The sequence below is a fragment of the Heloderma suspectum genome, chromosome 2 (genome assembly GCF_057233095.1).
Source record: "Heloderma suspectum isolate Gila_16-S chromosome 2, 16-S_ref, whole genome shotgun sequence".
Taxonomy (NCBI): Eukaryota; Metazoa; Chordata; class Lepidosauria; order Squamata; family Helodermatidae; genus Heloderma; species Heloderma suspectum.
Window position 1 is genome coordinate 234,879,467 of NC_139459.1, and position 54,578 is coordinate 234,934,044.

Genomic DNA, 54,578 nt, shown 5'->3' on the forward strand with positions numbered 1-54,578 from the left:
TTTTTTTTTAAAGCCACATCCGAGCACCAAGTCTCAGACTCATGGGTTCCCATGCTGGCTTGATCATTTTACAAGAGTACTTATCTGGAGTTTGGATCCACTCAGCTGCTGGGTTGGGCTCCCACAGGTAACTGCCCAGTTTCCCGTACACCCAGTTTGAGCAGCATAGTGTCTCACAACAGACTGAAAGCAGGAGCTGTGGCTAGATGCAGATGATGAATCTCGAGGAGTTTCTGTAAGGTTCGGAATGGACCCTGGCCATGCACTGGGTACAAAGGGGCTGTGGCTGTGTTGGCAAAGTCTGGGTTGCTTCTTGCTGTTCCTGGATGGACATGGATGCTGATCTCTTCTGGCACTCCTCTGAGGTGATAGGTCTCAGTAAGGGGAGAGCTACTCATGACCCTCCAGATGACTTTGCTCATGGGAGTAGTAGGCCAAGACAATGTAGCAAATGGTGAAGGATGAGGGGAGTTGTAGGCTAAAACATCTGGAGGGCTGCAAGTTGCCCACTGCTGGTGTAGATCAAAGAGCAGGTGCGGCTCCAGCCAGTTTCATTGTCATGTCAATGGACTGTAGCTGGTAAGGTTTTTTTTCAGAAAGAGGAATTATTTTGAATGCAAGTTCTTACCCAGCCATAGAGTTATGCATTCTCTTGAGCAGGCCACTCCCACTAAGCCTCCGCTGCTCTGCATTTAAAATATGGGAGTAGCAGTGATTTGCCCCCAAGAGTGGTGGAGCAGGGATAAGGACTTTTATTAACTTGTAAGCATTTAAGCAGAGTCATGTCGGCTTCCTTTATACAGTGCCTAACTCCTTTAAGCACTCTATAAATATTGGATGAAATCCAATGAAGCTTTTCCTGCTTCTGTCAGCAGAATTGGAAGAAGGGTGATCCCCCTCGCAGCCCCTCTCCCTGCACACCCTCTAAATCTGCTCCACAGGAGGATGGGGACCTCTAGAGCAGATTCACAGGTTGTGGACACTACAGGGAAGAGCGGAGAGAGAGAAAGTCCTGTCACACAAGTGGACTTCCCATTATTATGCCCATTATTAATGTATTTAGCAAGCAATTAATAACTAATAGTAATGTCTGAGATGAGAAAGAAGGTGTTTAATCACGTTAACTTTAAAGGTCCAAGAAGTTGTAAGGTGCCTTAGCTCTCCAGTCAGCTCTATTACAAAATAGGTAAAGTCAAACATTGTGAATTATGCTTCCTGGGACTGAGTGAAATATAGACTGCCCAGCTTACAGAGGCCAGGAATAGCCACCCTCTAGGGCAGGGGTGGCAAATGTGTGACCCTCTAGATGTTGTTGGACTCCCATCAACCCAAGCCAGCAGAGCCAATAATGAGGGACAACGAGGAGTGGAGTAATCGTAAATTTTGAAGTGCCGGCACTTGTAGTGACAGTCCCCAGAGCCACACCCACAAGTCCAGACATACAGGTAGCCCCTTGATCCAGATCAACAAACCATTTCTAACAGTGTCCATCTCCACCAGGAGCAGGTCTTTTATAAAACTGATGGGTTTTAATCACCCATCCAAGACCAACTCCCCTCAAATACTTTGCATTACAAGAGGGAACAATATGTTGCTGCTGGGAAAATTCATTCACACACACCCGCCCCACAAACTACTGTGAGAATTGCAGCTAACCACAGATGGATCAGGGAATTCTGATGGGAGGAGTAGGTGGCGGGTGACATCCCTACTAATCAAAAAGTGCTGGCCCTGCCTCCACCACACCACTGATGATAGGAGTTGCAGTCCAACAACATCTGGAGGGCTGCATATTCCCCATCCTTGCTCTGGAGTCCTAGGGGGTGGGGGCAGCTTGCTGTGATCTGCTGCTAGGCCTAGTGTGCAACAGCCTTATACCAACAGAGAGACCAAAGTCCTGGGAGCGTCTTCCAAAGTGTGGCACTGGACTTCGCATTGTTATTTGTCCCTGTTACAAAAGCCTCGCCCCAGCACCCTGCTTCTCAGTGGGACTTTTTGTAGGCAGCATGGTTGGGTGCCAGTTTGTTACCTAAGAACATGGTTGTTCTGCTATTATGGACCACTCCTTAGTATCAGGTGGGAAGGGCATAGCCAGCCCCAAAGTTGCAGGAAACAGAGTCAACACAGTGGATTTAAATACACAGCACCAAGGTGTGTAGTTGGCTGCACCCTGCAGCTAGGAGCAAGCCAACACAGGAGGTATGGCTTCCATCTTCCCACTCTAATTATAACACGCACGGACACACACACTCCCTCCCTCCTGGAGTTGGGAAAAGAATGCTGGGTTTATGGCTTTTATGTATATAGACTTGGCAGCCTCTTAGTTTCAGGGGGTGAGTGGGGAGAAGTGATCCTTTCCCTATTTGTTTATTTCTGAATTTAATTAATTTATATTCTGCCTTTCTGCCCAAAAAATGGCACTCAAGGTGGTTAATAGTAAAATCTGGATTAAACACAGAATCTTACTTAAAACATAACAGGCAAACAAATCCATTAAAAACACAACAAGAAAAGAAGATAAGCAGCACCAATTTCTTGTCTTCTTTCTTCCCTTCTTTATCTTCTGAACTAGTTTTCCCTGCAACTGGGCTATTTGCTTGGCTCTTTTCTGTTCCAGAAACCAAACCCAGAGGGTGTTGACTTCTCAAACACTGCAAGAGAATAAGGCCCAGCAGGGAGAGCAGTTCCATCAGGTTTCCAGAGGAGACAGGGTTCTTAATGCTTATACAAACCAACAATTGGCAAGTTCTAGAAGCATATAGGACTTACAGCCAAGGGCAAAAAAACAGTAGGATGGGGAGTCAGCACAGGATTCTTGGGAGTAATGTGGGTTCACACAGAATAAAAAGCTGGGCAGAAAGAAGAGATCAAATTCTTGCATGTCAGAAGCTCATGCACCCAAGCCATCATTAGATCCCACTTCCCAAACTGAGCCCTGGATATAGAATCCTGCTTTGGATAGTATGTGTACATTTTAAAATTGCACCCTATGCTAAGCCCTAGGGTTAGGATAGGCTAGAAATCCAAACAACAAATAATCAGACCCGTGATTGCTGTTCTGACAATCAACCCCACATCTATTCAACTGAACTCCTAACTTCAGGATTCCTTTTCTATGTTGACAACATCTTGTTTAGTTTGTTTCTAACCTGCAATGCAAAACGCTGGTCATTTTGCAGTTAGGGACCAGGGCATTTCAAAGATTGCTTTCTGCCTCATAAATCTCCCAATCTATGAAGATCTTTGGTAGTGACCCTGCGTGGAGTTGGGGTGGAGGCCCAGAGGTGGAGGTGGGGGTGGCAAGGGATGGGGTCTTTTCAGTAGCAGAGCCTAGGGTTCGGAAATCTTCCCCTCCCCCATCAGGTCACCACCTTACAGGTATTCTGACCACTTAGAATTGTTTTGTACTGTTGGGCTTTTAGGTTGGAATAGTTCTGATTTTCTCCTTGTTTGCTGCCCTGTTTGCATGTTGCTGGGGACTTGGGGTTGTTTTTATGTTTGTTGTCGTGTTGCTCAGTTGTAACAAAATCAAAACAAATATACATCTTTACATTTTAGCATTATTTGATTCTTTTATTGCAATGTTTTTATTGTACATTGTGAGCTGCTTTAAAGACCTTGGTCAGAAAAGCAGCCTTAAAACATACGCCAAATTAAATAACCATGGATATATAATCAGTCCAGCAAATAAGATTTGAACTTCAGAACTAAGTGAACTATCAGAGCAGGGAAGGAAACTCCTGCATCATCATCTGTTCTCTTTCTGCCTTTCCACCGCTGCCACCTCCCATGTCACTGCAGAAATAAACCCTCTTTCTTCTCATAGAGGTGGGTGGGGCTCTGAAACCTAGTTTACTCACTAAGGCTGCAATCCTATACACACTTGGGAGATTTCCAGAGGGACAGCCGTGTTAGTCTGTTGCAGGAAAAACAACCAAGAGTCTTGTGGCACCTTAAAGGACAAGACATTTATTCTGACATAACCTTTGGTGGAGCCTGTCCACTTAATCAGATTACTTGGGAAAGTAAGTTGTTGATCTCGATAGGGTTTAGTTCTGAGTAGACATGTATAAATTGCACTGTAAGGGCTGCGATTCTACATGCAACTTCCAACTTCCTCCTTTTTGTCTACATTTCATCTGTATTTACTTTTATCTTGATACTTATGTTAATCTTCTACCTTTTAACCTCCTGCTTACCTTCCTTTTACTTTTAACTTATTCCAACCACTTCCTGGAGCTGTTCTATTTCATCTCATGCCCTATGGCCTCCCATCCTGAATTTACACACGCTCACACGCATGCACGCGCTTGTGTGGCGCACTCTCTCTCTCTCTCTCTCCTCCTGCAATTGGGAAGGGAAATTACTCTGCGTCCCTGGTGCCTTCAACCATCCTTGTAGGCTCCTCAGCCCAGCCCCTCCCCCCTCCTCTCCCCCTAATCCTCCCTCCAGGTGGTGATGCCAAGCAAAAAGCCTTACCTTTGGGAGAAGTGTAAAAGGTCAGTGCAGGATGCAGCAGGCTAGGCTCTTTGGTATGTCAAAACCTGTAAGGGCTGTCTGAGCAGCTTTCTTACTTTTTTTTTGTATCTTATCTCTAAGAGTTGCTTCCCAGGTGGAGTTTGGATTTGGGAATAACTGTCAAGGAGGTATGTGCTCTCTGGACCTCTGTGCTCCTGCAAATGCCCTGAACTGAGGGTGAAGCTAACACAACTGATAACCTCTTGCACAGGTTAGTGTGAAACCGGTTCCTTCAGGGCTCACTGTGTGCTGGTCCGAAGGGGAGCTGATCCCTTTCCATTCTGCTCGTGGAGTTCTGGTGCCCATGAACATTGTCGCAAATTTGTGGCTTCTTTAACCGCTATTGTATTCTGATAAAGAGAGAATTGGAAATCTTTACTTAACAGAGGTTTGCTGTGTGTGGCGTAGTTTGTCTGCACGCAGGTCTGGAATCAGACGGATGAGATAATTGCCTTCCCCTTGTTTAGCAAGATGTGATTGAGGTGACAGAACCAGGGGCATTTACCCCTGTGAATGTCTTGGAATTGAAAGCATATATGCCACTACAGTTCACTGAACAGAACTTTGGATGGAAATTTGGATTGAAATCCTATCTCATCAATGGACTTGCTGGATAGCCATGAGTTTGGTGCTCCTTCAGCTTCAGTTTGCTATCCATAAAAATGATAGTGGCCTCTGGGATATTGTGACAAATGCATTAATAAAATGCTGATTTCCATCCTAAGAACAGGGCAGGCATCACCATCTCATTAAGGGCTCTAAACTTACCTTCATAAAAACAGACTTCTGAAATTGCCAGTAGGAGAAACCAGGGATGAATTATTAAACCCTCCTGTACTGAGAGAGGTGTAAAAGAAGCTTCACGGTCCAATCCTGCACAGGACTAGCATGATAGTAGTTTTTTTCTTTATTTAATCAGATCTGTGGCACAATTCATAATCAGAATTGCTTTATTGAACTGGTGGAAGTTACCAGGAGTGAGACAATTCCCAGAGTTGTAACTGTGTCAACATGTTGCAGAAAACACAAGAAAGTGTATGCCATAATCCATTTGCTGGTTTTCAAGATGCTGCACAACTGTATTTTGTTATTCTTTTGAGACAAAGTAAGGGGTATAAATCATATATATATATATATTCTTCAGCCATATGGAAACATATATAAGCTTTGTCCCAAGCAGACTGATGTATGAGAGAGAAACTAGACATTTAAGGGTTGTGTCCAATGTTGGTCTAACTTGAATCCCATTCATTTCCATGGGTCTACTCTAAGTAGGACTAACACTGGATACAACCCTAAGGCTGGAATCCTTTTGGTGCTGCTTTGTATATTATGTAAGAGCCATGTGGCTAATAATATTAGTAGTAAACTCTCTTAGCTAAAATCTGAATGTGCTTGAAACTAGAAAATTTGTCAATTTTCTTTTCTTTTCTTTTTAAAGGTTGCTGAGGTGTATTGAGGGGTGAGGTTCTCTGCTCCTCGTTTTGGGGAGGGGCTGGAGAACGCAGAGACTATAGATCCTTAACAGGAATATGTCTGAAAAAATTGTGGGTTTCTTTTGGACTATTGTATATGTGATTGCTGTCTTTTACAGCGTGTGAATTGCCTATCCATCAGGATATGCTTGGATAGCTCCTATAGAGCTCCTACCTGCAGCTAAGATGTTGATTTTAGTTTGATCCCAGTCTCTAGGATTGTCAGGAATTTCTGATCCTAAGACAGTTCAGTTTCTGGGGCTCCAGCATGATCGCTCGCAAAGCAAGCCTGTTGGCCAGGATGCTCGCAAATCAGCTCCAGTTCCAAGTAAACAGTAGTCATCTCTTCTAAAAGTGATGTTTTGGCTTGAAGATGCTTTTCTCCCACGCATAGTTATATTTTCCTTCCCCCTCTCCTTTTCTTCTCCTTCTTCTTCTGGTAGTTGCTCTGAAAGGAAAGACAAACAGGATCTTTGGGGACTTGTTGTCAGTTGAACTTGGTGAGCAGCGGGGCTCATACAATAGCCGGCTTTAGATCTTTGCTGGAGGGAAAAGTGGGCTCCCAGCATTACTCATTAATGAAAGAGCTTGCTTAGATAGCCTGGGAAGTGGGCCTCCTTCAAAGGCCTTGCCTCCCATTGTTGAGCCAGGAGGGTTTGATTGCAGTCCTGGCGGTGAGGGGATCCGATGTCTCAATTCTCCTTGGAAAAACAAGCAGGAGGAAAGAATCTCTCTGTGGAATGCACCAGATTGAAGGGTTGGCAGGCCAAGCCAGGCCCCTACTGACTGCTAGCTGCTGGACGAGGCAGGGGTGACCGATTCATCCCCTCCTACCTAGAGACTGACCTGTCAGGCCTCTATCAAAGTACGTCTGGGAAGCCCTTAACAGCTGAGTGGATTGTTGTGCAACGAGAGGGTCGGCAATCCCGGGAGCGACTAGCAGAAGCCAGTAGAGGCTGGTGGATCTGATTTGGTGGGGCGGTGAATCCATTCTGGGTTTCAGCCAGAACAAGGCAGAACTCTAAAGGAGCTATCTGAGGTTCTGAACCCTATCCCCAAAATAGGTTCAGGGCCTTGGATAGCTCCTTTAAAGTACTGGTTCTGACTGAAACCCAGCATGGATTGACAGCCCCACCGAAAATGGAGCCACCAGCCTCCACTGGTTGAAGCAAAAGGGCGACACCACTAACATAACAAGCTTCGAAGTCCCTGTTACCATTCAGGATGGGGTGAAACCAAAGCAACCTAGAGAGAGAAGATGACCCCCAAATCTCAAAAGCTTGCACGTTTTTTGTGATCTTTGAGCTGGCCTAATAAAGGTATGAATTACACTATATGGATTCTGGAAAGTTTCTTACGGCCAGTACAGCTGCCTTTGCTTTTTCTACATCCCAAAGGTTTTGCACAAGATACTCTTCCATAGACTGCTCCTTATTATTTCACCAGAGGCAGGCAGGCAGGCAGGCATTTTTTTAAGTAGTAGGGATGCTGCTGTCATCTGCCTCCCCCCCCCCCCCAATTCTCTGTTCCCTCTGAGCTTAGCTGCAAGTCTCACAATAGCTGGAGGAAAATGATTTTTTCCCAATATGTTGTTCCTGTTGCAATGCAAAGTATTTTGGGGTGCCTTGATCTTGAATGGGCAGTTAAGACCCATTTGCTTTATGAAAGACCTGCTCCCGGTGGAGAAAAAATGGCAACAACTGCTTTGTTGATACAGATCAATGCAGCTGCCTGCATTTTTGGCCTCTCCTTGGGAGCAGGGCTATAGGGATTGTCATGATGAGCAGGGGCGCTTCAAAATATGCCACTACGCCCCTGGATGCAGGGCTGTTGTCAGTAAAAGCTCACATGCCACAACAAGCCAGTCTAGGTGTTGAGAGCTAAACAGAGGATTCCTTAGGTGTCTAGTGCACTGATCCACTACCCACAAGCCGCACACTTGATACCTGATGGTCAAAACAAAAGGCTGAGGGGTTGGTAAGGTTGCTATACTCCAAACAAGGGATTGCTGTGCAAAACCCCACTCGACTTTGCACGGTGTGTGTGACTGCACTGCTTCCTGCTCTTTCAGTTTAATATTAATGTGTTGAAGCAGAGTGTTGGAATCTGCTGTTTGCACATTCCTTAAGTCTTTAAGGTGCCACAGCATTCTTTTCATTTGCTGTTAAAAGTAATGCTGCTCCTTATCCGAACCTTGTATTATATACATTCTAATTATAAATAGCCAAGGATGTTGTGCATATATATATATATATATATATATATACCTGGTTCCATCATAGGATCTTTTATTGTATCTGGTTTTGGTCACATAATAACATTGTTAAACACTTATAGAGACTCTCCCATTTACACCACTTTCAAGTATGATCATAGAGGGAAAATAAGCCACAGTGGCTTATTTTCCCTCCCCTCGTATGCCCGAGCTGCCTAATTAGCATAATTACCCTCGCCAGCTACAGGTTGTTGTGATGTGTGAATCCAATGAGGGTGGTTGGTTGGGGTGGTTTACAAACCAACCTGAAACCCTGGCTACTTCCAGCAGGAAGTATGGAAAGTATTTGGATTTCAGGGTGAATTGTAAACCACCCCAACCAACCACCCTTGCCAGGTATGGACGTCATGTCAACTCATACCCATGCCCGGTCAGGGTAATTATGCTAATTAGGTGGCTCGCAACCAGCATGTGCAGGGATGGAAAATAAGCCACCGTGGCTTATTTTCCCTCCATGGTCATCAAACCTGGTCTCTGTCTCTTGCTGCACACAAGAATGGAGGCAGTATAAAATGCTCTAGCTAACTAAATCTGTTGGGTGCCAGTATGGTGTAGTAGCATGCTGAACTAAGACTGGGGAGATCAGGGTTCAAATCCCCACCCAACTAATTAAGCAGTGGAGGCTGATAACTCCGATGACAGTTGGGGTGGCGAATCCCCTCTAGCGAAGCACCTTGAATACCTCCTTTAGAGTTCTGATGGAAACCTGGAGCAGATTAACCCCGCACTGACATCAGAGTCACCAGCCTCCACTGCAATTATGTTCATGGGCCAGCCTCATGTGCTCTCTCCCTACCTGGCTAATGTACCTTGCAGGGTTGTTGGGAGGATAAATGGGTGGTGGTGGTGACTTTCTAAGCCATCCCGAGCTCCTTGGAGGGCACAACCCTATGCATGTTTACTCAGAAGTAAGTCCCGCGTGGTTCAGTTGGGCTTACTGCCAGGTAACAATGCATAGATTGTGTCTTAAATCCTGGAACCATCTGCAATGCCTCTTCAGTCTTAGCACACCTGAGTGCTCAGAGCTTCTCTTCTAGTGGGAACTTTATTTTATTATTATTTCTATACCACATCAATGTGCAGGACACTTTACATATTATAAGAGGACAAGTTCTTGCCCTGAGGAGCTTCCAATGTAAAAATCAACATGGGAAACAACAAAGGAAGGAGAGGGAAATAGAGATGGGGGTAACTGGTAAGAAGAGATGTTTCAGTTAGACATGCTTTGGCTTAGCTACAGTAGAGTAGCCTTTTCCAATCAAGTGTCCTCCTGATGCTTTGGACAACATGTCCCATCAGCCCCAGCCATGCTGCAGAAGGGTATGGGAACTTGATCAAGGTTATTATAATAACGCATACTTTTTAATTACTGACCCCAATTTATCTGTATAAAACTTGGTTAACAGATTTACCTCAGGGTCAGTGCTAAGTTATGTACTTTATGTTACTTGGTAATTTGTTCCGCTCTTCGATGTTGTTTAATGTCGTTGCTCACTAAAATATCACAATTATATTTCCACTGGGGAAATTCAGACCATAAAGACCAGGCCATTCCAGAACTCAGCTGCGGGTGTAGGACTGATGTGCATGCAGTTCTCTCTGGAATTTTTACTAGGTCAAAAAGTGCCAGTTTATGCTCTTCTTCAGGTATTTATTTACAGTACTGATCTTGCTCTCAAATTAATTGCCTGTGAATGCTGGTTGGACTGGGTCATGAAGAACATAAGAATAACTGCTGGATCCAACCAAAGGCTTATCTAGTGCAGCATTCTGTTCTCACACTGGCTAACCAGCTGCCTGTGGAAAGCTCACAAGCAGGGCATGAGTCCAATAACACCCTCCTGCTCCTGTTCCTCAGCAACTGATAAATAGAGGCCTGCTCCCTCTGATACTGGTCATTATATATAGCCCTCATGACTAGTAGCCATTGGATTATTCATTTGGATTCTGTATTCATTTGTGCTTTACACAGTACACACCTCCAGCTACCTCTCACATTGTTTAACATTCCGGCTTCGCTTTTATTTTCATTTTAAAAGCACGTTTCCCCCTTCTCTCTGTATGGGGTGTGTGTGTGTGTGTGTGTGCGCGCGCGCGTGCGCATGCGCACGCATGCATTCAGGGCTGACATCAGAGGTAGGCATGGTTTTGCCAACTGTTGAGGCAGCAGCCCCTCAAATGGATGAGTCCTTTTACACACACGCGCGTGCGGGGATGATCGCAAGGGGGTATCCACAGAAGGCATCCAAGGTGCCCTCCCAGGTGCCCCCTGTCTGTGGGAAGGAGTACTGAGAGAAGAGGGAGCTCTCCATTACTCTGGCCCTAGACCCTCAAAGCAAGGGTTGCCACTGTGTGTTGAAGGGCAGGATTGTTGATGCAGCCAGAAGCTTTCTCAGTTGCAGAGGCCTGTTGTGAGAAGCAGAGATGGTGCTGCTCTTGAGCTATTCACAGCTATTGAGACCTAATTCTGCTTCTCCCTGCACTGCAGACCCACTGAGCCTCTTTCCGTCCAGCCATGACGGTTACGTACACAGCCCGTGTGGCAAATGCCCGCTTTGGTGGCTTCTACAAGCTGCTGACCCTCTGGCGTGGAAGCATCTACAAGCTGCTCTACAAGGAGTTCCTGGTCTTCTCTGCTTCCTACCTGGGACTCAGCCTCACCTATCGGTAAATAGGAGCAGGGGAAAGGCATTCTCTTCTCTCTGGCAAATGCAGGTCCAGGCATCCTAGCACAGCCCAGGTGAAAAAGAAAGGCAAATCTGCTCATTGTCAAAACCACCCCCCGCCCCCATTCTGCGTTCATCAAAGTATTTCTCTAACCCACTGATACCTAGAACCAATCCACAGTGCAGTACGAATTCCCAAGAGTAGGCACAGCTTTCTCTTAATAATGAGAGAAGCTTTGTTCATTCAGGAAAGTGGGTTGTTTCTAAGGCGTCCTTCCACCAGCGGAACAGGCTCTGCTGACAGATCAAATTTCTCCTCCCCCTTGCACCTCCCTGCTTGCCCCCCTCCCAACCTGCTCTGGAGGGATTGGAGACCCTCCGGATCCCACTTGGGAACATATCAGGGGTGAGGATCTGAACCGCAGTTCCCATCGTGCGAGTGGGCATCTGCTTGTGTACCGTTGAATTTAACCAAATGTCTTTTTGTCTTTGCATGTCTTTGCATCAGGGCGTTTTTGCACAGCCCACACCACAGCTGTGGTCAAAACAGCCTTAGTTGTAACATAACACAGTAGAGCATGATGGGGAGGGTGTGTATAAATATGGCATTGCCCAACCTCACCCCCTTTCGCAACAACTGTAATTGCCTTGCTTCTGGGCAATCTTGACATAACCTGCGTCAGTCAGAACCTGTTCAAGTGACTGGGGTTGAAAAGACACATACACCCCACGATCTCCACCCAGGGGAGCATTGTGAGTTAATGCCCGCCCCTGCTCTCCATTGAACCGTGCCAAGTTGAAATTTGGATCAGCTAAATGTAGGTCATCATGACGAGTAACGTGTGGAAGCATCCTCAGTCTTCCCATGTTCATTCTGCTGGCTATGCAGTTTCTCCCCTCTGAGTTCTTTCCCATTTTTCAACCCTGTGTCATGATGATGATCAGTTCCATACCTAATGAAATTTCGGGTGCTGCCAGGTGAGGCTTTTATTATGCAATTACCTTGCCTCCTTTGCAGTCTCAGACAGGGGGCCTGGACACCATCTTCTTCCATTTGTAGCCTTCCCAGGTTTCCCCAGTACTTCTTCCATCTTTTTCTTACTGCAGAAAATCTATAAAGGGAGGGAAAAAAAAGGTGGAATAGCTGCATGATACCTTTGGATTGGTAGCACTAGTAGGAGCCCTGGAAGCATCCTCTGACTTAGTTTTGCACAGTTTGCTCTCCAGCTAACTGAGGAGGCTCTCCTGAGACAAGCAGATCTGGACTGGCATCAGATCGGCTCCCAGGTTTGGCAGTCATCTTATTATGCACACAGCTCACTTCTGGCAGAGGTGTGGGTGGGACACACACCCATCCCTTTGCGAGACTCCATCTAGCTCTTTGCATATTCTGCATGGCAGGCCTTCTCCTACTCCTAGCATTGCAGTGTTTCTAACACTCTGATGCAGCTTTCCCCAACTTGATGCCCTCCAGATGTTTTGGGCTACAACTCCCAGAACCCCCAGCCAGCATTCTGTGAGTTGTCGTCCAGCACATCTGGAGGGCACCCGGTTGGGGAAGGCTGCTCTGATGCATGAGGTTGCCCCAAGATTTAGATCCTGTTCCACTGTATTGTTCTAAAACAGCCTTCACTTCCAGGCTTCCAAAACAGCCTTCACTTCCAGGCTTCCAATGGCCAGCCCGCACTTGCCTTTCAGACTGTGTTGGGCTCTCCCCTTGCAAGAATGCAAGCAGGTGGATCTTGTTGCATCTGTGGGTGCCAGCCTGTACCAATTTACCTCCTCCTTAATCCTGCTCTGTTTCTGATTCCCACCTCTAGCTTTGTCTTAACCGAGGATCGGAAACGAGTCTTCGAAAAGGTGGTCATTTACTGCGACAACTATGCCAATCTCATCCCTGTCTCCTTTGTCCTGGGTGAGATGCTTGAACCCCCAACCCCTATCCTGTGGGAGTGTATGCTCTTTCTATCCCAACCCCTTGGCTGCTGGACCAGTCTTTTCAGCCAGTGGAGGTTGGTGGCTCTGATTTCAGTGGGGTTGTGATTCCATTCTGGGTTTCAGTCCCAACCAGCCAGAACTCTAAAGGAGCTATCTAGGGTTCTGAAACTATTTTGGAGATATGCATCACCACCTTGGAAAGCTCCTTTGGAGTGCTGGCTGGTTCTGACTGAAACCCAGAATGGATATGCAGCCCCACCGAAATTGGAGCCACCAGCCTCCACTGTTTTCATCTGACTATCTAATCCAATGTTTTGCTTGCCCTTTGCTGCATAGGTGGTGGGCAATACAGGGCAGTCTTATAAAGATAAAAGCCCCAAAATGCTCCTGTTCTGGATTTGGGTTTGACTTCCCCTCCCTATTCTTCTAAAGCAGTGGAGGATGCTGTGGACTCTGAACTGTTCCATCTGGAAACCTGGGTGATCTGTGTGTGTTTCAGCCAGTGGTTAACATTCATGACAAGGGTGGCTAGGGCTCTAACATCCCCCAAAGTGAGGCAGCCCAACCCAGGAAGCCCTGCCTCTTTGATCCCACATCTATTAGCTTTGACTGTGTTCGCCCAGCAATGATGGGGAGGCACTCTGCAAATGCCCAGAGAAATGTACAATATCTTAAAAGTCAAACCAATTCTCTGAGTTCCAGCATATGTAGCCAAAATGGCACTATCCACACAAAAGAAGGAGGTATCAGCAGACTTGCAGAAGTACCTCCCCCCCCCCACACACACACAAACACTTTGCGGGGGCCCAAAACAGCCAAAGGAGGACCTAGCATGCTCAGTGGGCACAGAATGCTAGCTGACTGTTGGCAGGGAGAATGTAACATTAAAGGGGAAGGGGAATGAAATGGAGTGGCTGGAAATCTGAACAGAAGCCCTGCATGCTGCAACATTTTGTTGCAGGCCACTCTTGTTTTACAACTGTTTTCAGGACTGAGCATTGGCTTTCAGAGGATGTTCTGGGTCTTAGCCCTGATTCAAGTTAAGCCCTCCTGCTTTAGCTCCGAGTGAGACCCCCTGACTGAGGGATAGGGGCTGAGTTCGAATGTAACCCTCCCCATCTCCTGGACTCATTCAGGCTTCTACGTGACACTGGTGGTAAACCGGTGGTGGAGCCAGTACACCTGCATGCCGATGCCAGACCGCCTGATGTGTGCCATCTCTGGGAATGTTCACGGGGCTGACGAGAAAGGGCGGCTTTACCGGCGAACGCTCATGCGCTACTGCAGCCTTTCCGCCGTATTGATCCTGCGCTCAGTCAGTACCGCCGTGTTCAAGCGTTTCCCCACCATGGACCATGTAGTGGAGGCAGGTGAGTGCTACTGGAGTGCTTTCCTCCCACTGAGCGGACGTGATTATTCTACAGCAGCCTTCCTCAACTAGGTGCCCTCCAGATGTGTTGGATTGCGACTCCCAGCATCTCAGCCAGCAGGGCCAATGTTCCTGCTCTCTGGGAATGATGGGAGTTGTAGTCCAACCAACACATCTGGAGGGTACCATGTTGAAGAAGGCTGCATTAGATATACCTAATGCATTAGATATACCTATCTAAACTGCAAATTAGATTGGAACTCCCTCCCTAAGAAACTCCTTCATGCCCCCTCTTTAATGAGCTTCTGCCATGCAGTAAAAACATGGTTGTTCAGGCAGGCATTTGGGGTGGGTTAGGGTATTTTAGAAAATGTTTTTATTGTAGAATTTTATTGTTTTAAACTGATTTATTATATGTTGTACATTGCCCAGAGTGGCTGGGTGACCAGCCAGATGGGCGATTAATAAATTTAATAAATAAATAAATAAACAAATACCTCAAGCATTCTAGGTAAACATAATGATAACGTAAGCCTGGACCTAGTAAAACAAAATAATACCAGCTGCATGACCTCCTTTGTACCTAATACCCGACTCTTTCTCTGTTTCCAGGTTTCATGACTCGGGAAGAACGCAAGAAATTCGAGAACTTTAACACTTCTTACAACAGATACTGGGTCCCCTGTGTTTGGTTTACCAACTTAGCTGCACAGGCACGCAAAGAAGGCCGCATACGTGATAACTCTGCTCTCAAGTTGCTCATGGAGGTGAGGTGGGGAATCCTTGTCCTTGAACTATGGACTCAAGCTGGTTTAATAATTGTTCCTTCTTCTCCATGAAATGGTGGGAACTGGAGTTCTGGTGGGGTGGTCTAGCAGAATTCTCAGCATCCTCTCAAAAAGCTGCATTTCCTAAGATTCCTTAGGGAAGCTAAGACAATGTAACTGGTATAAAACCCGTGTGTGGGGGGGGAGTTCTCTTTAATTCTGTGCCTACTCTGGGAACTTAAGAAATGTTGTTTGTTTATGCATATGTATGTATGTGCCTTCAACCAATTAGTTCACAGGGCAGCTTTCAATAAGATAAATACCAATAAAATAACAAAATCTTAATAAAAACAGACAAAGGAAAAAAAGACTAAGACCAGCAGTTAAAAGCAGTAAATTAAAGTGGTTAGAGATCTGAATTGAGCATAAAAGGCCTGGGAGAAGAAAAAGGTCTCTGCCTGGTGCCAAAAGGACAGCAAAGCAGGCACCAGGTGAACCTGTCTGGGGTGGGAGTTCCACAAATGGGTCTCCACCACTGAAAGGGTCCTTCCTGCCCCGCCTCAGGTAGCAGGGGCATCTGGAGGAGACCCTCACTTGCTGGCTTCAGCAGCTGAGCAACTGAATGTGTGAACAGGCGTTCCTTTAGGTCCCACTCCATGAAGGACTTTAAAGGGCAACACCAAAACCTTGCATTGTGCCCCAAAATTGATGGGAAGCCAGTGAAGCACTGGTGTAATGTGACCTGGTGCGCAGTCCCAGTTAGGGTGCTTCCAGCCCTAAGTGTCTTTGCTGGTGCCTCTGGTTGTTTTCCCACTTTTTGTTACTAGTGGTATTGGAACAAATGATCCATACAATAAACCGATTTCTGTTTTTCTTTTCATTCTGCTATATCCTGTCCATACCAGTGGAGGCAGGGCAGGACCTTACGCTATCAAATTTGGTTTCCTAGCCTCTTATCCCTCCCCTCTCTACCTCTTCCTGTGCACTTTTTATTTAGTTTTTAGTTTTTACAGGTAGTGTGGTATTCAATGTTCACATTGCGCTGTTAGGAATGGAGCCTGCATTGTTGTTCCTTCCTTTGTTACCAAAGTCATGTTTGACCTCACACCATTTCACTGACATATGAATATAAGCATGTACTTCCTTGAAGACACAAACCCCACAACAATTATTGAGAACTGTAACTAGAGGAGAGGCAAATCTCCCTTCCCGTTCCAGAAATTATTAGTGGGAAATTCCTTTTAGTTACTAGATGAATTTGAAGAAGTGGGAATCCCTATTCAAATCCCATGACACCCCCCCCCCACACACACACACGCAGACAAGGCAAAAACACAATGTCCTCGTTCGTATATAACAACCCATGGTTTAACTAATCATGGTTTGTTTAATAATGGGTTGTCATTGTATGTGAACCCAGAACTATGGGTTGTCAACCACAAAAATAAAATAAAATATGAAGAGAACCTATGATTTGTTGTTGGGTTGTGAACTGTGGTGTGTTTAAACCATGGGTTGTCAATACTTGTGATTCAAGAATCATGGACTGTTCATAGGTTGTTTTGTCAGGCTACAGAGCCAGCAGACCAGAGTGGCCAAAAACCCCAGCCTCTTTACATGCCAGTACTGCAGTGTCCTCTACAGATAGAGGACTGTCCTCTGGCAGCCCTTCAAATAGAGGACTCTTCTCTGGAAAAGCCAAATGCAAATGTTTTAGCCGGGCAGAATTTCTTTGTGCTGCGCACACTTAGTGATAGCTGTTCTCTCCCGCTTCAGGAGCTGAATCTCTTCCGTGGCAATTGCAGCATGCTCTACCACTATGACTGGATCAGTGTACCGCTAGTCTACACCCAGGTGAGTTCAGGACCTGGAGCACCCAGCAAGCGTGCCTAGTTCCACTCACGAATGGGGCTGTGTTAGTCCTGTGAACCACCTTCAGCTTTCTGTATTCTTCCCCACCAGACTGGACCAGATTGAAGGATGTGTGGGAACCTTTGCTGAACTACGTTGTCCATGAGTTGAACTACACCTTACCCCAGTAAATGTGTGTTCTCAACCTATGCTTACTGAGTTAATGAGGTGACAGGCGACCTGCCAGGGGATGGGTGGGGGGGTGTTTTGGCCCCTACTTCACCCAACAATTTCCCTCTGCGGATGCCCCTGAGACCGTCCCACCACCACCATCACCTCCTCCTGCCAGCCGGGCTTGCTTCAAGGTTCAGTCTATTTGGGGATAAAACTGTTTATGAACGATACTGGGTGCATTTACAAGAGAAAGTCAGTAGGTGAGAGAAGGGTTAAGCACTCCCTTTCCACCCACTGATTCTTCCTTGAAAATGTTCCTTCCAAACACATGAAGTTCCACCCATAGCCCTGAATAGAATAGAAACCAGAAAAACCTACCAGAGTAATGGTTATGAGAGACAGGGCCTTTTTGATGGTGACCCCATAACTGTGGAATTCAGCCCTTAGGGGAGGGATGGCCCCTACTTTACTGGCTTTTAAGCAGACCTTGAAGACTTTTTTATTTTGAACTTCTTCTAATTAATATATGTGATTTTCTGTGTTGTGTTTGAGTGCTGCTGCTTAATGTTTGAAATGTGTTTTTTAACAGATATATGACAAATTGTGTAGCATTGTTTTATGGTTTTGATATGACCTGCCTTGGGAGGGTTTTGCTGTAACAGATGGCATGCAAACAAATAATCACCCAAGCCATACCTGAAATTGGCTGTAGAACAAAGTGGGCAGTGTCTTAGGGTTTTAAAGTTCTCTATATGGAAGCATGTGGCTAATGAAGCTGCAATCACATCTTGAGTTCTATACCAGGGAACTCTGCTCTTAGATAACTTTGCTATAACACAGGCTCTGTTCTGGCTGAAGTCCCCTCTGCAATGTATTTGGCACAGCAATTCACCTAGCCCTGCCCCAGTTAATGTGTCCCATCAGAGAGCAAGTCTTCTATGCAGAGCAGCAGTGCACAGACCCTAACGTTATGTGGGGGCAGTTGAAATTTAGATCTTCTAAAGCAGGGGTGGGCAGAAAGAAAATCTGCAGATGAACTCCCAGCATTCCTGACCATTGGCCATGCCTGCAGGGGCTTCTGAGAGTTGAAGTCAAAAACATCTGAAGAGCTACCTTCTGCCCACCCTGCTCTAGAGCACATACTCAGGATCTCACCCGTTAGATCAGGGATGGGGAATGTGTGACCCTCCAGATGTTGCTGGACTGCAACTCCCATATTCCCTCACCATTGGCTATGCTGGCAAGGGCTGATGGGAATTGGGGATCAAAAACATCTGGAGGGCCACTTGTTTCCCCATCCTAGCTTTAGATTAATCCAGGACTGCTACCACCAGCCTTTAGCTGTTTGCTTACCATTACTATCTCAGGGAAAGTACTTTGGATCACTTGAGCTAAATTAATTACCTCTAATACACACTAAGTGCCTTTCTATATATAGAATCCAGGTTGATTAAGGAGTGGTAAAAAGTGCATTGTTTTTACTCTTTGAACATTTTTACCCAGGGAGTAGTGGTTCTTCTAATGCAAGTTAGTGGCCAAGTATGGCATGAGGGGCACTGTTTCATATTTAGTAAGACTGAAAAGCTGTGATCTTGTTTATGCATATAAAAAAATTAGAATCTCCATACATTTCCATATAAACATGCATTAGAAAGCCTACTACTGTTCCTTAGCAACTGACAATGTGTCGAAAGGATAATTAGTAGGGGTTAAGTCATAGATGAATGGTTACTTCCTGAGTCATTAATCTTTATGATCTAATTAGTGCCAAGAAGCCAGGCCTCCTAGATTCTGTGACTGACACACTGGCCTCTTTGTCTGTTTCTTGTCTTGCTCTGACAGGTGGTTACCATTGCTGTGTACAGTTTCTTCGTTTCTTGTCTCATTGGGAGACAGTTCCTTGATCCAACCCAGGGTTATAAAGGACATGACCTGGATCTGTGGGTCCCTGTTTTCACACTGCTGCAGTTCTTCTTCTACGTCGGATGGCTCAAGGTATGACAGGTTTGAGGTAGGTTAAGATGGGTTAGGTTGTCAGGGCATCTTCCATGGCAAGGAAGTGGTCAGGGAGAGAGGAGGGATCAGTGAAGCAGTGGTTGGGTGATTTTAAGAGGTGCCTGGAAGGTAGGAAGAAGGGCTGAGTTTGCTTGCCTTTGCTGTGCTGTATGTGGGGCTGGGCACAGAACTTGCTAGGTGAGGGTCCTTCTCCTTACTGCGGATCTGCACACCCTGCAGGTGGCTGAGCAGCTCATCAACCCTTTTGGGGAGGACGATGATGACTTTGAAACCAATCTACTGATTGACAGGAATCTCCAGGTAACTCTCCCCTTTTCTGTTCAGGATTGGACAAAGTGCCCTTTGTGAAAGAGACTACTTTTGTCCTTCTAGATGTAGGATGATTGCCATTATCCAATAATTGCAAATCCAAGGCTAGTTTCCAAATTCCAGATTCCCATATCCCGCCCAAGGATACATAGGAGTCTCTGGCCTCCTGCTCTGTGCCCCTAGACCAGCATTCTCCTACTTTCCGCCTTCCTTTACAGGTCTCCATGATGGCTGTGGATGAGATGTATGGGGACCTGCCTCTCCTAGAGAAGGATCGGTACTGGGATGCCTCAAACCCTCGAGCCCCATACACAGCAGCCACCGTTTTCCTGCTGCAACAGCCATCGTTCCAGGGCTCCACTTTTGATATGACGTAAGGATTTTGCTTTCTCTGGAGCAGAACAAAGGAATAGAGTCTTGTGGCTTGGTAATGGGGGGGGGGAGAAAGAGGATGGGATGGGATGCACACTGGAGCGGTTGACAGTTGAGTGTTTTCTCCTTTTTGGCCTTACTTCCTTTATTATTTAGTGAGGGGTGGGTAGGGCTGATGGAGATTGTAGGCCAAAACATCTGGAAGGCCACAAGTTGCCCACTCCTGGGAGTAGAGCCAGCACTCAATGCTTATGAAGCCCCCTACTGGAAGCCTGAGAACATGCCAACTCAGGTCCCCATTTACCACACCACGAATACCATTCCATTCTATAGCGGCGAGCCTTCCAGCATGGGTGTGTGAGGGCAGTGTGAAAGATCCCTGTCCAATAAGCTCTAGTGCAACTTGTGGGGACTGAGATGGTGCCTTTAACATCCTGTCCTTGATTTCCAGCCTCCCCAAGGAAGACATGCAGTTCCAGCCTCTTGAGGATATTGCCGAGGGCCTCGAACACAGTCGCCACGTACCTGCGCACCTCTTGAACCGACTGCTTTCCACAGCCCCCGCACCCAGTGGCTTCGGACGTCGACTGTCGTTGCTGAGGCGCAAAAACAGCTGTGTTTCTGAAGCATCCACCACCTACAGCTGCCTCTGTCAGGACACGCAGACCATGGACTGCACTTGTGGGCCTCCCGGGCAACATTTGCCCCGCAATAGTGTTCACTTCAGTTGTGACGGGGAGGAAGATGCTGCCCATGATGCCCCTGGCCATGATACGCACAACGACCTCCCTGAGGCCGAGGTGGTTGGACTGGGTGACCCACCTCAGAACACACTAGGCCAAGAGAATGCTGTGGCCAACCCCCAAGATGCAGTGTCCCTGGTGGACATGTCTGCTCCTGAAATAGCTAATGACTTGTCGCAGCCTCTCCTAGAGCATGACTCTTCAGATGCCTCCTTCTTTCATACCCCAAAGGAGACCCCCAGCAAGGGGGGCCTTCCACCAGCCAGCTACCCCCACTGGCTACAGAGCCCCATTGAGGAGGAAAATGTGGCTTGAACTGCTACTTCAGCCTTCACGGGTTGGAGTGGAACTACTGCAAGGGGTGGCCTATCATAGTAGTACTGTTCAATGCACGGCTTCTAGAGGACAGCAGAAATGAGACTGATGAAACAACCTTTGCAGCGGGGGTTTAGGGAAACTTAATTGATGGCCTTTAAAAACTCATTTATCTTGAGTGCTGCCATTGGGATGTGTTTTTGTTTTTATAAAGAGCCACCTCTCCTGGTGGATGCCTGGTCTTTAATGGTACAGTGTAATGTCGGGCCACCTCATAAGGAGTCAGACGAAATATTAATCCCACTCCACTATTTTCCACTTGCTCTTGAAGTTACACCTAGACACTTAATGTAAACCTAAAGGGGGCATACGGACACTGAACTGCCCCTGCAGGCACTCTTCTGTCCCAAAGCCATCCACGGCCAGTTCTGAATCTCATTCTTCCCTCTTATGCAGTCATTAGATAATGAGCAGGGGGAAGATACAGGCTACTGTGGAGCTTTCTTCCTAAACTCTTCCATATGGATCTAACTTGTTTAAAAATTGTGCTTTTATAATATTTTATTAAATAGTATTTTGCATACAGTAACATTTGTGGGGAGTGTGTGTTTACACAATGCCGTTTTTCAAGCCATTCCCATGTATCAATCACCTGTGTAATCATACAGCCTGCCAGTAGGGCTCTCCGGGGCCAAAAGTGAATTCTACTGGGCCAGAATTAGCTCTCCTGGGTCAGACCAACATTCTAGCTGGTCCAGCATCCTGCTTCTGACAGTGGCCAACCCAATGGCTCTAGGAAGCTCATGAGCAGGGCATGAAGGCAACGGCCCTCCCCCGCTGCTGCCTCCTGCCCTACAACTAGAAAAGGTGGCATACTAACACTGAAGATAGCCATGATGGCCAAGTGAAATCTCTAATGGCCACTGATGGACAGATCCCCCATAAATTTGTCTTTTCAAAGCCATCACCCCATCATAGAATCATAGCGTTGGAAGGGGCCTACAAGACCATCAAGCCCAACCCTCTGCTCAGTGCAGGAAGTCTGATTCCCAGGCGGTCTCCCATCCAAGTATTAACCAGGGCTGACTCTGCTTAGCTTCCGAGATCATAGTTGCTCCTTGCCAAAGAAGTCACTTGGGCTCTTGTGGCAGTGAATGCCATTCCATCTTATGTGAACAACTTCTCTTTTGTCTGGCCTGAACATATTACCTATCTGTTTCAGTGGGTGCCTTTTGAATTTTATTACGGGAGAGGAAGAAAAAGTTCTCTCTCTCCAATTTCATCTCATGCACGTTGTAGAAGAAACAAAGGCAGTGTGTTTAACAAAAGTTGCTAGCTGTTCCTTTTTTCAATACAGCATGTCTCCCCCATTCTAAAGCTGTCTCAACCTGGTGCTTACCAGATGTTTTGGACTACAAGTCCCATCAGTCCCAACCAGCAGGGCCAAAAGTCAGGGAGGGTGGGAGTTGTGGGCTAGCACATCTGGAGGACACACAGTTGGGGAAGGCTCAACTAGATCATGCCCAGAGAGCAGCAACTAGGATGGTGTTGGGTCTGGAAACAAAGTCCTATGGGGAATGGTTCAAAGAGCTGGGTATGTTTGGCCTGGAGAAGGGAAGATTAAGAGGAGATAAGATACTGGTCTTCAAATATCTGAAAGGCTGTCATGCAGAAGAGGGAGCTGACTTGTTCTTTGTTGCTCCTGAGGGCAGGACTAGAATAAGAAATTAAAAGGAGGCAGATTTCAGCTGAACATAAGGAGAGATGTCTTAACTGTAAGAGATCTTACATTTAAGCCGTTCCAGCAGCTCTTGGTAGAGCTATTTAAACGGAGGACGGATGGCCATCTTTCAGGGATGTTGCAGTTGCAAAGATTTCTGCACTGAGCAGGGTGGGTGACTAGATGATCTCAAAGGTCCCTCTCAGCTATCATTTTATAACTAGCAGCTATGTCAATATTAGGTTTCCCTCTTTTCCCAAGAAAACCCGGTCTTGCTGGTTTGCATTTAATCCCTGTGCAAGTCAAATATAGCACATGGACAACGAACTCAAACACTGGCTGGTTTTAGTAATGGTGCATTATATTGACTTCACATGGGAAGACAATCACCACCAACAATTAGGGATGGTGTTATTCTAATTTAGTTCAAGACTGTCACCTGCCTGTCAGAACAAACCCTAGCCATATTAAAAAGTACTAGACTTGCAGAACATTGATTTTTATAGGTCAAGATGGGTGGCAGAGGGAGAACAGAAGTTGCGTTAGACATATCTACCATAGTCCCGTGGTAGGGCCCAGAGGGTTCAAGCAAATCTTGCTGAAGCTGAACCAGGCCTCTGTCTGGCAGATCACCCGGGAATCCTGTGTACTTTACCTTGAGTTCCATGATGTAAGAAAAGCAGGAGATGGTCAGATTACACCAATCCCAAACTAGTAAATGTTTAACTGGCTTGAGCATTTTTGTTGTTAAATTGACATGGTTGTAGTATTAACCTGTACTCTCTTCTCTCTATAACCTAGTCCAGCCTCTCTCTCAAATGTATTCTAAGTTTATACAAGGTGGAATACTTGTTGACACAGGATGCTCTCCCAGAAACTAGGACACTTTGTAAAAGATTGCCACTGGTCAACATAGCTCAGCAGCCTTTTTTTTTTCATTTCAAAAAGGAGAGAGGCGCTGGACAAACAGCAGCAAGTTAGGCCTGATGAGGGATAACTGAAGTGGCCCTGCTACCCAGATGAAGTTACAGCCTGCAACATGCTCAGTTGAAGCACACAGATTTAAAACAGTCCCTTTGATAGAAAAAAGGCTGAGAGTCCTACTGCTGTAGGATTGAAAGGAATCTCATAAAGGCAACTGGTACTGGTTTGTGTCTTAAAGCAGGTGGGTTTTTTCTTCAAAATAGCTATTTCCCTTAAACAAGGCAAGTTCCTTTACTCAAGTATTGTAAGAAAGCCAGGAATAATTCCCTCATTTGCTAATACTCCCTTGTCAAAACTCAAAAGCCTATGATAGTGTGTTTCAGGAACACTTTTCTCTAATGATGCTAAACGCTGTGTCAGATCTTGCACGTGCACATCCCTCCTCAGGGATGCTGCCCTCTTCTGACCCCATCCCAGAGTGCTAACTGGACATGCTATGCAGAAATGAAATCTCATATTCCAGCTAGTGTTTCCCCAGTGTGCAATAGTAGACGAACATGCTCTTTATGAAGTTGTTTATATTCCTTTGCGGGGCAGTAGTCTACAGGTGACATATAGTAAACCTGCTCTGTCCTTTTTGTATCAGCAGTTGCCTGATTTTCTCTTAAGTGGCACTATTCCTTCTCTCAAGGTTTTTGTGTTCCAAGGAAACCTACTCTAGTTTTGCATTACGCCCATTCTCTCCATGGGCTTTATGCAATACTTAAAGACAATTGGAGCTTTTAGTATGTACTGGAAAGGGCAGCTGAATAGTATTGTCTTCAGTGTGGAACTTCTATTTTGCACTAGATCTTGTTCTTAAAAAGTTAGCAATCCTTATGACAGTATTTAGCTACGAGGTACGACTAATGGGACGTTTTCCGTGGTTGGATGCTTGTGTTCTAGAAGGACCTGTAACTAAGAGCACCACCAGCAACAGAGCCACCCTATTGTCAAGGATGGTGGCGGAGATTCTTTAAAGGATACTCTGTTGCTGCTCCTAGGGATGCATCCCAACTGAGAATACACCATTCTGAGCAACAATTTACCACTGTGCCAGCCTCTCTGTAGCAATACTAAACGCAAGGTAGCCTTGTGCCTCACTGTCAGGAAAAATTCTAGGAAGCACCTTGAGTTTTAACTGGCGGTAGTATATGGTATCCGATTCTGAAGCAGGATGAAAAGACCAAAAAAATACACCCTTCCCAGGCCCAACAGAGTGCACAACTGGCCTACTACACCTAAGAGGTGGTGGGAGATAAATCCCACCTCAAAATAACTGCATGGCTGAACTCCACCTACTCCATTAAAAGTAGTGCAAGAAACTGGTATATGTAATGCAGAGAATGGTTTCCCAGAAGTGCAGTGGTCACTACTAGAGGAATAAAGCTACAGAAAAGATTTCATGGCCTTTTTATTTGTAGTGTAAAGATTCTATAGACATATCCCTCTACATCACTGTATGCCAGGTTTCTGTCCAATAGAAAAATAAAGAGGCAGAGGTACCTACCTGGATGAACAAGATAGCTTTACAAAATGTATCATTTACAGCATTAAAACTATGACCTTTACTAAAAAAACAAAACAAATCAAACTTTAAAGAACAAATTTAAAAAGGACACTGCATCGTACAATTCCTCCCAGGATGAGAATATGATCCAAAAAGGACATACTAACAGGAAAAACAGAGTAACACTTTTTTTAAAAAAAGCACCAAACTCTAAATATTGCTGTGAAGACAGTACAGTTACAGGTGTGCACACAAACTATCAATGAGCAGGATCACACACGCTCTCCTCACCCCCTTAAGTCTAAAGCCAGTTTATACAGTTTAAAATGTTTGTTTTGCTTTTTGTACCAAGGCCCAGCCCATTCTTAGAAGGGAGCAATAAGCCACTACGCAACGCTGTGTCACATCAGCCTCAGGCGCTGCCAGGGGGTGGGGGGCACTAGCACAAGCAGGGCGGTCACTTGTGCAGAGGTGGACAACCTGTGGGCCTCTAGATGCTGGGTAAACTGCAACTTCCATCAACCCTAGCCAATGGTGAGGCATGATGGGAGCTGCAGTCCAATGTCTGGAGGACCACATCCCTGCTTTAAAGGGGTTACTCTACTCACAGGACCAAGATCAGAACAGCCACCTTGTCATCATGCCTTCATCCCCAAAACACCCAGAGAGATTCTAGTACCCTGACTGCTCCAGTACTAGGAACAGAAAATATCCCCCCTGTACTGTATGAAGTTGGGATCCCTGGGGAAGGAGCATTTTAACAATGGCAGTGACAGGGCTATGCAGAAGCCACATACAAAATCAGAATTTAAGAGGAGGGATAGTTAAGGAATGGCGGCGAAGGGTGCCTCCCCATCACTCAGGGCACAGTCGTCGTAACAGTCCCCAGCTGTGGTGGGAGAATAGGTAGGTCTGCATCTGCTAAGCTGAATCCGACTCCTTGCTGTCAACGATTCCTGTCATTTTAGAAACAAAGCACTGTCGCTTGGCATAGGGGGAGTCCTGAATTAATTAATGAATTAATTTCAACAATAGCAATGGAAACCGGAGTTCCCAAAGAGGTACCATTGCATGGAGAACAGGAGCTCAGATTCCACCCCCTTTGGAAACACTGCACCCAAAGAACACACTAGGCAGCTTTTTCAGATCACGATAACTGAGAAGGCTTGTCTGCACCAATGTATCAAAGCAGCAAGGGCTGAGCTCGGCCCAGGTGGCCCCGTCGAGCATTGGTGGCTAATCTTTGCTGAGCCAAGAAGGACTGGACTGTTGGAGGGGTGGAAGATCGCTCTTCTGTAGCTCGTTGGTGCAGCGCCAGGCCCTGTAGTAGGAGAGAAGAATGACATTTTGACTTGTGCCATCAGACCGTCGGATAACAGTTTTTCAATATTCTTCCTCTACGTGGCTCTGATCAGGACTGAATGTACTCTCTCTGGAAGTTATCTGATTGGATCCAGATCCTTCGGTTCTGCCAGTAGAAGGACACCGCTTGAGGAACGGGACTTCTGCATCCTCTCCTTACCCCTGCAGCTTCCCTTGTGCCCTCCAAATCTGCCTGAAGGTTGGGGTACTCTCTGGTGCAGATTGAGAGGGTGCAGAGGGCTGCAGGGGAGAAGCACAGAAGCCCTGTTCCACAAGTTGGTGTCCTTCTCCTGGCAGAAGGAGAGGTCTGGATCCAGACACCAAAATTCTGCATCAGAAGAAGTCAAGTTTTGTGATCCAGACATGTAACAATCTGCACCATTAGATGCCACTTAAGCCTTTTGGCGAAGATCAAGTAGAGTTTGTTACAACAAAATATTAAGTGCATATGTGCCTGTTTTTCACAGTAGTGAAGTCTCCTTTCACTACACAACAGAAAATATGTTGTCCATACAAGTCCTGCTGCACCCAGCCCACAGACACAGGGAAGTCCTTTGAAGCTCCCCTCTGTCTTCAGACGTTTCACTCAGAAGAGCCTAGTGGTAGCAAACATATGTCTACATTTCTAACTATAGAGAAAGCAGAGATGTTAAATTCTGAGAGAGATACCAAACTCCACATGCAGATCTGCATGACCACGTCTCTGTCCAATGCGTACTGAAAACATCCCAGCGCCTGAATTTTGCCCGCTCTGCTGCCAGGTAGTGTGCCAGCCTCTCCCCTGCATTTATGCCAAGCTCCGTCCAAACTCACCATATTATACCAGGCAGTGATGATCAACTTTTCTTCTTGCTCCTGTTGAGATTTTGTCTTCTCAAAGTCAGTCTAATATGAGAAAGTAAGAATGGAATATAATACCATTAGTGGGGGGAAAATCAGACCAACTGCTAAAGTTATAGATGAAATAAAATAAATCATTTAAGTATTATCAAGCATGTTCCCAAACTGAGTACACCAAAAGAAAGGATCTCAATAAGTTTTTGGAAACTCCTCAGCTACCCAAATCTACTACTGAGCATTATCAAGTCTGAGTCTGAATCGTCTGCTCTGTTAAGATTCAATATTATATTTAAAAACTATAAAGAATAAAGCCATAGGGGTATATGGCTTAGAAGCCTACATTTATCCAAATTGTGCTCTAAACCAGGGATGGGCAACTCTGGGAGCCAATTTTGCCTCCCAGACCCTCCCCACGGGCTGCACTCCATGAGTGTCCGCTGAAGAAAAGAAAGAATGGAAAGAAGAGCTACAGAGTATTGCTATGGTTAAATTAACTTGTTTACAAGCTAAATTTAACCCTTTTGTCGCTCTGTAGCGGCTATGGATTGTGAAACGGGCCAACTTTAGCTTGAAAAATATTTTTTTACATTTTATTTGGCGGGGTGGTGGTGGTGGTAACAGGGGCTACATGCGGCCTGCAAGCCAGAGGCTGCCCACCTCAGCTCTAAAACGTTGCCTAATGAAGGGTGGGGTGTCATTCCAGTCAGTTGGAACCAGCCCCAAACAGTACTAATTCCTAAAGAAAGAAAGAATCTGCTCAATATACGATCATATAGACTAATTTTGTTACTAAATGTAGACTATAAAATCATGACCAGTATTTTAGCAGCTACATTAAATGACAATTGGTAAATACATAAAACCGCGATCAACCAGCCTTGACACTGTCAACCGTGTTTCAGATTATAGAAAGTTTTGGTTATATTTCAGGATTCAAAAGTAATAGACATTCTGCTCTAGCTTCATATTTGTAAGGGCTAACGGGGCTACACTGCATTCCAGGGTTCCCCAAGTGGCCTGAATAGCATGGGACCCCATGTACAGGAGACTCAAGTGCTATATGATCCACTGCCAGGCAACATCCAGGTAACAGATGCACTTGGTTATCAAAAGCTCGAAAGCCTTTTGATTTGTCAGACATTCCAGCCACTTGACACAGCCTGATGTGATACTTCACCCAAGGAGACTCCCAAAGTGTAAAAGGGGCTGCAGCCCCTGGTTCTTAATAGAGGGAGTGGAGCTCACCTCCAGGTGGCTTATTTTCTTATCCTTTTCCTGCAGCTGGTTCTTCAAAGCCTGGATCTCCAGAGGAACTACATGAGACTGCTGCTTGGGATCCAGTTTCTTGATGACCTGAGGAAAAACACAGACAACTTCCATAATTACTAGGCTCCTTAAAAACACAGACACTGACCACTGGAGAGTGTGTGGTCTACAAAGCCATACTGCAAGACTTCACCAATACATTTTTCCATAGGCATACACACAGTGACGCAAAGCAGCAGAAGAACGTTGCTTACTGTGCATGCCTTGTCCATGTAGCGCTTGTATCGCTCCTCCATGGCTCTCATGTCTTCATCCTTCTTCTTCAAAGACTGCTGCAGCTCATCAATCTTCTTGGCAGCTGTCAAAAAAGGTAGGACATCAAAGTTGCCCAGACTTCCAAATGTGGATGGTGGAGAGAAGGACAGAAAGATCTTCACCCTATGCCAGCTTTCCTTAACCCAGTGCCCACCAGATGTTTTGGATTACAACTCCCAGCATTCCTCACCACTGGCCATGCTGGCTGGAGCTGATGGGAGTTAACGTCCAAAATACCTGGAGGGCACCAGGTTGAGGAAAGCTGCTCTTAAGCTATGGGAGATTTCAGGATTTCTGGGTAGCCCAATCTAGAATCCCACTCTAGTACCATAGCACCTCCTCTCACCTGGTAGCCAGAGAAGACTATGTAGCTGGGAGCCTAAAGCAATGGAACAACATCCAACCACTTACTGTTGCTGTCCACTTTGGGCTCCAGTTCATCAAGGCATTCCTTCTTCTTTTGAAGCTCTGCATGGGCCTCGTGCAATTTTTCTCTGGCCAGGGGATGAGAAAAATGGGAGTTAGGCTTGTGACTGGCTTGACAAATGAAGGCCAGAAATCCAAAGGGTAAGGGACCAAAGCCCTGGCATGGGCTTATGGAAGAATTCACATGGTGAAAGAAGCAGAGCTCAGACCCATGACAGGCCCAGAGATGCATCCATCCAATGTAGCCAAGCAAGCCGCTTGAGCTTTACTTTCATGGAACCCTCTTTCCAACCCTGCCCCAAAGACCATGAATGGAATCACTTACAGGTGTTCCTCCAGCTTCTTTTGCAGCAGAGAAGACTAAAAAGAGATAAAACGACAGCTTAGGATTTTTTTTGTTATGCTGAGTTAGCCGGCTACATTGCACGCTAATCCATTTGCTAAGGTAGCAAGGAACAACCTGTTGTGTGTTGTCTGGCCACTAGAGTGTGACCTAGTGCTATGTTCAGTAAATGTTACAACAAACATCAAAACCTGTGCAGCTTCCCTGGGTCCGATGCACAGGCGGCCTGGAAATCTGCACTCAGGTTATGCCAGCCAGCTACATACATTTCCTGGCCTTGAAGGCTTTATACTGGCTGGGTGTCAGGAGCACCAGGAGTTCACGGTTGTTGTTCAGATCTGTCGTCATGAGCTAGGGGAGGCAGGCTGAGATGCTGCTGGACTTAGAACCACTTTGGTAAAAGGGAACAAACAAATTCCATTCAGTTTTGCAGGCATGGGCACCTGTACTGGCACTGCAGAGGGCAACAGGTGGAATTTGTAATATAAGTGGACTAAACATAGTCAGCTGCTTCATAACAGAATCCTATGTCATTTTTGAGGCTGCAGCCTTGAAAACAAGAGATATCTATACCATAGTATTCCCTTCTTTCAAACCTTATTTCCAGATTTCATGGTAAAACCCGGAGTCCCTTCCCTTCTTCCAAGACCACTCAGGCTTTGTCACCTAAGGCGCATCAAGAAGGGCAGGCAATCCAAAGTAGGCCTTGCAGAGCCACAATTTGCTTGAGTTGATATCAGATGTTTTGAAATGGTTTTCACTTACTCTTTGCAAAGTGAACTATATCGCATCACAGCAGTTCGCTCTTACTGCAGTCACTCAGACTTGCTGACTTCCTGAAATCGCATCTCCTACCACCCTTCAGTCTTCTGTGCTTCACATCTACCTATGCCTAAGAACCTCATGGGCAGGGATGTACGTAGAAACTAAAATCCTGGACCAAGAGAAGCAGGTCCTACTACCTGCCGATACAACGGAAAAGCAAGCCAACGTGGCTTGTCCTGTACAATTCGTTCTTCAGCTGATCATGGACACAGGAAAAGTGCTATATAGGGGATTCAGTACTTGGCCCCGGCTACTGGAAAACATGTTCAGCTTCACTTTAGCGACTGGGATTTTGCCAGGCATGACCCACACACCTTCAGGCTGGTCTTCACAGCCATAAGCACAATAAACTTTTTTTTTTTAAAGCACAAACTAAGAGCTTTCAACCTTAGGAGCTGGAATGCTGTGCACTTGCTACCCTCCTACAGGAAACACATATCCTGACCACTGGGCAAACCCACTAGGCTACAGTACCTTCTACTTGTTTCTCACCTGCTAGTCGCCTCACCCCTCAACAAGGGCTCTCAATGCTCAGAAGACCATGACATACTCCCTTCCAGTGACCTCAGTGAGGCAACAACCCTCATTTTGGGAAATGCAAACTGACTGTTCATAGGCAATATTAGTACCTGAGATGCATGATGGGTTTCACACTCTTAATCCCTAGCGCCCCTTATTTCAGAAACAATGAGACAGCTAGAGATTGCAGCTTCTTGCGCACATCTCCTCAGAGAAATTGCAGTACCTACAGTAAATACTTTCCACCAGTTCAGGAACAGATCCAAACTACTACCTTTTAAGAATGTTAGTCTGCCATTTGGAGCAGCCATTACCAACCCAAAGCAGCACCCAAGCTTTTCAGCTTTGCTTCAGCACTGAGAAGACTGCACTCATATCCTTCCAAACTTTCAGAATTAAGGCCCCTTAGCAGATCTTGGCATATGAACCTAGAGTAGCCACGCTTCCTCGATGCACTGAGACTTAACACTGACATAAGAGAAGCGACAACGAGTTTGCAGCAGAGCAGGATAGATGGTGGAAGCAACACAGGATGTGCAAGTACTTACAATGGCCTGGACAGGACAGCCAGCAAGTCAGAGGGGAGAAAGAGAGGGCAGTTAGCACAGTGAGACGCAAGGGGTGGGGGTGGAGAGAAAAGAGGTCTGGTTAGGAGATCATGGCAAGTTGCAGAACAGGAGGAGACACAAGGCTCTTAACTAGGGCCAAAACCACACTACACAGCCTCGGCAAGCAATGCTCTCAGCCAAATAGCATCCCTTTGTCCAGCATGGCTGCTCTAAGTGGTGACTCAGCAGCTACCAAGAGTGCACCCTTGTGTGTGCTATTTATCTTGGCAGTTCTATAATCTTAAGGAATCTCTGCCATCCACATTATAATAACCTTGTCAAGTGGCAACCACAGTTTTGAGGCTTAGTTCTCCCTTCTTTGTTGCTTTGAGACCCAAGGTAACTAGGAAGGATAAACAGGAAATATACAGAGCTTCCCGCCTTATATACAAAAGTCAGAGCACACGATCCTGGATAAGATGGTGCAGCACATGCGTCATACATCCTAGCACAGAGGCAGGTGAATGCCAGTCCCCATTACTGACACCTCATGAGGTGGTCGGCATTGAGGTGGAGAGTAGATGCTTCTGTGAACATTTCCTTTGACATCTCCCCTTAAGGCCTCCCAGAGCCCATTCCCAGGGAGACTCACATCTTCTGCCTTGTTTCCTTGCTCCTGGAGGGCCCGCTGGAGCTCCTCCACTTGCACTTTGAGCTCAGAGATCTGTTGCTGGCTCAGTCTAGAAAGGGAAAACAGACCAGTGAAACAGAGAAGGGAAAAACCAGCTGCAAACAGTAACAAAACCCACAGTGTCATGAATACAGATTTCTCCTAGCAATAAGGCACTAGTAGGGAGGCACATCACTTAACAGTGCAATCCTATACATGACTACTCACAGGTCTGTTGCAAGGGGACTTACTACCAAGCAAGTAGGTATAGGGCTGCATCTTAAGACTGCATCCTATGCAGACTGGCCAGGAAATATGCCCCACTGAACACTGTGGGCCTTACTTCTGAGAAGACGTGTATACGATTGACAGTGCAATCAGCTCTCCTATTCCTAGAGACCCCACCCCTTCTTTAATATATGAAGGGGAGGGGGAGGGAGAGGAGCAGCCTTGCTCACCACCTTCTCCACAGCTAATGATTAGGGATAATCTTCGCCTTATTTTCCACAATGCACAGGGAGGAACACAGTTACTGATATAGACATGAAGATATGGATATCAAATGTTCTACGCAGCTTGAAGCAAGACGTGAATCTCTAAACAAACACCATTATTTCTTTATTATTCTACAAGATTCCTAATGAGGAATAGCAGTGGAAATTAGAGATGCTGGCAAAGCTTGCAGTAGCTGAGACTGCATACAAGCTCCATGGAGTCCTAATGCTCATCTCAAAGAGGCGTAGACCCACAAGTACTCCTATCTCTTGGATTAAAATCCAAGTCAGAAATAAAAGCCCAGCCTACCCTGCCCTCCAAACCCCCAAAAGGACAGTTTACTGTGGGCAGGGCCTCACTTGGATGGAGGAAGCACTGACAGCCAGGGACAGTGGGGGCTTCCAAGCCTCCCTGACCTCTGGCTGCATTTGACAGCTCTATGCAACCAAGGGAAGCCCTGCCAGGACCTCTGCTGACCACACAAAGCTCTCAAAGGCAAGCAGCCCAGTACGACTCCGGGGTGTGAGAGAGAGAGAGTGTGTGTGTGTGTGTGTGTGTGTGTCTCAGGCTGCTTGGGGCTTCTTCACAGTCCAAGATCATGGATGGCAAGCACCCACACTCTCAGCCTACAAATGATAGCCCCACAGCAGAGAAGAGGTCACATGCAGCCTGGGATAATGGAGCCTTGCAAACCTCCACAATCCCCAGCTGCTAAGACTTTTTTTGCAGTTTGTGTGTGGGAGGGGGGGAGTTAAGGGGGTCGAATTTGGGTGGTTTCAGGGATAGCTTTTTCCCAGTTTGAGGGAAATGCTTCGGCTCATTTTGGAGCCACTCCAACATGAACAGAAGGGAGTTTGCCCATCATGATTTAAAAATGCAGAAGCTAGGAAGAAGCTCAGTAATAAAACATTTGTCTTAACTTCATAGTAGATTTGGCAAAGACTGCTTAAGCTCAAGTGCCCCCTACCTGAATATATACATGGGGTTTTATTCAATAGGCAAGCAGTAAGAGTTGTCCCACTAGTTTTAAATAGGAGGCAAATATTTCAAATGCTGAATAGAAGTCTAGATTTCTATGGTAGGAGTGACAAATTTAACAACTTGGAGTCAGCTATGCCAATGTAGCTATCTGACATGCCTACTTCCAGTTAAGAAATCAATGACATAAGGCCCTGCATCTCTCTTTTTCAGGGGTAAGAGAAGAAGTCTGGGTTTCGTAGGTCTAGTCCTCACACAACAGATAGTAAACCTTCCAGATCTATCAGATACCTTTGCTGTGCCTCCAGCTGGTTCCTGGTGCGGTTCGATTCTTCCAGCAGTCCCTGCAATTCAGCCTGCTGCTGTCGGTAGGACAACTCCTGTGCACATAACATCTTGTTCTCATGCTGCAGCCGCACAATGGTCTCCCTAGGAGCAAGAAACAAAAGTGTTAGGATTATCAGATATGAGAAGCAGCATTATCTGATGCTACAGACTTGGGGGGGGGGGGATAATTCCATGCAGCTCACACTCAACTCTCCTAGCATCCCCAAGAACTGGACTTAAGAGGCAGAATGGCTTTTAAGAGAGGCTGCAGCCTCTATAATGTAGCCATTTGCATTGGGGGAGGGCATTCCTATCAAAACAGAGCAAGGCATATTAGGATAGATGACCTTCAGAGATTACCCTTCTGTATTAACCAGGATATCTATAGGGAACATTCTGTCCCGAACTTGACTGTGGAAAAGCCAGGCTCTGACTGGTAAGAAATAGGAGAAGGCTGGGGTGCAAGCTGGAGCAAACAAGCTGAAGGCATCCTTGGGCCTGGCACATCTATCTACAAGGTCAGGGAGAAAGAAGACACCTCCTCTTCCCTGGAGACTACCTGCCCCCCTATCTCTGCATCAAAGACACCAGGAGCGGTGGGCTCACTTCAGCTTGCAGTCCTCCTCATTTTGAATCTTCTGGCCACTAACTTAAGCTTCCAACTGATGGAAGTAGTCAAGTATTATGATGAAGAATAGTAAGCCGCTGATCGGGGCTTGGCCCCCCAAACTTCTCCCCTCCCACCTCCAACACAGGATCCCTAGGGAAACAAACTTTACCTGAGTTCTGCTGGCATGATCTCAGCTGCCAAGTTATCCACAGGAGAAGCAATTTCTTCTAGCATAGTATCTGCAAGGGGGCAGGGAATGGCAGAAAACAGGAGATTATTTTTTCTCTGCTTTTTCCAGAAAGGTGCAGGTTTATGGGGAGGAGCCAATTGTCCTCAAATACTGTGTTGCTACATGTACAGCCCTCTAAAATGGATTACATCTCTCCAAATCACTTGCTCCCACCACAGCTGGACAGCTTGCCCACCCTAAGTTGAAGCAATTAGTGCAGTTATGTGAACCAGTAATGCTAAGCTGGATGTGCCTAATGCTAGGATCTCCCATCATGCTTGGAGGAAGAAGTCAGGCAGGGAAAGAATGAAGGCTGGGAAAAGCTACTCAGGCTGAGATTAAGTTGGTAACCTCACATCAGGCAATGGTCAACAATACTGCAGGGCCTTCCCTACAAGCTGGTTCAGACATTCTAATGAGAAAGTGTGAAAGAGAGCAAAAGAGAGCAAGGAAGTGTACATCCATGCTGTAGGGAAAGCTTTTTGGAAGACAGAATCGCACATCTTTCAGCAAGGCTAAAATTCTTAACAGTTTAAAATCCTACCCTTCCAGCTCTCCTATGGCTGATACAATTCCAATAGCAAAACCAGCCACAACCACCAAGTCATACAATATCACAACATTCAATCAGCAATCAGACCTAAATTAAATCAAGGGACATCTTGATAAGATGCCCGTCTAAACAATATGGTCTTAACCTGACAGCTAAAGGTACACAGAGAAGGGGTTAGCTGGGTACCATGGGACAAGGAGTCCCACACTCTGGGCACCACCACCGAGGCAGCCCCGACCTGCATCCCCACCCTCTGTATTTCAGATGGGGCCAGGCTGCTTCCTCTGATTATCACAACGGGTGGGCAAGTTCCCTGCTTTCATTGTGGATGTGCACACGTTAACAAAAGCTAAATGTACAAATGTTCACATAACCTGGGACTGCCCTTCCACACACACCCATCCTCTCCCCATGCGATCCATCAAAGCCTCCCCCAGAACAAGTATTGGGAGGTTTTCTTCAGCTCACCTGCTTGGTTTAGGAATTTTTGCTGCACCTGAGCACATCGCAGCTCTTCATTGGCCTCCCGAAGGGCATCCCGCTCTTCAATCAGCCTCTGCAAGAAGATCCAGGTATCACTCCAGAAGGAAAGAAACTTAAGACACTAGCCTATATTAAGTTGCACTTTATTGCCCCAAGTAACAGAATATAGATGCCCCAGCTCCTTCTCCCTCCGTATTTCCCTGTTCTTGCCACTAGATCTTCATCCTCAAGTGAAGGGGAGCAGCACCCATCTCGAGCACCAGTCCTGCGTTACCTCTTTTTCTTTTACCAATGCCTCAAACTTCTCCTTGAGGTTCTTGAACTCAAACTGCCATTTCTCTGCCTTCAAGGCCTCCTCTGCATGTTTGCTGTGGAGCTCCTGCACCTGGAGTAGGGAAGAATGGGCGTTTGCTGGGGTACTTTCAGTCCACCGTCTCTTCCTCCTCTTTTTTCCACCACCTTCCCACTCTGCAGCTATCAGCAGTGTTCTTCCTCATAACAGGCAGCCTGGGCTTACTTTTAGTACTCTTATAAGCCAAAATGAGACTGAACACAAGGCCATTCAAGACAAGAGATCCGCCTGCAAACCTGCAGCACAAATTCAGCTGCCAGTTCAGCCTTGTTCAAACAGGGTTTTGCTTTGTTTTTAGTTTTACTCGAGAGGTCTTGCTTATGTGATGATAGAAACTCAACAGGTGTAGTTTTCCCATCAGTGCAACTCCCTACTTAGAAAAGCTGCACCATTTGGATTTCTACCTTCCACTTGAAAAAAGGGTGGCCGCTCTGCTGTTGCTACGGGAACATCTTGCCTATAGCTACAGGGCAGTTAACCTTCTCTAACTGGCATTTCATGGTAGGATCAGGGAAATCAGGTGAGAAGGAACAAGCGGGTCTTGTTCTCTTTGTACTGCAGTGGGCGCTGCTGGACCAGTACAACAGTTGCTGAAGAGAAGAAAAAACTATGCATCTCTGTGTGTAAGAGAAGGCTAGTGGAACTGACAGTGAGTTAAAAGATCAGGATGCAAGAAGAAGTTGAAAAGAATCCTGGTCCTCTTTCTTTAATGAGGTTTTAGATTTTTGCATTATGACTGATTTCCTTTTAGGACTCTTTTGAGACTTGTTCATATTGAACAATAAAATGCGCCCTATCTCATCTGATCTTGGAAGCTAAGCAGGGTCAGCCCTGGTTAGTACTTGGATGGGGGACCACCTGGGAATATCGGGTGTTGTAGGCTTCCTGCATTGAGCAGGGCCTTGGACTCGAGGGTCTTGTAGGCCCCCTCCAACCCTATGATTCTATGTCTGGATACCAGCACCAGCCCTGCTGGCCAGCTAGTGCTCTAACCTATCTTTTGGTCAGCTTCAAGTAGTGTTGTACAAACCCCCCACTTTCCAGTCCAGGAGGTGTTCACAGAGGGGCTGTTTGTGCCGCTCATGGCCCCTCGAAATCCTCCGGAGTGGCTCCGTGTCCGGAGGATTTTGCGGAGCAGCACTCTGGCTCCCTACACCAGTCGATACGGTGATGGCAGCTGCCATTACCCTATCGCTGGCTGTCGTCATCCCTCTTCCGCGCGCCACCTGGCAAAGGCCGGTGTGGGGAAGAGGGGCCTTGGCGCAGCCACCCCCCAGTGCTCTCGCCTGGTCTTGGAAGCACTGCTCCCTAGACCAGGCAGTACATTAATGACAGCTGCCATTAGCCTATCAGTGGGAGAAATACAGACACAAATGGCATATTGTACACCACCTGTGGCTGTAAAGTGTTTGTAAACACAAACACTTGTGTTTGACCTAAATACAGCTCTAAACAGCTGCAATTAGGTCAAAGTCAGGGCTTTACAGCCGCAAGTAGCATCCAATACGCTATTTATGTCTGTATTTCTCCCAGCGATAGGCTAACGGAAGCTGCCATTAGCATATCACCTGGTCTAGGGAGCTGGGGAGCTGCTCCGTGTGAAATCCTCTGGAGCCAGAGGTAAGTGGAGCCACTCTGCTGCGGATTCCGGAGGCCAGATAGTCCGCGGAGGATTTCTCTGCCATCCCTAGCTTCAAGTCAAATCACAGCACTCTCCTCTTGCAGTTGTTCTGACTTTACCCTTTGGAAGGCTTCTGGCTGCCCACACGTGGCCTCTACCACTGTCTCACCTGTCTTCTGTGTGCTTCCAGTTGCACACGCACAGCATTGGCACGTCGCAGCTCCTCCTCCAGCTCACAAGTTCGCTGCATGTAGACAGTGTTCCGCTCCTCGAGCAGCCGAACCTGCCGTCGCAGGTCACCGAGGTCTTCCAGCTTCTTCTTGTAGGAGTCTACCATAGCCTCCAACCGCCCCACCCTGTCTGATGAGTGGCTGCAGCGAAAGAAGGATGGCAGAAAAGTGAAATGCTTTATACCTTTTAATATCAGAGCAACTTGAGCTTCTATTCTTTCACTTTTTATCCAATAAAGTAACACTGCTGGCTATACAAAGCTTCAATATAAAGCAACAGGAATTGCCTCAGCAAAGTCAGTGTGCGCCAAAGACCGGAACAATAGTAGATAAGAAACTAAATAGCCCATTCAGTGCAATCCAAAAGCTGTATGTACTTAAATTGGGGTTATCTGGTACTGTCCCTTGCCAAATGGGCATCCAGCCCATGTACTTTGGGCTTAGGAGTCACAGTAACGACTCAGGAGTGGAACAGAAGCCAGGAAAGACTGTACTTCTGGATTGCTCCTCTACATACAGGCGAAAACTGACTGATAGATATATGCATTTTACAGTTGTAGAAGTGAAAGGGAATATATTTTTGTGCAAAATGGTCTCAAAAGCTGTAGGTAAAAAGAGAGAAAGAGACACAGACACTCCATTTCTGGAATTTGGCATACACTGCAAAGTTTACACAAAGATACTTAATGGTATGCTTTATATTGGTTGAAAATTCAAATATGGGAGAAAGAAGCCTAGCTATTATATTGAGACAGAAGGCTATGAATGCTGACCAGAACTGTTCTAAGTGCAGAAGTCCATTCACCCGGAACTACTAAGTATCCCTACTAAACCACGTTATTCTAAAAGAAACCGTCAATATGTTTCCAGTGAAATCAAAGGTTAGGATCTTATGGTCTCCACAACCCAAGACAGCAGAAATTTTAAAGATTCAGTAAAAGAAAATTGATTCTACATCCAAAGCCACGTTCCATATACAGACACAAAATTCCTGGGCTCCTAAATTATAGTTACTACAACCTAACACTTTCCCAGAGCTTCAAGCTAGGAAAGAGACAATACTCATCAAGGCTTCAGTTCATGGGCATGCACCATCCACAAATCCTCTGTAGTGGCAGTTCCTACAGAATTCTCAACTGCTATTTAAGCTAACAATTCAGGTGTGGCAGAAGAGTTTCTCAAGGGAAAAATCTCCAGGAATATATAGCTTGTAGATGGCGACAATTTCTTTCTAAGCTGTTCTTCTGTCCAACTCTTGATCTACATACTAAGTGAGAAGGTAGGAACCACTGGAAAACATAACATAAAAACAGATCCATAAAAAACACAATTAAGGAAACAGCAATGTTAGCCCGGGGGGGGGGGATGTGCAACTTTGAATGGTAGCACAAACCTAACACTTCTCAATAATTGTTTGATCTAGTCTCAAAGTGAGACTTTCAATCTCCTCCATACCTGCATTCAGCCATCATTAGCAGTGTGAGATTCTGCTGTTCTGCCTTCAGGATGGGGGGGGGGGGTACAAGAGATACTGTATTAAATATGGGAAAGGCTGTGCATGAGAACTGACCATCTCCCCAAACAGGTTCAAATATGAGAAGGTCAGTGATCATCAGGGCAGACACAGACCCTTACTAGTCCACAGGAGGAGAAGGATCACCTATTGGGCAACATAGCACACTATTCGCCTAAGATTCACACATGGGAAATCTGTCACAGCAGGCCTAGGCTAAACCATGGACTGCTTCCTAAGCCAGTAACAGAGCCAGAAAAATAAAACAATATTTTGCATATTACAGCCAAGGTGTATTTTGCAGCATTACAGCCAAGGGGTCACAATATACTCACCGCAGTACGTCCATTTCATCTTTGAGTGCTTGTGCTTCCTCTGCCAGACTGGTCAGCTCCTCATTGCGGTGTTGCAGCTCCTGCACCTCTTTCTCTAGATCTTCACAGCGCACCCGGAAGTCATCTCTGCCATTTTCCAGCCTGGCCGAAAGACAGATCGTTAGTTAGACCTCTGTTCTAACTGGACCCCACTGCCTTTGGCACTGAGCTCAGAGGGCCCAACCCCCACTCCCCGCAGCATCTGCCTTACCGGAAGTTCTCCTCTTGCAGCTGCTCTATCTGGGTTTGAAGCAGAAGCAACTTCTTGCCGGTAAGCCCAGCAGCATCTGACTCTAGAGAACATTTTTGCTCTCGGAGGGTCTTGTTCTCCAACACCAATGTATTTTTTTCTTCCACCAGGATGGAGATCTGAAAATGGGTGGGGAAGGGAAGAAGAGTCAGACACTCTAGGAAGCAGCAGGGCCACAGAGCTCAGCACTGCAGCCATCAAGATTCCAGCATAGTCCACCTAAGCATGATGGGGAAACCAGCAAGTACTCTGAAAGCCTAACAGCCTGTGCAGTTTAACCTCATCCTACAAGTGAACACGAAAGAAGAGGGACAGGAAGTGGAGGCGGAGCTCCTGAAGTCTTGTCTGTTGAACTTTTTGCCTTGCTTTAAGAACAGACTGAAGAGAAGGTATGCCTCCCACCTTCTATCAGGCTGCCACACAAAGCCACAAATGGTTTCCTTCTTGCTGCTGCTCTAGCAGGTTTGTCTAGATACTGCTCATCTCTGGATGTTGTGAATCAGGAAGCCATGCAGAATAGGGTGGATAGATGTTTGTGTATGTGCTCAAGGCAGTGTCCATAGTTGGCCTCCTATCCCCCCTCCCCCCCACAGCTGTTGAGACTAGCCTTGTCAGGATGCTTCTTGCGTCAACCAACAACTTGTGGGGTGGATTTTGACCATCCAAACAGGTTCTGCTATAGTATGGCAAGGAAATTCTGGCAAGCAAGAACGCTCACCCTCTCCCTGCAGTTTTAGCAGGCTCTTGCCAAGGCTTCTGCTCCCTCAATGGAAGCAAAGGCCTTATTACACTGAGGCGTCTACCTGCTGCAACGCTCCTGAATTGCTGCAAAGATTAAATCAGAGGCGGGGAATGTGCCTCCAGATGTTGTTGGACTGCAACTCCCATCAACCCTAGACAGTGATGAGGGGTAAGAGGAGTTGCAGCCCAACTACATCTGGAAGATCCACACTTCCCTCATCCCTGGATTAAATGCTGCTAACTGAAGAGGCCACAATCTCAGCCTGCAATAGAATATATCCCATAAGTCTAAATGATTCAAGAAAGTCTTCCTATGCCGTTTAGAGCCCCTAGGTGAAGAAGTGTGCATTCATAGCTCTATTAGTACAGAGTCAGGAGGCTGTCCTAGCTCCAACCAGACACAAGTCCACTTCTGTACCCAGTGCAAGCAACTCCTCGGGCACTTTCAAGCAGCTGTTAACTTGTCAGCATGGTACATGCTCATGCAAGAGAGTTAGGCTGGCCCCAGCAGGCATGGGGTGTCACTGCTGAGTGAGCAGCTTTGTTATCATAGGCAAGAGCTTAGGGAGAGGAACGGAGGGAGGACACTCACCTTCTTGAAGGGGGCTGCATCCCTAGGGGCACTTTAGCACCTTGGAGGAGTAAAGGGGGGGGGGGTTTAAGGGAGAGAGATCAGCCTGTCCCTTCTCAGTTCCCTCCCCACCCACAGTTTCCTTTTACTGCAGTATCCAAAAGCATTCTGTTATATGCCGTGTATTTCAATTTAGCTCCTCGGCAAGACAGTGGCCTGGTTCCCAGTCCTCGTAAAGTGAAAGGTGGCCCAGAATGGCTGGCCCAGGGTCACAGGCCACCTGACAAAGAAAGCATGAAACCCAGCCCCAGAGCCACCAGGCTGGCATTGCACTCCATCCAAAGCACCTCAAAACAACTGGTGGGGGGGAGAGAACAGCTGCACACTAGGAGGAGGGCAGGTACTCACACACGACATTGCAGCCAAGCTCAGCTGGCTCCATGCTGCGCAGCAAGCCCACAACATTCTCAAAGAACCACAAGGTGCTGGACTGCATGGGGCAGTGGAGGGTAGGAGGAGAGGTCCTCACTTTGCCTTCTCCAAGGCAGGACAGAAGAATCATGGGCCTGGAACAAGGCTGGTCCCAGCACCTCTGTAAAGTCAGCACAAATGGCGCTGTACAATATAGGGGGAAACGTTAGCCAAGAGGCCAGTTCAGAAATGGCACGGCAGGGCACCTGCAAACATCCAGCCCAAGGTATACCCTTTCCCAGCCATTCACCCGGGAATGCACCAACAGACCTGCAGATGCCTCAAGCTGCCCAGCTTTCCCCTTTGACCGAGATTTTCAGAGTTCATATGAGCAGCCGCTGGTTGCCACCACCTGAAGCACATTAGAAACTGCCTTCCAAAGCCACCGCAAGCAAAGTGGGCTTCCATCCACAAAAACCCTGCTCTCAAGAGGCACCCACCTGCTGCTCCAGGTCATGGCAGTGCTGGCGCATATCATCTGTCTCCTCTATGTCATCACTGAGGAAGTAGTACTTTCGGGACTGCAAGACAAAACAGACCAGTAATGCGGAAGAGGGGCAAGGAGTCAGTGAAAGGCCATATCACCACAGACACTAACCAACGCAATCAACTCAGATGAGCATAGGTCTAGCCGCCCAACTTTTCACCCCACCAAAAAAGGGATGGCTCTCCATTCCTGCTCACCATACGTCTACTGCAGGGGTGCTGAACCTCAGGCCCATAAGTGAAATCCGGCCCACCTAGGGCCCCAATCTCGTCTTCCAGGGTTCCCCAGATGGCCATGCCCCCTTCCCCTGGCCCCACCCGATCATTTGGTTTTTCCCCAGTTTTTTTTCCCCCATTGTAAAAGACTGAAATGCCTCCCCATGGCTTAGTTACAGGCAGGAAGAGCTTTAAGCTAAAATGCGCTGGCGTGTTGGCCCTGCCCCTTTTGCTTTCAGCCCTGCCTACCTTTGGAGTGCCAGAACACTTCTCTGAAGTGGAATCCGGCCCTTGAGATGAAAGAGGTTTGATACCCTTGGTTTTTGTATCATTAGGATTTATTCTACCCACCCAGCCCATATACATCATCACGGGTACCTGGCTGTCAAAATTGCCATATGTCTCTGAGCTCAGTGTGTCTGACGAATCTTTGGTCAATACCTGCAAGAGAGGAGGAGAAAGGTTTAGAATCTGGCTGCATACAGGTGCCTCACATACCTTTCCGAGTAGTGTATCTTAGGAAGCAGGCATAGGTTAACAAGAGCAACTTACCCAACTTTCATCTAGGGAGGGGCCAATGCTGGCATGGAATAGGGGCACCTATTCATTTCAACTAACACAAAACTAGAAGCACCAGCTGAGAGGAGGTGAGATTGAGCACAAGAGGCACTTCCTAGCCAGGGCAATGGCTGGTGATGCCAACCAAGCATCTCGTTTCAGAGCCTAATAGCTTCACACCAAGTTGCAGACCACAGCCACACTCACCTCCTGTATTGCTGTCATAACAACATGCTGCACAGACTCCTCCAGGGTCATAATCTGCTGGATGTGATCTGCAAACAGATCAAGTTGGGCACTGAAGGTAATGTCCGACTGCTCTTTTCCTCCTCTGTCTAATCCTCTCTTCCCCCCTTCCCTTGAAATCATGCAGCTATGAAGTCTGGGCAGCAGAGCCTCTGGGAGTGGGGTAGAGGTTAGATGAGGGAGGGGGTCTGCAGCTGAAGTAGAAGGCCAGGGGCTAGCACACACAAAGAGCTCCTCTGTCTCAAAACAGCTTTGAGCAGATGATATCCCAATGGGGAACAAGAGTGAAGAGAAGGGAGGCAAGGCCCCAAAGAGAAAGAGGAGGCAGCTAACGGAGACCCTGTAGCCATATGAACGAGACAAGAGTCGTCCAAGTGCAACACTAAATTCCTGTAGGCAGGATAGCAACCCTCGAACAAGTGGGACAGCCAACAGCTAGCCCCCCTCCCCCCCATGGGTATCTAAAGTACCCATTGCAGAGACATCCCTCTGGCACAGATGTCCATGCAGCCCCAGTTACATCCCCAAACTGTGCTACTCACTTGCATACACATACCTTGCTTCCTCTCACAGCTGATAGCACAGCCTAGCACCAGCTGCAGCAACTTGCCCAGCTCAGCTGTGTCAGACAGCTCTCCAACCAGGGCTACATCAGGCAGCAGCTGCTCTGGGACTTGGTGGCCCAGGACCTGAGGGATATGCAGAGTAGAAAGACAAAGAAATCGCTCCTGACAGCCAGTGGACCTTCCAATGTTTCTGCTGCCACTACCTGCTTCACTCAGCTCAGGGCACCTGTCGGTAGCCAGGTCCATGCCAGGCAGAACAGATGGCAGGAGCAGTTTGTATGGGAGCTGGAAAGTTGCTTTTTAAGGATCTTTAATTTCAGCTTGAAACAAACCACCTGCCCAGTAGTATGTGGCAAGCAGAAATTGCCTCCAGATTACCAGACAGGGAAGCTTTTGAAAACTGCAAGAGCCTCTTCCAGGTTGTCAATGGGCTACGTGTTACTAACAGGTGGACTTAAAAAAAGAAAAAAGTTATGGGCTGGTAATTTTGGAGGACTTGTTTGCAAGGCTGCCTTCACTAGTGATCATCTACTGTTACTATAGTTACATTTCTATCGCACTCTTCCTCCAAACTCAGTAGGGAGGCATACATACTTCCCACCCCAATTTTACCCTTACAGCCATCCTGTGAGGTATGTTAGGGCAAGGGGAGTAATTGACCCAAGATAATTGATTCAAGGAGCTTTGAGGCTAAGCAGGGATTTGAACCCAAGTCTTCCCAGTCTAAGCCCAACATTCTCTCCACTACACCACCCTGACTCTCAACTGATTTATACTTCTATACACAGAGAAGTGGGAAAAGCACATCCACAGAACACCCATAACACACTCAGCTCATTTGGAGCAGAGCTATTTTACCAAAACTATGGGTAGGAAGCAAGGAATGCTGAGCTGGAGCCATGAACTCCCAAGCTTCAGTGCTGGCTTCAATATGGCCAGGCTGGGTGATGCCAGATGTTCCCCATCAGCATTCATCAGCTCCTTTGTTGCCTAATCAGAGTCCATTAACTTTCATATGAGGCCTGTCCCATCCCCAGCAATGCAGGGATTCCTTGCCACCATGCCAGCAAACCCAGCCCAGGGAAGATACTCACATCCTGGGAGTATTCAACCACACTCTGCAGGACCTTCTTCAGGTTGCTCACCTGGGGACAAGGTGGGAGAAAGACGACACTTAATGTGTAGGTTTGTTCAAGTTGTGCAGACCTGCTTTCCACTAGCCCCAACTCCAAGGTCAACTATGTTCCCACTTAGAACAGGTCATTCAGCCACTGAGCTGGAATCTAACACTGGGATGGAAAAAGAGCCAGTCAGGCCATCTTCTCAGCAGGCTCCAAAGCTACTTTGATAGGAAGTGACAGTCCTGATGCTCCACCAGGCAGCAGAGCCCAGAGATGGATGCAGGCCAGGCCTCCTATATTTAGTGAAGATATTTTTCTTCTAAACCTTGCCCTCCTCTTCAAATCACACAGCTGGGCTGGCCAACCCAAGGTCAACCCAGATCAGCCAACACTACATGCGAGGGATATCTTGTCTAAAACCTGAACATTGCAGAACTCTGTTGTTGCCAGGAGAGCAAAGTTCCATGGTCATTTTGCACTTCCCCTCACAGAGCACCATGGCCCAAACTACTTCCATTTTGTTTTCCCTAGAAAAAGCAACAACACCTAGAAAGCTAAGCCGAGGCCTGGTGACCAGAGCAAGTCAAGCTGATGTTTCCCACTGAAAACAATATTGACATAGACAAGGGAGCATCCCCAGCTGCTGCTATTGAGTGCAGAACCTCCTGAGATAGTAAACACATAACTTCCTCTCTCTCCTACTATAATCAAGCCTCACTGTACACCAGCCTTCCCTGATCTGGTGCCCTCCAGATGTTCTAGGCTTCAACTCCCATTAGCCCCAGACAGCATAGCCAATGGTCAGGAATGCTGTGAGTTGTAGTCCAAAACATCTGAAGGGCAATAGGTTGGGGAAGGCTGCTGCACACTGGCTACCAGAGCCTTGAGCAGTAAAATGCACTGTACAAGAAGTGCTACAACCCCACTACCTAAGCACATTCTACTCTTTTGTTACATAGAGATGAGACCAGTTTTTTTCATGCACACCTTGGAATTGCCCTTCCAGGGCCACTCTTTGTACCTCAACCCTCCCAAGTCTATTAAGTGCTGCAGCACACCAGAATTTCCCCAAGTTCCCACTTGCCTCTCTTTGAATTCCCTTTCCCTAGGTTCTCATTCCTGCCTTTGAGTTTGTGAGCTCTCAGCTGGTACCCACTTACACAGCTGATCATCACCCCCTTTTCCTATATTCACACAGAACACAAAGGGATGGCTAGTTAATAATCCCCCTTCTACCCCTCTTTCTATGTATTGCCCTGCCTTCGCCAAGTACACTTCCTCCGAAGTCATACTTGCGCTGCCACACCACCAACTCATTCTCATCCTCCTCCCCACAACTGCACTTTTCCTGGGAAGCCTCCCAGCCAACCATTGAATTGAATTGCTGTGTAACAGCAGTGGGGAACCTCTTTCAGCCTGAGGGCCAAATTCAAATTTGTAGAAGCTCTTGGGGCCACATTCTAGTGGTGGGCAAAGTCAGAGGAAAAAGGGGTGAGGACAAAAAGACAAAAAATACCAATATATTTTAGCCTAAAGCTCTTACTGCCAGGAACAAAGCCTTAGGAGAGGCATTTCAACCTTTTAGAACAGGAAAAACATAGCATAAAACCAGGAAACCACTAATGATCAGTACTTGGGGGAAAAGGGGGTGAACCGCCCAGAGAGCTTCGGCTATTGGGCGGTATAGAAATAAATAAATAAAATAAATAAAATAAATAAAGGGGGTGGGGCCAGGGGAATTACGAAGGGCCAGATTGGGACCCTAGGAGGGCTGGATTTGGCCCCCAGGCCTGAGGTTCCCACCCCTTCTATATTGTAATCTCTCAATCTGTTTATGCTGGGAAAATTCTGACTGGTCTCTTTGTTGCCATCCTATGAATACCTTATAGGGGCACTCCACTTCTCAGAATTAATTAATTATCCTAGTTATTAACGCTTGGTTCCCTGCATTTTGGTTAAAACATTACAAGACAGACAGAAGCAGTCCTCCAGAAGTTTAAAGCCAGGGTGACATTGTGGACAGCCCCCGGCATGAATCTGAGCTAGATTTTCCCAGCATTCATGTTCCAGAAGGGCTTATTCACTGAACACAGAAAAGTACTTTAGGGATGTGTTTAGAAACATGTGTACCTGAGCAAGTGTGGTAACACTGTTTTCAAGATATTCATATGCCAGAATCTCATGACAATATCTGGGATTGCTAAACATCTTGGCCTGTGGGACATGAATTCATCCATCCCACTTCATACCTTCAGCCTCCAGTTGTCACCAGTGTCATCTTTAATTCGCAGGAGCCATGTTTCATTGAACCAAGAGGGGTCTCTGGAAAGGAAAACCATAAAGCTGTTGCCCTTGATTAAGGGAACAAGAGAACTCTTTATAGCAGACCACAAGTGCTCAGTAACTCCAGGATCTCCCACAGAAGCTTTGTGGGCCCTGTACCTCACTAATCAAGAATTCATTCACATGTTTCATTGTGACAAATAGGATAACTAGCAAGTGCTCTCCTCTATTCCTAGTTGTTATCAATCCTTCTTCTCTGCCCTAGCACCATACTGTTCAGCTACAAGCCACACATTTAGTATTAAGTAGCTCTCTTTTGAGTGAACAGTACTGACGGACAAAAAGCCAGACATCTTCATCCCCAGCCTCAGCAAAGGTGGGAGAAAGGCACAGGAATGGGGTTGAGAGCAACATGCAAGACTAGATCAAGCAATTCAGTTTCTACGGGACTTCTTAAAATGCATTCCCCAAAGGCAAAGGTGGAGCGGGGGTCAAAAATCAGCAAAACATGAATGTGCTGGATAGCAAGAGTGATATCTGGTAGGTTACCTAGTCAACCACCTGCAATATGCTTCCATTGTTGAACTCCAGCCTTGACACCTGCCTGTAAGACAGTCATTAAGATGCAAGGCCATCTTTTGTTAAGTGATTAAGAGATAGAAAGTAGGACTGTTGTTTTTGGCAAGTACAGCCATCATCCTCAAGCAGGCTCTTTTGTTATACGGGATGGAAGGAAGGCCCGACTCAGTCTTTCTCCCACAGCAAGCAGCACCATTTGCAGTGCCTGGATCATCAGAGCTGTGATGTCGCTGCCTTTCTCTGAACTGTATAAGAAGCCTCAGGTTGGGCCAGTCCCCAGTCCCCCTCTTCCCAGAGGTGGGGGCTATGCTGCTGAAATCACTAGGTGCCTCACCCCAGCAGGGGTATGGTGCCACACTGCTGCTGAAATCACTCAGAGTCGCTCCTCCCAGAGGAAAGGCTCCACGCTGAAATCACTCAAATCGCTAAGCTCCTTGGTTGCCAGAGCAAGGTGCCAACAGTGGGGGATTTGTCTTCCCTAGCGAAGGCTCTCTGCTCTCCTTCCTCTCCACCTGAGACCAGGAATCGAAATGCACACTAGTTCAGATCTGCAGGAAAGGGCTTCAGACCAAGGCAAGGCTTTAGAAGGTCTTACTACAAATTGTAGCCTCCACCCCCTCTTTCCCTTCTCTCTCTCTCTCTCTCTCTCTCTGTGCGCGTGCATGCTTCAAGCCTCGGGAAGACTCCTTCCCACAATCTTGAAAACTACTTCTAGGCCTGGAGCTCAGCTTCAGCAAGAATGCAGCTAATTTCCCCACCAAAACATTACTTGGTGAAGGCTGGAGCATTCCCAATTGATCCTAAGTGTTAAATCCATTTGCTCAGCTAATTCCTCCAAAACTAGCGTGTGCATTTGAATCTTTGTTGTTGTTGTTGTTGTTGTTCAGTCGTTAAGTCATGTCTGACTCTTCGTGACCCCATAGACCATAGCACGCCAGGCCTTCCTGTCCTGCGCTCTCTCCCAGAGTGTGCTCAAGTTCATATTCATTGCATTGGTGATGCTATCTAGCCATGTTATCCTCTGCCGTCCCCTTCAATAAATGTGCCATTGTGGCATCATCCTCTCCAACAGTGTCTGAGTGTGAACCTCTTTGGGTGGGACTCGCCTTCTTAGCCATAGACACTCTATTGCCAATGTCTAAAGATCCCTTATAAGTGCATGTGTGAGTCTTGTTAGAACGTGTGCAAGGTTGTCCGTGGCTCTAACTAGAGCACATCATGTAATATGTTAGTAAAATAATAATAAATCTAATATCTGGCAACAAACAACCAAGTTGTCAACTTGCAAATCAGGGCTGGGGAGGAGAGAGGATACACGGGGGGGGGGGGAGGACAGGGATTTCCTGTTAGGCTGTCTCATGATTAGCTTCAAGAGAACCCATTTAGATACTTGTACCTTCCTGCTAGAGTCCCATAACACTTACATCTTGTGCAGCACCTGAGCAATCGTAATCCCACTGGCCAGATCCTCCTCCTTGGCACATGGAGATGGAACGTGAAATGTTTGCATCTGGAAGAAGCAAATCAAGTTGTTAAGTGCTCTGCTCAGAAAGAGAGAGAGAGAGAATGAATTCCTCCAGCTGGGAAAAGGGGAAGCCCATTCCAAAACAGGAACAACACTGGCCTACATGGCATCCTACAGAGACACATATGAAAACTGTCAGGATGGTTGGTGGTAACATTGATCCCAGAAAAGATACACAGCTTTTTCTGGAGAACCCTCATGTGATGGGCATATATGTATGAGAACTATGGAGTTACATGAAATGTAATCCTGTCCAACTCAACTGACAATCCTATGCAGAGTTAGATGAGATTAAAGACCAGTGATTAGCTTCCAAGATCTCTATAATTTCTCAAGACAGTTAACAGAATTTAGGGTTCTACACCAATAGATAAATTTGCAGAAAGATAACAGTGCCAACCCCCCACCCCCACACACAATGAGCTCAACACGAGTACTCCCACGTGCATGGCACTCACATGCACAGTGAATCACTAAGCAGAGGCAGCCCAGCTGTCACGCTCACAGCCAGGACTTCTTTGAGTATAATGGCACAAAAGTCTCAGTAGCCACCTCTTCTCAAAGGAAGAAGATGCCTAGAGAACAACTACAGGATTTACACCTACGAGATTTGGGACCAAGGAGGAATGCCAAGTGTGGAGTTTGAAAACTGGACCCTTCTTGTTCCTTAGCACTGCACAAGTCTAGCCTGGGAGTGATCTTGGTCACTCCTGCATTACATGCACAGCATCCCCTGCTTGTTTGCCCATGACTTCCTCAATCACTTCCAAAATGCTTAAACAAAATATTAAAGTTCTTCATAACAAAACCAAAAAGAATGCTAAAACAAACAAGCAAGCTTCCCCAATTTGCACTATCTAGTCCAATTTGTAGGGTTTGGGTTTTTCTGGTTACAGCACTAGGCCAGATATTTCTCTTATCCACTTTGATAATAAATATTTGCTCTAGGTAGGACTGGTTTTCATGATGTCCCTCTTTGATCATCACATCCAATGATTTCCACAAATTGTCTATGGGGAGAAAACCCTACTCCCCTTTGGATTGTTGGGTACCTGCTCATAATTTCATGAGCTGACCTCCTAACTCTCAGAGTTTGCAGTGTAAATAGGTAAATGGAAGTATCTTTCACTGGATTAATTCCTTCCTATTAGTGATGTCTTTCAAGTTGCACAGAACTCTCATTCAAGCTAGAGTCAGATATTAATAAGCTCTCTTATTCCCTGGAATCAAACACAGTGGTTCTTAAGGGTGGGTCCCTAAATGTTGGACTACAAGTCCCATCACCTCCAGCCAGCATGGTTAATAGTCAGTGCTAATGGACATTATAGTTCCACAACATCTGGAGACCCCAGATTGGGAACTACTAGTCTAAACCAAGCCTGTATTTTAGGAAAGAATATGTGCTGTTCCTTCTTTGCTTCCTTCAACCATTTCTCCTCTCAATAGACTATGAGGGGAAGTTTCAACCTTTTTGATGAGGCACTGCATCCCATAAACACGAACTGGTCTTCTACAATCTCAAGATTCTGACATCTGACCTCAGCATGCCTATGAGTAGAAAGGTCACTCCAATTAAGAGCAGTCTTAGCAGCTCTTGCCATGTAAAAAGTGAACTCTCTGGGAACCCAGGCTAATCTGCCTAATAATGGCACAGCATATGGACAGCCATCTTCCCCTCAGAACTAGCTTGGCTACCACTTCCAGCCTTCTCATGCAAGGCTGACAGATGTCCAGTTCTCTTTGTAGGCATGAACCTGGTGACAATTCCACTCTGAGTCTGGAAGTCCCACCTGTCACCTTGCAATTCAGTTTCCTGGCTATCCAAGCAGAAAAGGACCATAGGAGAGGTCCTTTTCTACCAGCAGGGAGCTTCCAACAGCATTTGTGGGCTCAGCCACAGGGTTACTGAGGACAAACTCTGTTAGGGTTGCTAGAGTCAGTGTGGAAGAGGACTCCTGAATCTTTAATACACACTTTCAGGAGAGCCAAATTTGTCATGCGCAGCCTATTGCTGCAGTGGGAGGAAAAGCTGCTCATACCAAAATCCTTCCTCCTAACATAGCCATTGCATAGTGAATCTAGGAACAATAATTCCAGTATTTTCTGCCCTGGGCTGAGCAGAGGAACAGTTGGCATCTTTAGCCAACAACACACATTGGGCTAGGGGGAAGGAGAAAAGAAGAGTATTAGCAGAAAAACAAGCACCACTCACCAAGGCTTATTAGTGGTAAAAAAAAAACAGAGGGCAATCATGCAGGGCAGTCGTTCTTAAAAAGCCTAGCATGGGGTGTGTGTTCAACTTGATCATTTTTCCAGCAAAACCAGTATGTATTATATGTAAACATCACACTTAAAATGTGACAATCCAGATCACAGCACAAATAAACTTTAAGGAATTGTCCTATTGACTCCATTTATGTGAGAAACAGCATTAAAGAAACAGTTTTCCTTCAGCAAGGTGATGATTTTTTTGTCCTGGTGTACTGAACAAATGGGCAAAGTCCACTTATTCCTCACTATCAGAGTGCAAAAGGTTCTCTATCATGCCTACAGCACAGAGGCAAAGACACTTGTTAGAAATTCCTCTGAATCCTCTAATAAAAACATTTGATTAAGTTAATGGGCAAATAAGAACTTTAAACAAAAGCTATTCTCAAGGACTGCTAAATGGTCGTAACATGGGTAAGATCCAAAGACCAATTTAAGCTGCAATCCTATACACACCTGGACTGAGTTCAATGGGAGTAAGTACCACTGAACTCAATGGAGTTTACTTCTGAGTAGACACTTATAGGATTGTGCTGTTAGCTTATTTTTAAGTAGGGAGATATTCAGCAACAGATAACCAAGGCCATGCCATCTGACACAATAAAAACTGATTACTTCATTTTATTCTTAAACACTGGACAGCGTTGTATGTCTTTGGGGACCTGTGCTGGCAGGTGTACGTGGGGAGTGGGAGGTTTGTTTACAGAATGAAGATTGAAGAACTGTACTAAGACCATTGTTAAAAAGCATTTTACTACTAAGACTGATAGTCTGGAAGGAGTACCCACCACCGGTAGGTAATGTTAGCATCTTCAGATCTAAAAAAAAATGTAACATAAGCATTGAGAACTGGGAAGCTCCAACCCATGAGCTTTCCAACTGGAGGTCAGCCTATATTAAAGGTGCTACGGACTTTGAAGAAGCACGAGTACAGAGTGAAAGGAAGAAATGAGCTCAGCGGAAAGCAGGTCAAGCAAACCCTCATCGTGACCACCTTCCACCTGGAAACCTATGTCCTCACTGTGGGAGGCTGTGTGGATCCAGAATCGGCCTTCACAGCCACCTGCAGACCCACTGCTAAGACTCTGTCTCTGGAAGAGAATCTTACTCGGTCATGAGTGATCGCCATGATGATGATGACTGATAGGTTAAAAACAAGCCTTTATATCAAAATATCCACCTTTTAATTATCACTCTTACTAGAATCCACAGCATTAACTCTGAAGCATTAAAGAAAAAACAAATAAATGCAAAATGTATTTCTGCTCTTGTTTCAGGACTGGTATGAAATGGTCCAAGCCTGGTACTAGGCCCCAGTCTAGTCACTGAAAAACATATATCTAATAATCTAATTGTATCCGCTGGGATATTTTAACCCGACCAATTCAGCTAATCACAGATATAATGGATAATATGTGGGGGGGGGGAGTTAAAAGAATACAGGCCTCTTTTTCTGATGAAGTACAACTTTATATGCCTTGTACTAATGCATTAATCCTGCATATTTTAAGCACCTGAACTAGATCCCTCCCCCATTGTACTACTACATATAACAAATATGGACTGTTCTGTAAGATGCAATTCAGTGGACCATTAATATTTGTACTGGGCACAGCAAAGCAGGTGGGTGAACATTTTGGGGGTGGGGGGAAGAAAGATGAATTACAAAGAATATGAATTACTTCACAGTAGGCAATAGGGATCCTCTTAGATATACATGAAAGAAAGATCAAGTTTAAGGTGTGAGAGCCTGCATGCGTGTGGGGGAACAGAACCAGGAAGAGTGGTCGTCAATGCAGAGTCACGATGTGCCAAGCCCAGCCTACAAAAACAGCCCGAAGCTTTCTTGCAGACCTGGTAGCATCGGGAGACCTTTAAGAGGCTTTGGGAGTTGAGAGAGCAGTATAGGGTCACAGCAACCAGGGCGAAAGGTATTACAGTAACATGGACTTTGGAATTTTACTTATGCTCAACACGGCTACCTTTGCTTTTTTTTTGAGAGAGAGAGAAAGAGAGCGGGTTCAAGACCTTCGTGGGAGGAATTCCAAGGCGCTGAGACGCCGGGGGCAGTTTAATAATTATGCATACTGTAACCAACAATTTTGCATTGTTTTGCAACAATTTTGGGCGTGCGCTCATAAATCAGGTGGTTATGGAAGGCGTCTCCAAGGTGAAAGCCGCCCTCCCTCCTCCTTCGGTGCCTGTTCGCGAGAGGCGCAGGGCTGTAAACCACGTCCGTGGACATGTAGCAGGGGTAGAAGTGAGGGGGGCCACACACGAATCCAGAATTAAAAAGCTGCGTGGTCTTGCGCAGCGTCGCCTCCCAGGAGAGAGTTACCCAAGGGGCGGGGGCAGCGGCGGGTTCAGACCCCAGCGGGCACCTGTAGAAGACGCGCTTGGGAAGGCGGCGGCTCCCTGCGACGGCTTCGTGGCAGCGCGGAAAGGCGGCAAAGGGGCAGCGGGCGGCTGCTGCAGCGCGCCGCTGGGGCTCCCCCGCTAAGGCAGCCGTCGCCACGCCCGCCTCCCGCGCCCCGCCTGCGGCTTACCCAAGTGAGAAGCGCCCCGCAGCGCTCGCGCGGGCCCGTCTCGCTCATGGCTCCTCCACCACTGAAGCGGCGGCGGCGGCGCTCCGAGCGCCACGCCCCCCGCCGGCCTAGAGCGGCCCTCGCGCTCCTGCGTGACGCCGACGCCTCCCCCTCCGCCGTTGGCGCCTTGGGGCGGAGGGACGGAAAAGCCCCGCCCGCGCTGGAGACGCTCTAGGACGGGACGGCGCCAGGCAAGCTTTTATGACTGTATATGGCGGCGGAGATCCCTCGTGGGTGGGTTTTGTGCTCCGC

At 46.7% G+C, this 54,578-nt stretch overlaps 2 protein-coding genes across 5 annotated transcripts; one reads left to right on the top strand and one right to left on the bottom strand.

The window, feature by feature from the left end:
• The first annotated feature begins 3,879 nt into the window (after nucleotides 1-3,879).
• On the top strand, nucleotides 3,880-21,375 carry BEST2 (bestrophin 2). 3 transcript variants are annotated; one of them, XM_084832385.1, is made up of 11 exons: nucleotides 3,880-4,025; nucleotides 4,600-4,729; nucleotides 10,757-10,935; nucleotides 12,755-12,849; nucleotides 14,009-14,242; nucleotides 14,854-15,008; nucleotides 16,785-16,862; nucleotides 18,876-19,028; nucleotides 19,269-19,349; nucleotides 19,577-19,731; nucleotides 20,182-21,375. In XM_084832385.1, the coding sequence occupies exons 3-11, from the start codon at nucleotides 10,784-10,786 to the stop codon at nucleotides 20,786-20,788; spliced, it is 1,710 nt and encodes a 569-aa protein (XP_084688511.1). In that variant the 5' UTR covers nucleotides 3,880-4,025; nucleotides 4,600-4,729; nucleotides 10,757-10,783; the 3' UTR covers nucleotides 20,789-21,375. The 3 variants fall into 3 exon arrangements, with proteins under 3 accessions (XP_084688511.1, XP_084688512.1, XP_084688513.1); XM_084832386.1 differs by lacking the exon at nucleotides 3,880-4,025 and adding an exon at nucleotides 4,295-4,499; XM_084832387.1 differs by lacking the exon at nucleotides 3,880-4,025 and having other exon boundaries at nucleotides 4,484-4,729.
• A 3,493-nt stretch (nucleotides 21,376-24,868) lies between these two features.
• Nucleotides 24,869-54,350, bottom strand: HOOK2 (hook microtubule tethering protein 2). Of its 2 annotated transcripts, none has more exons than XM_084838565.1 (22): nucleotides 54,288-54,350; nucleotides 49,373-49,458; nucleotides 47,336-47,408; nucleotides 45,060-45,110; nucleotides 43,956-44,088; nucleotides 43,361-43,428; nucleotides 42,974-43,036; nucleotides 42,334-42,414; nucleotides 40,072-40,229; nucleotides 39,822-39,962; nucleotides 37,913-38,114; nucleotides 36,045-36,155; nucleotides 35,756-35,843; nucleotides 34,675-34,744; nucleotides 33,860-33,997; nucleotides 32,078-32,165; nucleotides 29,516-29,550; nucleotides 29,176-29,258; nucleotides 28,704-28,807; nucleotides 28,429-28,536; nucleotides 27,157-27,228; nucleotides 24,869-26,302 (listed from the first exon to the last, which is right to left on the bottom strand). In XM_084838565.1, exons 1-22 carry the CDS (start codon nucleotides 54,333-54,335, stop codon nucleotides 26,165-26,167), a joined length of 2,139 nt encoding a protein of 712 aa, XP_084694691.1. In that variant the 5' UTR covers nucleotides 54,336-54,350; the 3' UTR covers nucleotides 24,869-26,164. The 2 variants fall into 2 exon arrangements, with proteins under 2 accessions (XP_084694691.1, XP_084694692.1); XM_084838566.1 differs by having other exon boundaries at nucleotides 47,217-47,408.
• Between the last annotated feature and the right edge of the window lie 228 nt (nucleotides 54,351-54,578).

Excerpts from the sequence above, each read along its gene's own strand:
- BEST2 (XM_084832385.1), top strand. The coding sequence starts at position 10,784 with ATGACGGTTACGTACACAGCCCGTGTGGCAAATGCCCGCTTTGGTGGC. Across the intron at positions 19,029-19,268 it reads TCTACGTCGGATGGCTCAAG|GTGGCTGAGCAGCTCATCAA; the intron begins GTATGACAGGTT and ends CACACCCTGCAG. Across the intron at positions 19,732-20,181 it reads GGCTCCACTTTTGATATGAC|CCTCCCCAAGGAAGACATGC; the intron begins GTAAGGATTTTG and ends CTTGATTTCCAG.
- HOOK2 (XM_084838565.1), bottom strand. The coding sequence starts at position 54,335 with ATGAGCGAGACGGGCCCGCGCGAGCGCTGCGGGGCGCTTCTCACTTGG. Across the intron at positions 42,415-42,973 it reads ATGGCAATTTTGACAGCCAG|TCCCGAAAGTACTACTTCCT; the intron begins GTACCCGTGATG and ends TTTGTCTTGCAG. Across the intron at positions 35,844-36,044 it reads CATTGGTAAAAGAAAAAGAG|AGGCTGATTGAAGAGCGGGA; the intron begins GTAACGCAGGAC and ends ATCTTCTTGCAG.